The sequence below is a fragment of the Bidens hawaiensis genome, unplaced genomic scaffold, assembly GCF_021521415.1.
Source record: "Bidens hawaiensis isolate Kalapana, Puna unplaced genomic scaffold, B.hawaiensis_p1.1 tig00017670_1, whole genome shotgun sequence".
In the NCBI taxonomy this organism is placed as follows: Eukaryota; Viridiplantae; Streptophyta; class Magnoliopsida; order Asterales; family Asteraceae; genus Bidens; species Bidens hawaiensis.
The window spans coordinates 428,636-500,724 of record NW_027492668.1 but is presented as its reverse complement, the minus strand read 5'-3'; the positions used below and the strand labels follow the sequence as shown (position 1 = coordinate 500,724).

The 72,089-nt window shown below is 38.9% G+C and overlaps 6 protein-coding genes across 9 annotated transcripts in view; 2 read left to right on the top strand and 4 right to left on the bottom strand.

Moving 5' to 3' along the window:
- LOC143554400 (putative hexosyltransferase MUCI70) overlaps positions 1 to 4,042 on the bottom strand; it is an 11,163-nt gene extending 7,121 nt beyond the window's left edge. The window contains exons 1-5 of one of the 2 annotated variants that reach the window (XM_077044167.1): positions 3,947 to 4,042; positions 2,426 to 2,646; positions 1,440 to 1,541; positions 830 to 1,179; positions 531 to 742 (exon numbers count right to left, since the gene is read on the bottom strand). In XM_077044167.1, the coding sequence (XP_076900282.1) occupies positions 531 to 742; positions 830 to 1,179; positions 1,440 to 1,541; positions 2,426 to 2,609 (848 nt within the window). In that variant the 5' untranslated portion in view covers positions 2,610 to 2,646; positions 3,947 to 4,042. Of the gene's footprint in view, positions 1 to 530; positions 743 to 829; positions 1,180 to 1,439; positions 1,542 to 2,425; positions 2,736 to 3,946 lie in introns of those variants that run through there. The other variant, XM_077044168.1, reaches the window with a different exon arrangement.
- Positions 4,043 to 28,909: 24,867 nt separating this feature from the next.
- LOC143554374 (uncharacterized) lies at positions 28,910 to 33,323 on the bottom strand. The gene is made up of 9 exons (XM_077044142.1): positions 33,203 to 33,323; positions 32,087 to 32,209; positions 31,799 to 31,996; positions 31,630 to 31,708; positions 31,401 to 31,546; positions 29,993 to 30,106; positions 29,775 to 29,906; positions 29,581 to 29,694; positions 28,910 to 29,217 (listed from the first exon to the last, which is right to left on the bottom strand). Exons 1-9 carry the CDS (start codon positions 33,254 to 33,256, stop codon positions 29,167 to 29,169), a joined length of 1,011 nt encoding a protein of 336 aa, XP_076900257.1. The 5' UTR covers positions 33,257 to 33,323; the 3' UTR covers positions 28,910 to 29,166.
- Positions 33,324 to 35,754: 2,431 nt separating this feature from the next.
- On the top strand, positions 35,755 to 38,879 carry LOC143554373 (origin of replication complex subunit 6-like). The gene is made up of 8 exons (XM_077044141.1): positions 35,755 to 36,007; positions 37,223 to 37,327; positions 37,419 to 37,499; positions 37,569 to 37,680; positions 38,085 to 38,147; positions 38,226 to 38,313; positions 38,428 to 38,498; positions 38,596 to 38,879. Coding segments are annotated over exons 1-8 (660 nt in total). The 5' UTR covers positions 35,755 to 36,005; the 3' UTR covers positions 38,734 to 38,879.
- Positions 38,880 to 42,610: 3,731 nt separating this feature from the next.
- On the top strand, positions 42,611 to 46,619 carry LOC143554399 (sphinganine C4-monooxygenase 1-like). 3 transcript variants are annotated; one of them, XM_077044164.1, is made up of 3 exons: positions 42,611 to 42,775; positions 43,712 to 44,021; positions 45,820 to 46,619. In XM_077044164.1, exons 2-3 carry the CDS (start codon positions 43,800 to 43,802, stop codon positions 46,369 to 46,371), a joined length of 774 nt encoding a protein of 257 aa, XP_076900279.1. In that variant the 5' UTR covers positions 42,611 to 42,775; positions 43,712 to 43,799; the 3' UTR covers positions 46,372 to 46,619. The 3 variants fall into 3 exon arrangements, with proteins under 3 accessions (XP_076900279.1, XP_076900281.1, XP_076900280.1); XM_077044166.1 differs by lacking the exon at positions 42,611 to 42,775 and adding an exon at positions 43,368 to 43,580; XM_077044165.1 differs by lacking the exon at positions 42,611 to 42,775 and having other exon boundaries at positions 43,638 to 44,021.
- A 3,166-nt stretch (positions 46,620 to 49,785) lies between these two features.
- On the bottom strand, positions 49,786 to 51,257 carry LOC143554392 (protein PHYTOCHROME KINASE SUBSTRATE 1-like). Its single transcript, XM_077044156.1, has one exon. The coding sequence runs from the start codon at positions 50,980 to 50,982 to the stop codon at positions 49,786 to 49,788; it is 1,197 nt and encodes a 398-aa protein (XP_076900271.1). The 5' UTR covers positions 50,983 to 51,257.
- Positions 51,258 to 58,163: 6,906 nt separating this feature from the next.
- LOC143554391 (uncharacterized) lies at positions 58,164 to 59,362 on the bottom strand. The gene has a single exon (XM_077044155.1). The coding sequence runs from the start codon at positions 59,193 to 59,195 to the stop codon at positions 58,164 to 58,166; it is 1,032 nt and encodes a 343-aa protein (XP_076900270.1). The 5' UTR covers positions 59,196 to 59,362.
- Between the last annotated feature and the right edge of the window lie 12,727 nt (positions 59,363 to 72,089).

The following is a 72,089-nucleotide window of genomic DNA, read 5'->3' as shown; positions in this document are numbered from 1 at the left end:
AATAGAACGAGGTTTTCTTGTTGGTGTTCGTTTGTTAAGAATTTAATGTGTTCATGTTCATTCCTTTTCGTTCATTAACCATGTAAATGAGCAATTCACGCACGAACATAACCAAACATAAATAAACAAAAACAAACATATACTAACGAACATAAACGTACGTAACTGAACAAACACAAAGAAATGTTCACGAATATAAATAAACGAACACAACAAAAAAGTCTTATTCATGTCCCTTAGTTTGTTAAATAAAAAAACATAAGCAGACTTTATGCCAAACGGCTCATGAACAGTAAACTGAACGTTTGGTTCATTTATAGACCTAAATTGCTTCATAAAAACTTTTAAAAAATGCTGCTTTGGTAAGTTTATCTATTATTGCACCGAATAATCAGAATTTGCCACACTATATATGTGACTATAAGCACAACGTTTAATTATACTAGATTATCTGAGTCTGACTATTCAATATACCATAATCAGTTTCAAGACAAACACCCCATAAGATAAGATCATAGTTTGAGGATCACCTGGCTGACGGGAAGAGACGATGTGACAAAAATTTTGGCACTTTTCCGGTTTTCCTCATGTCATCATATGGTAGATTGCTTACAACAACCATCCTCCATAATCCAATAAACCCTTTTTCATCAGGAACACTTCCTTCATTTGATAGTTTTACAAGTGTTTCTTTGTCAACAAACATAACAAAACAAACGTTTTCCTTTGAGTATCGGCTGATCTGCAACATCACATTATAATCACAACCCATATTTCAATTACTAGCTCATTAAGTGGCAAAATATTATAAAATAATAACTATGAATACCATTTTGCTAGTTGGCCTTCGCAAAAAGTCCGAGCTTCCAAAAATACAGGATGATACAACAACAGTACAAGTATTCATGTACAATTTATCCTCTTTGTCCAAATCAAACCCAGTGCTTATAAGCCCTTCTGCAAAACCGCAGTGAATTGTTTGATTGACTGCATGGAAAGATTGTTCTCTTTCTTCAAGGGTTTGATGACCTCCAAATCTAGGAGTAATTTGATTTGCATGTGATTGTATGTTCTCCCTCATAACGTATTGTAATGAAAATTTTACAAAGTTCCAAAAGGTTTTGGGCTCAACAAGTGGTTCAACCGAGTCCTTTAAGTCAACTTTACAAGGGTTAAATCCTAAAACATGAAATACAAAGGAATACGTTAACAAACTAATGATTGTGTCAAATGAAAGATGAAGCAGATATCCCAAACTTCAGGAGATAGGTTATATTGTTATCTGTTAAAGTGTTAATATATACTTTATATGGTGAATTATTATAGCAGCTATGATGTATTTTAAGCAAAAAAGGGATTATTAGAGGGAAATATGGAATTGAGATAGATTACAATGTTAATTCAAAAAGAGTAGAGTATATAGTATAAAGAACTCTTACGTGCCCTGTGAGGCTTCTTTTTTGGTTGTTCTGTGGTATTAGATTCTACAGATATATCTTTTACATATGTTGATGATGAAAAGCTTTGATGCTCTTCTACACCTGCAAAGAAAATATAATGATATAATAAAAGTGTGTGAAATCTACAGACAATATGGCATTATGTCTCGTGTGAATCTCAAATCAATATAGCATAAGAATGATATACACATCCATATAGTTTGGGAATACCAAGATTGCAGAGTCCTAGATATCATAGAAAAATAGTTACAAAACAATGTATTTGGGATTTTGGTCATGTGATTCTAAAACTGACTTTCTACTAAAGAGCCTTCGAGTATCACCTCAGATATCAAAAGTATCCACTTATTTAGCTTGAAAAGTTGAAATCATTGGCGTAAAATCAGGATAGGATTTACATAACCTTCTCTACCTATTATCAACCAGACAAGTGTAAAATTATACAATATCCTCATATTTATCACTCACAGTCTTAGGTTTTAAAATACACGCATCAGGAACGCATCATATGATGTGGTCTGATGAGATCACATCGCCCGATGCAGTTCCATTATGTGTGCATCATATGATAGTTTGATGTGATCTTATGTGTGATGTGGCACCTTATGCAATTGACCAGTAATTGAACATATTAAACAATTTATTAAACAAATCTGATCAGAGATGATGAGAATAACTTGTTTTCAGTGTTTAAAAGTTAACAAGTTCAAAACGCATCGGGCATTGACTTTTGGGGACAAAACACATCGGGTTGTAACATACTTTTTAGAACAACCTCACAGTAAGGCATTTCCTCAATCTTTCTAGATTGTAGAAACTGGATCACTTGATTGAAGGTCTATAAAACACTTCTAGGTCAAAAACACAACACATTCAAATACCAGTTCTCATCTGTTTTATGCAATTAACCATGCAAATTCATGCTAACTTAGTTACAACTTGTAGCAACTATGATATTAAATTACCATGGAAGAACATCTTAAATCCGAAGGTAGCGATACAAATGGAGAAGAGAGCAGCAAAAGAGAATATCCAAAACAATAATTTCCTGCGTCCAGACCTCCTGCTACGCCGAACAGCCGGTAATCCATGATCAGCAGCTTTAACCAGATCTGAACCACCATAAACTCCCCTCCTCTCCGGCAACATTTCAGTTTTTCCTAAACCTAACTTGCTGCAAATTCATCTGTATAAAATCAACATCATTCTTCAAATTCATAAGATCCAGAATAATATTATGCATCATATCAGATTATCATACTAACTTCAATTCAAAATAAACAGGTAACATTACAGTCTTTCCTAAAACTAATTTGCTGCAAATTCATCTGTATAAAATCAACATCATTCTTCAAATTCAAAAGAACGATAACATCTAGAATAATATTGCGTGTCGTCTCAGATTATTATACAAACTTGAATTCATAGCAACAGACACATTTCAGTTTTTCCTAAATTTTATTTGTTGCAAATTCATATGCATATCAACCTCATTCTTCAAATTCATAAGATCTAGGATTATATCATGCATCCTATCAGATTATTATACTAACTTCACTTCAAAATAAACATATACGTCCAAATAAAACCTAATATGCTTTAAATTCATCTGTATAAAATCAACATCATTCATCAAATTCATAAGATATAGAATAATATTATGCATCGCATCAGAATATACTACTAATTTCACTTCAGAATAAACAAATTCGGCCAAATAAAACCTAATCTGCTGCAAATTCATAAGATCTAGCAGGATATTATGCATCGTATCGGATTATTACACTTATTTCACTTCAAAATAAACAGATACGTTTAAAATAAAACTTAATTTGCTGCAAATTCCTCCGTATAAACTATGAAATCAACATAATTCTTCAAATTCATAAGATCTAGAATAATATCATACATCTGATCAAATTATCATACTAACTTCACTTCAAAAATAAGCATATACGTGCAAATAAAACCTAATTTGCTGCAAATAAAACCTAATTTGCTGCAAATAAATCTGCATATCTTCAAATTCATAAGATCTAGAGAATATTATGCAACGTACCAGATTGTTATACTAACATCACTTCAAAAATAAGCATACGTGCAAATAAAACCTAATTTGCTGCATATAAATCTGTATATCTTCAAATTTATAAGATCTAGAGAATATTATGCAACGTACCAGATTATTATACTAACTTCACTACAAAAATAAGCATATACGTCCAAATAAAACCTAATTTGCTGCAAATTCATCTGTATATCTTCAAATTCATAGAATCTAGAGAATATTATGCAACGTACCGGATTATTATACGAACTTCACTTCAAAAATAAGCATATACGTGCAAACAAAACCTAATTTTCTGCAAATTCATCTGTATATATTCAAATTCGTAAGATCTAGGAGATTATTATGTATCGTAGCAAATTATTACACTCATTCAGTTAAATATAAACAGATACTTATAAAATAGAACCTAATTTACCTGTTTCATGGAGATGATGGTTTACGGATCGTCGTTATGAATGCGGATCTTATTCGGATCTGTAATTACAGGTTTGAATTTGCGTGTGAAATTGTGAATTTAGTGGAATAATAATAATAATAATAATAATAATAATAATAATATTTGAGGAGCATTGTCGGTTAGGGATGGCAACGGGGCGGTTTCGGGGCGGGGAATGCCAATCCCATACCCGCCCCGGTTTATAAAACCCATTACCAAAACCGTCTAAAAACCCGCGGGGACTAAACGGGGAATCCCCATCGGGGATTCGGGGAAAACCGCGGGTATTCGGGGAACCCGTCTAGCATAAATGGTTTTTAAACGGGCTAAATTCCCCGTGGGGATCCCCATTTAACCGTCGGGTTCACCGTTTAAAACCCGATTGTAAGAAAATGATACAAAATTACAATACAATATTAATACACAAAAAGTTCAATATCCAAACACATTACACATACAAAAGACATTATTAATACATAAAAATGTTTATTTCTCCCATCACAACGGAAATTAACTTCATGATTGATCCTTCTTACACGTCCATACCGCACCCATTCAACCATTCAAACACTTGTCACGCCGGATTGCTATGATAATCAAACATTAACATATTAATTGGAAACTATATAAGAATCAATGTTAAACCATATTAAAATGTAAACGATAAACCATATATATATGTATTACCTCAATACCATCGTCACAATCATATTCAATAGTTTGGCAATATGCCTCGGAGGTTGTTCTAGGGTTAGGGTAAATGGCCAAATGGGAAAGTAGGAAACTGGTTTTAAACGGGTATACGGGAAAATGGGTTAGGCAGCCTTATTGGGAAAATAAATAATAAATAATATATTATATATAAATATAAAAATTATATTTAATTAAACGGGTTTTAAACGGGTATACGGGGCGGGTATACGGGGCGGGTACAGGCTATACCATACCCGCCCCGAACCCGATTAACTTAAACGGGGAAAACCCGAACCCGGACCCGTCCCCGATTAAGTGTCCCCGAACCCGCCCCGTTCGGGGCGGGTTTCGGTTTTCCCCATCGGGTTTGGGTTTTTTTGCCATCCCTATTGTCGGTGAAGAAAAAAGACGAAAGTAGAAAGCGTCTTTTCTTGGTTTGTTCACCTTTTATGCAAGATTTTATTATAAACTCATGTGGATTTAACTTAACTGTCAGTAAAATGACCTGATGTGAATGTGAATTTAACTTAACATGTTTTATTTTACTTTTTTACGGTTTTGTAATAACGAAACTAGCAATAGAGTTGAAAATGAGTGGCTAATAACGGAGTCGAAAATAAGTTCTTTTCTTCTTCTATCGTCGGTTAGAAAACCACTTCGTTCCGAGCCCACATAATGAACCATCACACAATGAGAATAATATTGTGAATCAATTCATGGTTTCTTCTAGTAACTAGTAACGAACGATCTATAGTAGAAACTTGAAGAGGTAGGTCCCAGCAGAGCCCAGTTGGACCCGCAAGACTCACCTTGAAGAGGAACGTCTGCGCAGAAACCAACTGGATCCGCAGGACCAACCATGCTCAGAGACGTGACGTCCTTACGCGCAGTACGCAAGCTGGTCCCGCAGGAAATGCCTCCCAATGGTGAAGGACTCCGCCTGTCCCCGCAGCCTCGGATACAAGCCATCAGGGAAGGCCACCCGCGCAGCAAGGCTACACGCACAAGGCACTTAGCTCTCAATCACTCAGTGTCACCTGAAGGAATGAGCGAAGCGGGGAACAATCCCGCACAAGGGCGGGAGGGGGAATACTCCCGCCCAAGTAAGCCAGTCCGTACGATACGGGAAGATCTTCTGTACTGTACCTGACGAGGTATGGGAAAAAGATCTGACTAAAGATACGACAGCTTATTGACAACAGTATGGCGAGCAGCATGCTCCTGTACTGTATGTCACTATTAGCCGCTGCCTACTCACCAACTACTGCCATACCACGTGCGTAGCCGGCAGTTGGTGGAAAAGGAATAGTACACAGCAGGCCTGGTCACTATCAGCCGCTGCCTACCCACCAACTACCAGCAGGGCACGTGCGTAGGCCACTGTTGGTGGAACAGGAATACTGTTGCAGCCGGCCACACCTCCTTGGAAACCTACCTTCGGCTATAAATACCACAAATGGTATGACCATCTGATGGGAACATATCTTATCTTGTATCATCATATATACCTGATATCTGCTCTAGCAATCTCTTAATATACACTTATATTTAAAGAGCAATCTAGTCTGATTCTCACGCCGGAGGGTGGTCACAAGGAGGAACCCCCCCCCCCTTTCTCAGTGACGAGCTCACGGTGTCTGTTTTGCAGGTTATCAGAAGAACCATCTTCTCAGGGTCTAACCCCTCGTGGGAAACAGCTATCTAACCCCCAGGTTTCCAGTAATCTGCCCGGGGTTCGGTTAGTGTTTCTTCATTGGCGCCATCCGTGCATAAAGCTAGAACTTTATTCTTCTCCAGTTTTTTCAAACTTCTAAGATTGTTAAAGAAACTCCGGTTACAACAACCCCAGCTACTGGGGGGAATACCGGCAACACAGTTTTTACAAACACTACCCCGGCTACCCAAGCCGGGGCAAGTGAAGTAAATTTTACGAACACTACCCCAGTTACTCAAGCCGGGGCAAGTGCAGTAAATAATCGCTCACTGGGAATCACCGATACCCAGTTAGAGAAACGAACAAGACTCCCCCGCCAAACACTCGATGAAGTTAAGGCATGGGCGGAGGCACGTCAGAGGGAATTCCAAGCTGAGTTGGACGAACGCTTGCGTTCCGCCCAACAGGCTGACGAATTCGAAGATTACTTGGATGACTCGGAGTCCGACTCCGACGCGAACCCTCGCCATAGGGCAAAAGGGAAGCGTAAGGAAACGGACTACCAACCGAAGAGGCATTTTGGACAAGCCTTCAAACCAAAAAGCACAGGTGGAAGTCCACGAGACTTCTCCAAATCATTCAGACCGAACGTTGCAAATGCGGGAACGTCCAAATTTGCAAGGGACATTGCGGAAGCAATTGCCCCAAAAAGTGCCAAACAAATGTCCAGCATAGGCACATATGATGGTATATCCGACCCAGATGACCATTTGAACAGATTCATAGCGGGGGCAACCGTCAGTAGTTGGACGGAACCTACATGGTGCTACATGTTCCAAATGACGCTAGTGGGGGCTGCTAGAGCGTGGTTCGATCGTCTACCGGTCAACCACATCTACGACTGGGCTGACTTCCAACAGAAGTTTAGCCAACACTTCAGCCAGCAAAGAAAGTATACCGAGGAGCAATGGACAATCCTCAAGTGCATTCGAGAAAAAGATGAATCTTTGCTAGACTTCATCACTCGCTTCAACTCGAAGAAGCTAAGTCTGGGTAACATTAGCGAAGATCTTGTTCGCGCTGCCTTTATTCAGGGCGCGAACGACCCAGAGCTCATCCGCACCTTAACGGGTAAAGATGGCATGCCATCCACATGGGATGCCATCATGACAGCAGCTAAACGCTTTGCGGAAACGGAGAAGCAACTGGGTAGAGATCTCCCACAGAGCACAAACCTCTACACCCAGAAAACAAGAGAAGACAACGTTCTCACTGCCCGATTAAACAAAAAGCGGAAGCTAGGCATTTGGCAGTCAAGGGTAAACTTTGACACCTCATCCGGCTTGCAGCATCGGTTAGGCGGAAGGGATAACGTACAGTCAAATAAGAACTCCAGATGGACGCCGCTCACTAAAAGCGTCACCGAGATATTCGCCACCGAGGAGCTCCCATGGCCAAAGCCTCAAATAATCCGACATCGCCACAATGCTGATCGGAGCAAATACTGTGAATTTCACAGGACAAAAGGCCACAACACCGAAGAATGCATAGACGTGAAGGACATGGTCGAGGCATTCGTCAGAGATGGGACGCTCGCGCACCTCGTGGCGCAATGAACGCTGAGCAGGCGGATGCGTGTAGAACCCCAGCTGGGGAAAACACGAATAGAATTCCAGCTTCAATATGGAGACTGCATGCTGCGTAAAGAACGAGATCCCAACCCAGGTGCGTATCGGCTCGATGGCACTCCCATCCCAACAACATGGAAGGGAGCTCATTTACACAGTTTGCATGTAAATCAATTCCAAATTTGTAAAGAAAAGGCCAAGAGCCACTTCTAATGGAAACGATTCTCCTTAAAACATTGACGCTGATGATTTTACATTTTTATGAACTATCAACACGGATATGCCGGTTTTCACCGCATAAATACGTGGAAAGTCGTTGCGTGGGGAAGGCGGCAAAACCCGCATAAACCCAATAAACGACAAACCTTCACGCAGGTCAGTCGAAGGGGAAAAGTTCAGTCTTCCCATTAAATGAAAGTGCCGGTCTATCCGCATGAATTATGAAAAAGGGAACTGAACACTAACCTATTGACAACCGCGCGTCGAACGGTTAATTTATTCAACACGAATATGCCGGTTTTCACCGCATAAATACGTGGAAAGTCGTTGCGTGGGGAAGGCGGCAAAACCCGCATAAACCCAAAAAACGACAAACCTTCACGCAGGTCAGTCGAAGGGGAAAAGTTCAGTCCTCCCATTAAATGAAAGTACCGGTCTATCCGCATGAATCATGAAAAAGGGAACTGAACACTAACCTATTGACAGACGCGCGTCGAACGGTTCAAGACAATTTCTAACAAAGGATGAGGAAAACCTACACGCAGGTCAGATGGTAAAGTTTAGCCATCCTACTACGTGCAAGTGACGGTCCTACCCGCACAATCACGGAAGAGGAAGCAAAACTTCACATCTACCACGTTCAAAGGTTAACTTATCCTCAAAGGATGAGGAAAACCTACACGCAGGTCAGATGGTAAAGTTTAGCCATCCTACTACGTGCAAGTGACGGTCCTACCCGCACAATCACGGAAGAGGAAGCAAAACTTCACACCTATCTACCACGTTCAAAGGTTAACTTATCCTCAAAAGATGAGGAAAACCTACACGCAGGTCAGATGGTAAAGTTTAGCCATCCTACTACGTGCAAGTGACGGTCCTACCCGCACAATCACGGAAGAGGAAGCAAAACTTCACACCTATCTACCACGTTCAAAGGTTAACTTATTCTAAACACTTGGAAAATTGCTAATTTAAACTAAAGTATGCAAGTCATACAACGTTTACAAAGCAAGGAACCCAACGAAAGTAGCGGTCTTACCCGCACAAAGATTTATATTTCATAAGTATTCATTACAAGAATGGCCGGGTAACTACCCGCCTACAAGAAAAGAAATCTATACAAGCTAAATCTATCCTAGCAGCGGGAAGGGATCTTCAGGATCAGGCTTCAGGGCCACTTCCACTTGGACCAGCCCCATCAGTAGAGCGTGGCAGTTCAAGGAAAGCCTTAAGGATAGCTAGCCCATCATCAGCAGCAGCAATTTCATTCACCTTCTCCACCACCGGATGCGGGAAGGCGGCGTATTGATTTACTGCTTGGTCATATATGGCTTCAGTATCTACATTGTACAAAGGGAAGTTGGATGGCGGGACGCCTTTCTCAACGAACCCTAGACCAAGCAGGAAGCCGACCTTTTCCCCATCCTCGTGAGAAGCATTGAGGGCTGCGCTCATAGCATCGTCGTAAGATGTCTCTGAGAAGACCCGATGCACAACCTACAAAGAAAAATACAAGTGTCAGAACCTTTTCTATTTATAAGGAAAAGCGTGAAGACATGAAGAAAAGATTACCTGAGACAACGCTTCTCGAAGAAGCCATTCCTTGGCAACCAGAGCTTCTTGGAGGGCAGCTTGAGCTTCGTTACGGGCGCGTTCGGCTTCACTCTTGTTGAGGTTGGCAAGCAACACCTCTTTAGCCGCAGCCTCTTCGACGCCCTTTAGCTTACGCTCGGTATGGTCAAGCACCCCCCTCTGGTCCAGGATTTCTTGAAGCTTCTTAGCATCCTCCATCGCCAAGGCATCATGAGCCTACTGGAGAGCCTCTAATTTGGCTTTAAGTTCTTCATTCTCCACGCGTAGAGGCTCAGCAACAGCTTCAGCCTTGGTGGCCCTCTCGGTTGCGTTCCTCGCAGTTTCCTTAGCCAGCCGAAGCTGTTCATTAACAGCTTGGGCAGCCTTGGAACGGGCCTCAAGTCGAGCCTGAACTTCAACCTCAAGGGCCTTGAAGGCCTTCTCCTTCTCCGCAGCCGCTGCGGAGAGTTTTTGGTTCTCCTCCCGGATAGCCCGCGCCTGAGCTACTTCTTTAGCGCGAGCTGCTTTTAACTTGTCGTTTTCACGACAAAGCAGCTCGACGCGCGGCTGCATCCGGGCCAGGAGAACCCGAAGCTCATTGCTAAGCCTACCCTCCTGGTAGCTAGCCATGGCTTCCCCCAACGCACCACTGGGAGCAGCGTGACGAGCCCAGTCCACGCACTCCACAGGGGTTCGAAGGGTTGTTCCTCGGCGTATGTTCCATCATGGAACATACACTTCATTGGAATCCGACACTGCAAAAAACAATAAGCAGTTAGGAAAAGATGATAAAAAATATATATATAAAGGACCAAAGGAACCCTACGCACCTGTAGGGTCAATAACAGGTCGATAGCCGCCGAACCCATCACCTGAACCCAAAGGAAATCCATCCAAGAGGTCAGGCAGATGGGAAGGTGGCAAAGATTGGCGAGAAGCCCCATGCGTACCTGACGGACCGGCCGTCGTTGCCGATGGCGGGGGCATAGTAGCGGCCGCCGTGGTCGCCTCCTCGGTCGCCGCCGCGGAATCCGCAGCAATAGTAACCGCCGGCTCGGTGAAGGATGTTGTAAAAATCGCACTCACGGCCGGCGGTGACGTCATCTCGGCTGGAACAGTCGGCTCAAAGGAGTGAGCAACTGAACCAGCGGGAGCAGGCGCAGGCGCCTGGGTCGACGCCTCAGGTAGGCTGACCAAGCCTACCGTCATTGGCGGAGAGGTACTCCTCGGCGCTCCACCCTGGAATGCGTCAACATCCACGCCTGCGTAAAGAAGATAAGTGTTAAAAGGATATTAAACTATGAAGATAAAAGCTGAAGGAAATTTGTACTTACGGGTTTTCTTGAGCCTGAAGGTACGGAGAGGCGGGGACGAACCCGATGGAGCCGGCCTCTTTGCGCCAGTCACCGTCGTCTTCTTGGGCTCTCCGGAGGTGACAGTCGCAACCTCCGGAGCAATGGTCTTTTCACCACCGGGGTTCCCCGCCACCTCTTCGCTCTCAGTCTCCGAGTCAGACAGAGGCACCGGATCGGCAGTGGAGGCCACCTTCTCCTTTCCCTTCCCGCCGGCAGCCTTCTTCTTCCGCACCAACGGAGGACCATCTGCGGATTCCTCATCAGAACAGACGATTAGAGGAATTCCAGCAGAGGTTTCAACATTGAGGGGTCGAGGGTTGAAGAGCGCCTTACCTGGCCGCCTGGCGCTAAGGATTTCATGGCCTAGCGGATAGACCTCCACGAACCGATCCGCAGTTTGTTCGAGGATGGGCAACTCGTTCTCGTCCAGAGCGCGAGTACCCATCCGTGCGGGACCGTCAGCCTCCCGCGGGTTAAGGAGCGACTGCAGGTCGTTCCCCTCTGAAATAAACAGAGAAAAAGTTAGAAGAAATTCATAATCAACAAAAGGAAAGAAAGCATACCGTAAGGAACAGAGTTCGAACCGTATTCGAGGACGATCGGAACCTTCTGCGCGTCCGCCGCCTTCCACACCCGGCTCATCCCCAACATAACCATCCCGGATTCCGCAAACCGGTAAACCGGAGATTGGACCCGAGATATCTTTGAGAACCATTCCGCCTCCTGGTAGTTGGAGGCGTGAAGGCTTGGGAGAGCTTGCCCATTCTTAAACTTCATGGCAAGGGGAATGGCGCGAGCGGAGATAAAGAAGAACTCACGCTTCCACGCGCGAAGACTGCGCTCGGTCGCGCAAATCTTCAAACCCTTGATACGGGTTGTCAGGGTATACCACCCCTGGATGGACCTCCAAGTGTAGAAGGTCATCAGGCGGTCAACATGGGGCTCGATGCCCAAAATCCGGCACACCCACTCGAAGTGGCGAATCTTGGCGATCGCCATAGGGTGCAACTCGGTCAGATGAACACCGTGCCTCTCAAGGACATGGTAAACAAACTTTGTCAATGGGAACCTAAGAATCCCATAAACAAAGAATGCAGCATAAACCCCGATCTTGCCTCTGGGGGCATCGTACACAGTATGATGGGGTTCAGGAAACTCAGGCTCGAGAGACTCGAGCATGAACTTCCTGACGACATACCGGTACAGATCGCCAGGCAGAGCACACTGGCACTCGCCAGCAGTACTCCTGTCATCGGCTGTGGATTTAACATCTCGAGACGACATCTTGTGAAGGAAAGAAGAAGACGATTTCGGGAGAATGCTTGCCTGAAAAGGGGAGTATTCGCCGGAAATCGCTTAAATGATGAAGAGAAGAGTGAAAGTGTAGATTACAAAGAACCCTCTCCCCCTTTATATACTAATCGCAATTAATGCGATGAAATTAATGCGGAAGAGAGAGAAAACGAAGGTGCAATGAAACTATGACACGTGGCAAAAAGCAAGCTGGCAACAGCTGTTGACAGGACGCGTACCATTAATTTCGCGGCCACGCGCCCGAAAAATCGCGCCCACGCGCCTGAAAAAGCGTCTGGAATGACCATGTACTGTCACGTCACCATAACTTCAATCTGACACAGTCAGAAGAAACCGTCGCACGACGTTTCAGATTTTTGGACTGTTCTTATCTTTCCACCAACTCTTCGAATTTCAAAATTCAAAATTCAAAAATATCAAAAAGTAAGCGGGAAAATACCCCTTACCTTGGCAACCAAGTAACCGTAAGACGGCTGCGGGTACAGTGTTAAGGCAAAACCCTTCACATACCTAGCACCCGCAGGGAATTGAAGCCAAGTAAACCTTGGCAAACAAGTAACCGTAAGACGGCTACGGGTACAGTGTTAAGGCAAAACCCTTCACATACCTAGCACCCGCAGGGAATTGAAGCCAAGTAAACCTTGGCAAACAAGTAACCGTAAGACGGATGCGGGTACAGTGTTAAGGCAAAACCCTTCACATACCTAGCACCCGCAGGGAATTGAAGCCAAGTATACCTCGGCAACCAAGTAACTATAAGACGGGTGCGGGTACAGTGTAAAGGCAAAACCCTTCACATACCTAGCACCCGCAGGGAATTGACGCCAGGAATACCTTGGAAGTAAAGTAACCGTAAGACGAGCGCTGGTACAGTGTTAAGGCAAAACCCTTCACGTACCTAGCGCTCCGCTGGGAATTGAAACCAAGAAGGATCTTCTGGGCAATGCTTGCGGAAACGGAAATAACATCCCCGCATAGCGGGAACGTCGAGAACTACGTTGTTTGAAGCTCCATGATGGAATTGGTGGTTTTAACATAATTGATCACTATGTTCAAAACTACCAAAACCTCACGGAGAATCCACACAAGTGGGACTCAACGCTCCTGACTTGCGAGGAGGTTACAGCCTACCCGCATCATACCCAAAGACCAAGCAGGAAACTCGGGAATTTCTGCAAGTGACAAGGACTTCCGCGGGAGGAATCCCCATGGAAAACCTTAAAAAACCCTTTTCAAAAAACCCTTTGCTTAAGTCCAAAAGTTCACCTCACATTATTAAACACTCATGAGAAGAACATTGGACTGGGGGGACTTGAAGAGGTAGGTCCCAGCAGAGCCCAGTTGGACCCGCAAGACTCACCTTGAAGAGGAACGTCTGCGCAGAAACCAACTGGATCCGCAGGACCAACCATGCTCAGAGACGTGACGTCCTTACGCGCAGTACGCAAGCTGGTCCCGCAGGAAATGCCTCCCAATGGTGAAGGACTCCGCCTGTCCCCGCAGCCTCGGATACAAGCCATCAGGGAAGGCCACCCGCGCAGCAAGGCTACACGCACAAGGCACTTAGCTCTCAATCACTCAGTGTCACCTGAAGGAATGAGCGAAGCCGGGAACAATCCCGCACAAGGGCGGGAGGGGGAATACTCCCGCCCAAGTAAGCCAGTCCGTACGATACGGGAAGATCTTCTGTACTGTACCTGACGAGGTATGGGAAAAAGATCTGACTAAAGATACGACAGCTTATTGACAACAGTATGGCGAGCAGCATGCTCCTGTACTGTATGTCACTATTAGCCGCTGCCTACTCACCAACTACTGCCATACCACGTGCGTAGCCGGCAGTTGGTGGAAAAGGAATAGTACACAGCAGGCCTGGTCACTATCAGCCGCTGCCTACCCACCAACTACCAGCAGGGCACGTGCGTAGGCCACTGTTGGTGGAACAGGAATACTGTTGCAGCCGGCCACACCTCCTTGGAAACCTACCTTCGGCTATAAATACCACAAATGGTATGACCATCTGATGGGAACATATCTTATCTTGTATCATCATATATACCTGATATCTGCTCTAGCAATCTCTTAATATACACTTATATTTAAAGAGCAATCTAGTCTGATTCTCACGCCGGAGGGTGGTCACAAGGAGGAACCCCCCCCCCCCCCTTTCTCAGTGACGAGCTCACGGTGTCTGTTTTGCAGGTTATCAGAAGAACCATCTTCTCAGGGTCTAACCCCTCGTGGGAAACAGCTATCTAACCCCCAGGTTTCCAGTAATCTGCCCGGGGTTCGGTTAGTGTTTCTTCAAAACTCTATAAAATAATACACTTAGGACCACCAAAATTTATTAATTAAAAGAGTTATTAATTAATCGATAAATTAATAATTATTAATTTATATATTAATTAATATTTTATTAATTTACAGTAGAATACTTAGTTTACAAACACCTTTCAAGCTTCCACTTAATTATTGTATACAATGCATGTATATCAAATGAACGGCCCTATTTGAAAGAAACCTTCAATCTCCCCCCTTCGCGAAACGAAGCTATTAAAGCGCCAATCACATTTTACAATTTTTTGTTGAGCTATGAGAAAACAACACCAGAAGTTCTTACCATGCTAAGGAAAATTAGAGACGAGATTCAAAGGGAAATTGATTTCAACAAAAAACAAAAGACAATTGAGTCATTTTACAAGAAACATTCATTAATCATTCATGTAATATGCTACATATAAGGAATTATTAATTTATATTTTATATGGGGTATAAAGAAATTATCAAAAATGTATTATCTTATAATTTTAACGAATTATTAATTTAGCACCCTATCCCCGAGTCGGGATGGCAAAAAATTTTATCTTAGAGAGTTTATTAAATAATTGAGTATTAATTTATCGAGTTTCTACTGTAGATGCCGAGATAAAAATAATATGCATGAGAGGCAAGTCAAAGCCGCGTGCAAATAGCATTCTAAACTATACAAGCAGTTTTGCACCACTGCAGATAAATGATCCAAGTTCTCCTCTGAATTCGAACAAAAGGAGGAAAGGGTCGAAGGAACATCAATACCTTTGTTTAGAAAACAAGTTTGAAGAGGAAAGAAGTTGAGGGAAATTCGTCATCCCATGAGCTTCCTTTGATGTGAAGTAGGCTACTCCTCTAAGTGGTTGAACTCCGATTAGGTAAATTTATACAATCGACATGCTTCCTAATAGATTTTTTGAAGTTGAATTGTCAATGCAAATTCTCACACCCTCGAAACTTAATTATTATTATTATTATTATTATTATTATTGAATTTGACCTGAAAAATATCCGTCACAATGTGATCAAATTGTTCCCTTTACACTCTTCCCTAATCAGTCTCACCAAGACCAGCCCCTAACTTCTTAGTAAAAAAGATTGACAGCAAGAACACATACCATTCATTGTACATTGTAGCAAAAGAATAAAAAACAATCTAGATACCGTGATAAAAAAGTCCATTCCGAGAAAACACTTCTTTAGCTTGTAAAGAAAACATGGATAGTAAAAACACATACCATACACTTTAGATAATAGCAAAAGAAAAACAAAAAATAGTGATAACAAAGTCACTTTGGGTTGTAAAATGGTAGTACTAATAAAATTCAAGAATTATATTATGGGAAATTCCGGTTAATTGGATGAACGTAATTTGGGAGCTTTTCTAACCATATACAACCCATTTACATGCAATAGGGTTCAAAGTTCGAGTAAGTCGGGCCTTGTTTAATCAAGTTCCGGGTGGCGTCAAGTCTTATTCGGTAATAGGGTACAAGTTAAAAATGACACAATAATCTTGTTACAAGAATTGATCTAGATAATCTTTTTATATTCTGTAATTTCTATTTACAACTAGAAAAAAACAATTAGTATGGAATATGTGCAGGAACTAACTAACCCGTTGCAAAAGATGTGTAATAAACTATAAAATAATTTGACTTTTATATAAAAAATGTTGGGGGATCGAACCCCGTGCCTCTCGCATGCAAAGGGAGCGCTCTACCATTTGAGCTACATCCCCATGTTGTTTTCTTCTAATTGGTAATTTAATTATTAACCTTGTTTAACATTTAATCTCACTGGTTAGCATTTTGTCTTAAGTTGTGTAGAATTGAATTATAACTCATATTTTGACAGTCATCTTGTTAGTTTTTGGATCTCTCTAGTGAAACACAATAATGGTTCAGTTTTGCGTTTATTTATGACATTAGAATCATCTCTTTTGAATGTTCCCAAAGATATCACATTATGAATCTTGATACAGAGAACACGATATATTGTTTTAGTTGAAACTTGATTAATGTACTTGCTTTCCTAAACCGTTTTTGGTTTCATTTAAATTACATCAGGTTCAAGCTTCAAAGAAGCAAAGATAACACCTCAAAGGCATAAAAGACATGTAAAGGTTTGAAAACGAAACGTGAGTCCATGAAGCCGTTTTTGAACTTTTTCAACCCATAACCGAACCATATTACTCCTATCCCGGCCGAACTGTCTTAGTTATATAAACATATAAAGTAATAAAGTATATTATTATTTTTTTTCTTTTTGGTTTTAAATTAAAAAAAAAAATTGTTGTACACAATTTACCTCCCATATTAGACCCTTGAAAAACTAACACCACAATACTACATCCAAACAAACACAGTAATATCACAATCATAAAATATAACACAGTAATACATTTGTTATATGAAAAAAATAAAGGTATAAGTAAAAGTATCATGAGTTTAAGCACATCTCTATGCTACATTACATTCTGGGAGCTGATGAATCATGAATGTGCTTGAGCTAAGGCAGCCTCATACAAACATAACATCTAAATGTTGTTGCAAATCACAAAAACATTTAGAAGCCATTTGACAAAAAAACATGGGATTTTGATGCATACTATGAGGATGTCTGCGTGGATCCTTCCTCGGTGTCATTACCTTCAACTAGCTGCAGAACCAGAGAATCAAGATATGTTTAGTTACGCGCGTTTGAACACATGTGCAAAAAACTATTTGCTTTTGTATACGAAAACTGCAAGAAAATGTGATGCAATGTGAATATGTGATACGCGTGCAACATACATAAAATATTTAATTCAACATACTTTGTATATACATATTTTGCAAGTTTTGAGGATATATAAAATTTGTCTCTAAAATTAATTATTAGATGCAAATGACAAATAAGATGCCACGTCAGCAATTTGTAAAAAATAAGCAAAAACTGGTATGCTGTAAGTAACAAAATATAAGCTTCTATTTTACGCCAATAAGTTAGTTATTATGTTATGAGATAATATAGGAAATATACCAAAGAGCCAATTTGCTCATAAGCACCCATCACTTTCGGGTCGTCTTCCTCCTCATACCCAACTTGAAGTATCCGTGGCCCATTCACTGACCAAAACGCCCTTCGACCCGCACCCTAAAACATCACAATCACAAAAAAGATTATATAAAAGTAGCATATAATGAAGTAAAAAGGTAATTTGTGGTTAATATGACCTGTATTGTAATTAAGTAAATAGCTTCCAACGCTTGAATACGGATTTCTGGATCAGTAACTGGTTCACGCTCGATCGAGAGTGCACTTCCGAGTTCAAGAGGCATTTTTGAAGTATCCTGTTCATTATACACCTAAACATGCAATAAAAAATCCACCTTTTAGAAAAATGAAATAAAAAATATAAATATTTCGTCAAAAATAAAATAAAATAAATCACCTTGTTTCCAGCAACAGGTAGAAGCAAAGCAGGCCAAAGAAACTCAGATATTAAAAGCAGATTTTGTAACTGATTATCTGCTTCAAAACAACAATTCCGTATAGTCCCAGATACCTACATAAGTATAGTTTCAGACAATAAATCGTCAAATAATCAATAAACATACATTATTCAATATAAACATTACAAAATCCAAATATACATAAGTACACACACATACACACATATGTGTAACTAAAAGCCGAATGGCATGTGTTAATGAGAAATTGAATATGCACCTACCAAATTTTAAATTTTAGTTTAAAGTGTTTAGAAGCGAAGCCCAAATATTAATATGCATGAATTATGAATTCTATAGTTTATAAATTCTACATTATAGGTATGTTACGAATCTTATTTTTAGTTTTTATCTATATCTATACTATATATAATGAGTGAAAGATGGGTAAATTAAGACGGTGGTTTTTAAGGGATTTACAAGGCACTTAGCCCAGTTGGACCCGCAAGACTCACCTTGAAGTTCACCTCACTTTATTAAACATTCATGAGAAGAACATTGGACTGGGGGGACTTGAAGAGGTAGGTCCCAGCAGAGCCCAGTTGGACCCGCAAGACTCACCTTGAAGAGAAACGTCTGCGCAGAAACCAACTGGATCCGTAGGACCCACCATGCTCAGAGACGTGACGTCCTTACGCGCAGTACGCAAGCTGTTCCCGCAGGAAATGCCTCCCAATGGTGAAGGACTCTGCCTGTTCCCCGCAGTTGCGGATACAAGCCATCAGGGAAGGCCACCCGCGCAGCAAGGCTACACGCACAAGGCACTTAGCTCTCATTCAGTGTCACCTGAAGGAATGAGCAAAGCTGGGAACAATCCTGCACAAAGGCGGGAGGGGGAATACTCCCGCCCAACTAAGCCAGTCCGTACGATACGGGAAGATCTTCTGTACTGTACCTGACGAGGTATGGGCAAAAGATCTGACCAAAGATACGACAGCTTATCGACAACAGTATGGCGAGCAGCATGCTCTTGTACTGTATGTCACTATTAGCCGCTGCCTACTCACCAACTCCTGTCATACCACGTGCATAGCCGGCAGTTGGTGGAAAAGGAATAGTACACAGCAGGCCTGGTCACTATCAGCCGCTGCCTACCCACCAACTACCAGCAGGGCACGTGCGTAGGCCACAGTTGGTAGAACAGGAATACTATTCAGCCGGCCACACCTCCTTGGAAACCTACCTTCGGCTATAAATACCCCAAATGGTATGATCATCTGATCTTATCATATTATCATCATATTACACATGATATCTGCTCTAGCAATCTCTTAATATACATTTATATTTAAAGAGCAATCTAGTCTGATTCTCACGCCGGAGGGTGGTCACAAGGAGGAACCCCCCCCCCTTCTCAGTGACGAGCTCACGGTCTGTTTTGCAGGTTATCAGAAGAACCATCTTTGCCGGGTCTAACCCCTCGTGGGAAACATCTATCTAACCCCCAGGTTACCCGTAATCTGCCCGGGGTCCGGTTAGTGTTTCTTCATTGGCTCCATCCGTGCATAAAAGCTAGAACATTTCTTTTCAGTTTTTTCAAACTTCTGGAAAGATGGTTAAAGAAACTCCGGTAACCACAACCCCAACTACTAGGGGGAATACCGGCTACACAGTTTTTACAAACACTACCCCGGTTACCCAAGCCGGAGCAAGTGAAGTAAATTTTACGAACACTACTCCAGTTACCCAAGCTGGGGCAAGTGCAGTAAATAATCGCTCACTGGGATTCACCGATACCCAGTTAGAAAAACGAACAAGACTCCCCCGCCAAACACTCGATGAAGTTAAGGCATGGGCAGAGGCACGTCAGAAGGAATTCCAAGCTGAGTTGGACGAACGCTTGCGTTCCGTCCAACAGGCTGACGACTTCGAATAATACTTGGACGACGACTCGGAGGAATCCGACACCGACGCGAACCCTCGCCACAGGGCAAAAGGGAAGCGTAAAGAAACGGACTACCAACCGAGAAGGCGTTTTGGAGAAGCCTTCAAACCAAAAAACACAGGTAGAAGCCCACGTGACTTCTCCAAAACATTTAGACCAACTGTTGCAAATGCGGGAACGTCCAAATTTGCAAGGGACATTGCGGAAGCAATTGCCCCAAAAAGTGTCAAACAAATGTCCAACATAGGCACATATGATGGTATATCTGACCCGGATGATCATTTGAACAGATTCATAGCGGGGGCAACCGTCAGCAATTGGACGGAACCTACGTGGTGTTACATGTTCCAAATGACGCTTGTTGGGCCAGCTAGAGCGTGGTTCGATCGTCTACCGGTCAACCACATCTACGACTGGGCAGACTTCCAACAGAAGTTTAGCCAACACTTCAGCCAACAACGAAAGTATACCGAAGAGCAATGGACAATCCTCAAATGCATTAGAGAGGAAGATGAATCTTTGCTAGACTTCATCACTCGCTTTAACTCAAAGAAGCTAAGTCTGGGTAATATCAGCGAAGATCTTGTTCGCGCTGCCTTCATCCAGGGCGCGAACGGCCCAGAGCTCATCCGCACCTTAACGGGTAAAGATGGCATGCCATCCACATGGGACGCCATCATGACAGCAGCAAAACGCTTTGCGGAAACGGAGAAGCAACTGGGTAGAGATCTCCCACAGAGCACAAACCTCTACACCCAGAAAACAAGAGAAGACAACGTCCTTACCACCCGATTAAACAAAAAACGGAAGCTAGGCATTTGGCAGTCAAGGGTAAACTTTGACACCTCATCCGGCTTGCAACATCGGTTGGGCGGAAGGGATAACGTACAGTCAAACCAGAACTCCAGATGGACGCCACTCACCAAAAGCGTCACCGAGATATTCGCCATTGAGGAGCTCCCATGGCCAAAGGCTCCAATAATCCGACATCGTCACAATGCTGATCGGAGCAAATACTGTGATTTTCACAGGACAAAAGGCCACAACACTGAAGAATGCATAGACGTAAAGGACATGGTCGAAGCATTTGTCAGAGATGGGACGCTCGCGCACCTCGTGGCGCAATGAACGCTGAGCAGGCTGATGCGTGTAGAACCCCAGCTGGGGAAAACACGAATAAAATTGCAGCTTCAATGTGGAGACTACATGCTGCGTAAAGAACGAGATCCCGAACCAGGTGCATATCGGCTCGATGGCACTCCCATCCCAACATGGAAGGGAGCTCAATTATACAGTTTGCATGTAGATCAATTCCAAATTTGTAAAGAAAAGACCCAGAGCCACTTCTAATGGAAATGATTCTCCTTAGAACATCGACGCTGATAATTTTACATTTATACTTTATGAACTATCAACACTGATGCCGGTTTTCACCGCATACATAAGTGTGAAAGTCGTTGCATGGGGAAGGCGGCAAAACCCGCATAAACCCAAAAAACGACAAACCTTCACGCAGGTCAGTTGAAGGGTAAAGTTCAGTCATCCCACTAAATGAAAGTGCCGGTCTATCCGCATGAATCATGATAGAGGAAACTGAACACTAACCTATTAACAACCGCGCGTCGAACGGTTAATTTATTCAACACGGATATGCCGGTTTTCACAGCATAATTACGTGGAAAGTCGTTGCGTGGGGAAGGCGGCAAAACCCGCATAAACCCAAAAAACGGCAAACCTTCACGCATGTCAGTCATAGGTAAACTTTGGTCAACTAAATGAAAGTGCCGGTCCTAACCGCACAAATCATGAGAGGAAACCGAGCCTATTGACAACCGCGCGTCGAACGGAAAACTTATTTAAAACAGAATTTCTAACAAAAGGATGAGGAAAACCTACACGCAGGTCAGATGTAGGTAAAGTTTAGCCATCCTACTAAGTGCAAGTGACGGTCCTACCCGCACAATCACGAAAGAGGAAGCAAAACTTCAACCTATTATCTACCACGTTCAAAGGTTAACTTATCATACACACTTGGAAAATTGCTAATTTAAACTAAAGTATGCAAGTCATATAACGTTTATAAAGCAAGGAATCCAGAGAAAGAAGCTGTCTTACCGGCACAAAGATTTATATTTCATAATATTAATTACAAGAATGGCCGGGTAACTACCCGCCTACAAGAAAATAAATCTATACAAGCTAAATCTATCCTAGCAGTGGGAAGGGATCTTCAGGATCAGGCTTCAGGGCCACTTCCACTTGGACCCGCACCATCAGTAGAACGTGGCGGTTCAAGGAAAGCTTTAAGGATAGCTAGCCCATCATCAGCAGCAGCAACTTGGTTCACCTTATCCACCACCGGATGCGGGAAGGCGGCATACTGATTCACTGCTTGGTCGTAAACAGCTTCAGTATCAACATTATACAAAGGGAAGTTGGAAGGCGGGATGCCTTTCTTAACGAACCCTAGATCAAGCAGGAAGCCGGCCTTTTCCCCATCCTCATGAGAAGCGTTGAGGGCTGCGCTCATAGCATCGTCATAAGACGTCTCCGTGAAGACCCGATGCACAACCTACAAAAAAGAAAATATACAAGTATCAGAACCTTTTCTATTTACAAAGAAAAGCGTAAAGACATGAAAAGCTTACCTGAGACAACGCTTCTCGAAGAAGCCATTCCTTGGCAACCAGAGCTTCTTGGAGGGCAGCTTGAGCTTCGTTACGGGCGCGTTCGGCTTCACTTTTATTGAGGTTGGCAAGCAACATTTCTTTAGCCGCAGCCTCTTCGACGCCCTTTAGCTTCCGCTCAGTGTGGTCAAGCACCCCCTCTGGTCCAAGATCTCTTGGAGCTTTTTGGCGTCTTCCATCGCCAAGGCATCATGAGCCTGCTGGAGAGCCTCTAATTTGGCTTTAAGCTCTTCATTCTCCACGCGTAGAGGCTCAGCAACAGCTTCAGCCTTGGTGGCCCTCTCGGTTGCGTTCCTTGCAGTTTCCTTAGCTAGCCGAAGCTGTTCGTTAACAGCCTGGGCAGCCTTGGAACGGGCCTCGAGCCGGGCCTGAACTTCAACCTCGAGGGCCTTGAAGGCCTTCTCCTTTTCCGCAGCAGCTGCGGTAAGCTTTACGTTCTCCTCCCGGACAGCCCGCGCCCGAGCTACTTCTTGAAGGCGAGCTGCTTTTAACTTGTCGTTTTCACGACAAAGCAGCTCGACGCGCGGCTGCATCCGGGCCAGGAGAACCCGAAGCTCATTGGTTAGCCTACCCTCCTGGTAGCTAGCCATGGCTTCCCCCAACGCACCACTGGGAGTAGCGTAACGAGCCCACTCCACGCACTCCACAGGGGTGCGAAGGGTTGTTCCTCGGCGAATGTTCCATCTTGGAACATACACTTCATTGGAATCCGACACTGCAAAAAACAAAAGGCAGTTAGGAAAAGATGATAAAAATATAAAAAGGCCAAAAGAACCCTACGCACCTGTAGGGTCAATAACAGGTCGATAGCCGCCAAACCCATCACCTGAACCCAAGGGAAATCCGTCCAAGAGGTCAGGTAGATGGGAAGGAGGCAGAGGTTGGCGAGAAGCCCCATGCATACCTGACGGATCGGCCGTCGTTGCCGATGACGGAGGAGGCATGGTGGCGGCCGCCGTGGTCGCCACTGCGGAATTCGTAGCAAAAGTAACCGCCGGCTCAGTGAAAGATGCGGTAAAAATGGCACTGACAGCCGGCGGTGAGGTCATCACAGCTGGAACAGTCGGCTCAACGGAGTGAGCAACTGAACCAGCGGAAGCAGGCGCAGGCGCAGCCGCCTGGGTCGTCGCCTCAGGTAGGCTGACCAAGCCTACCGTCATGGGCGGAGGGATACTCCTCTGCGCTCCACCCTGGAATGCGTCAACATCCACGCCTGCACAAAGAAGATAGTGTTAATGACGAAAAGCTATGAAGTTAAAGATAAATAAAGTTTGTACTTACGGGTTTTCTTGAGCCTAAATGTACGGACAGGCGGGGATGAACCCGATGGAGCCGGCCTCTTCACGCCGCTCACCATTGTCATCCTGGGCTCTCCGGAGGTGGCAATTGTCGCAGCCTCCGGAGAGGTGGTCTTATCACCACCGGGATTCCCCGCCACCTCTTCGCTCTCGGTCTCCGAATCAGACCGAGGCACCGGATCGGCAGTGGAGGCCACCTTCTCCTTCCCCTTCCCGCCGGCAGCCTTCTTCTTCCGCACCAACGGAGGACCATCTGCGGATTCCTCATCAGAACATACGATTAGAGGAATTCCAGCAGAGGTTTCAACATTGAGAGGTGGAGGGTTAAATAGCGCCTTACCTGGCCGCCTGGCGCTCAGGATCTCGTGGCCTAGCGGGTAGACCTCCACGAACCGATCCGCCGTTTGTTCTAGGATGGGCAACTCATTCTCGTCTAGAGCGCGAGTACCCATCCGAGCGGGACTGTCAGCCTCCCGCGGGTACATGAGCGACTGCAAGTCGTTCCCCTCTGAAATAAACAGGAAAGAAGTTAGAAGAGATTCTAAATTAACAAAAAGAAACAGAGCATACCGTAAGGAACAGAGTTTGAACCGTATTCAATGACGATTGGGATCTTTTGCGCATCCGCATCCTTCCACACCCGGCTCATCCCCAGCATCACCATCCCGGACTCCGCAAACCGGTAAACCGGAGATTGGACTCGGGATATCTTCGCAAACCATTCCGCCTCCTGGTAGTTGGAGGCGTGAAGGCTGGGAAGTGCTTGCCCATTCTTGAATTTCATGGCAAGGGGGATGGCGCGAGCGGAGATGTAGAAGAACTCCCGCTTCCATGAGCGAAGACTGCGCTCGGTTGCGCAAATCTTCAAACCCTTAATCCGGGTTATCAGCATATACCACCCCTGGATGCACCTCCAAGAGTAGAAGGTCATCAGGCGGTCGACGAAGGGCTCAATGCCCAGTATCCGGCACACCCACTCGAAGTGGCGAATCTTGGCGATCGCCATCGGATGCACCTCGGTCAGGTGCACACCGTGCCTCTCCAGGACACGGTACACAAACTTTGTCAATGGGAACCTAAGATTCCCATACACAAAGAATGCAGCATATACCCCGATCTTGCTCTGGGGGCATCATACACCGTCTGATGGGGTTCAGGAAACTTAGGCTCGAGAGACTCGAGCATGAACTTCCTGACGATGTACTGATACAGATCGACAGGCAGAGCACACTGGCACTCGCCAGCAGTACTCTTGTCATCGGCAAACACCCCAGCCTCCTGGGCTGTATATTCGAGATCACGAGAAGACATCTTGCAGATGAAAGAAGAAAACGATTTCAAGAGAATGCTCGACTGAAAGGTGAGCATTCGCCGGAAATCGTTTTGAAGATGAAGAGAAGAGTGAAAGTGTGGATTACAAAGAACCCTCTCCTCCTTTATATACTAATCGCAATTAATGCGATGAATTTAATGCGGAAGAGAGAGAAATCGAAGGTGCAATGAAACTATGACACGTGGCAAAAAGCAAGCTGGCAACAGCTGTTGAAAGGACGCGTACCATTAATTTCGCGGCCACGCGCTCGAAAAATCGCGCCCACGCGCCTGAAAAAGCGTCTGGAATGACCATGTACTGTCACGTCACCATAACTTCCTGCACGTCCTGACACAGTCAGAAGAAACCGTCGCACGACGTTTCAGAGGTTTGGACTGTTCTTATCCTTTCACCAACTCTTCGAATTTCGAAAAAAATTCAAAAAGATTCAAAAGTAAGCGGGAAAATACCCCTTACCTTGGCAACCAAGTAACCATAAGACGGGTGCGGGTACAGTGTTAAGGCAAAACCCTTCACATACTTAGCACCTGCAGGGAATTGAAGCCAAGAATACTTGGCAACCAAGTAACTATAAGACGGGTGCGGGTACAGTGTTAAGGCAAAACCCTTCACATACCTAGCACCCGCAGGGAATTGAAGCCAGGAATACCTTGGCAACCAAGTAACCATAAGACGGGTGCGGGTGCAGTGTTAAGGCAAAACCCTTCACATACCTAGCACCCGCAGGGAATTGACGCCAGGAATACCTTGGAAGTAAAGTAACCGTAAGACGAGCGCGGGTACAGTGTTAAGGCAAAACCCTTCACATACCTAGCGCTCCGCAGGGAATTGAAACCAAGAAGGATCCTTCTGGGCAATGCTTGCGGAAGCGGAAATAACATCCCCGCATAGCGGGAACGTCGAGAACTACATTGTTTGAAGCTCCAGGATGGAATTGGTGGTTTTAACATAATTGATCACTATGTTCAAAACTACCAAAACCTCATGGAGAATCCACACAAGTGGGACTCAACGCTCCTGACTTGCGAGGAGGTTACAGACCTACCCGCATCATACCCAAAGATCAAGCAGGAAAGTCGGGAATTTCTGCAAGTGACAAGGACTTCCGCGGGAAGAATCCCCATGGAAAACCTTAAAAAACCCTTTTCAAAACCCTTTAAGTCCAAAAGTTCACCTCACTTTATTAAACATTCATGAGAAGAACATTGGACTGGGGGGACTTGAAGAGGTAGGTCCCAGCAGAGCCCAGTTGGACCCGCAAGACTCACCTTGAAGAGAAACGTCTGCGCAGAAACCAACTGGATCCATAGGACCCACCATGCTCAGAGACGTGACGTCCTTACGCGCAGTACGCAAGCTGTTCCCGCAGGAAATGCCTCCCAATGGTGAAGGACTCTGCCTGTTCCCCGCAGTTGCGGATACAAGCCATCAGGGAAGGCCACCCGCGCAGCAAGGCTACACGCACAAGGCACTTAGCTCTCATTCAGTGTCACCTGAAGGAATGAGCAAAGCTGGGAACAATCCTGCACAAAGGCGGGAGGGGGAATACTCCCGCCCAACTAAGCCAGTCCGTACGATACGGGAAGATCTTCTGTACTGTACCTGACGAGGTATGGGCAAAAGATCTGACCAAAGATACGACAGCTTATCGACAACAGTATGGCGAGCAGCATGCTCTTGTACTGTATGTCACTATTAGCCGCTGCCTACTCACCAACTCCTGTCATACCACGTGCATAGCCGGCAGTTGGTGGAAAAGGAATAGTACACAGCAGGCCTGGTCACTATCAGCCGCTGCCTACCCACCAACTACCAGCAGGGCACGTGCGTAGGCCACAGTTGGTAGAACAGGAATACTATTCAGCCGGCCACACCTCCTTGGAAACCTACCTTCGGCTATAAATACCCCAAATGGTATGATCATCTGATCTTATCATATTATCATCATATTACACCTGATATCTGCTCTAGCAATCTCTTAATATACATTTATATTTAAAGAGCAATCTAGTCTGATTCTCACGCCGGAGGGTGGTCACAAGGAGGAACCCCCCCCCCCCTTCTCAGTGACGAGCTCACGGTCTGTTTTGCAGGTTATCAGAAGAACCATCTTTGCCGGGTCTAACCCCTCGTGGGAAACATCTATCTAACCCCCAGGTTACCCGTAATCTGCCCGGGGTCCGGTTAGTGTTTCTTCACTAATCAGTCTCACCAAGACCAGCCCCTAACTTCTTAGTAAAAAAGATTGACAGCAAGAACACATACCATTCATTGTACATTGTAGCAAAAGAATAAAAAACAATCTAGATACCGTGATAAAAAAGTCCATTCCGAGAAAACACTTCTTTAGCTTGTAAAGAAAACATGGATAGTAAAAACACATACCATACACTTTAGATAATAGCAAAAGAAAAACAAAAAATAGTGATAACAAAGTCACTTTGGGTTGTAAAATGGTAGTACTAATAAAATTCAAGAATTATATTATGGGAAATTCCGGTTAATTGGATGAACGTAATTTGGGAGCTTTTCTAACCATATACAACCCATTTACATGCAATAGGGTTCAAAGTTCGAGTAAGTCGGGCCTTGTTTAATCAAGTTCCGGGTGGCGTCAAGTCTTATTCGGTAATAGGGTACAAGTTAAAAATGACACAATAATCTTGTTACAAGAATTGATCTAGATAATCTTTTTATATTCTGTAATTTCTATTTACAACTAGAAAAAAACAATTAGTATGGAATATGTGCAGGAACTAACTAACCCGTTGCAAAAGATGTGTAATAAACTATAAAATAATTTGACTTTTATATAAAAAATGTTGGGGGATCGAACCCCGTGCCTCTCGCATGCAAAGGGAGCGCTCTACCATTTGAGCTACATCCCCATGTTGTTTTCTTCTAATTGGTAATTTAATTATTAACCTTGTTTAACATTTAATCTCACTGGTTAGCATTTTGTCTTAAGTTGTGTAGAATTGAATTATAACTCATATTTTGACAGTCATCTTGTTAGTTTTTGGATCTCTCTAGTGAAACACAATAATGGTTCAGTTTTGCGTTTATTTATGACATTAGAATCATCTCTTTTGAATGTTCCCAAAGATATCACATTATGAATCTTGATACAGAGAACACGATATATTGTTTTAGTTGAAACTTGATTAATGTACTTGCTTTCCTAAACCGTTTTTGGTTTCATTTAAATTACATCAGGTTCAAGCTTCAAAGAAGCAAAGATAACACCTCAAAGGCATAAAAGACATGTAAAGGTTTGAAAACGAAACGTGAGTCCATGAAGCCGTTTTTGAACTTTTTCAACCCATAACCGAACCATATTACTCCTATCCCGGCCGAACTGTCTTAGTTATATAAACATATAAAGTAATAAAGTATATTATTATTTTTTTTCTTTTTGGTTTTAAATTAAAAAAAAAAATTGTTGTACACAATTTACCTCCCATATTAGACCCTTGAAAAACTAACACCACAATACTACATCCAAACAAACACAGTAATATCACAATCATAAAATATAACACAGTAATACATTTGTTATATGAAAAAAATAAAGGTATAAGTAAAAGTATCATGAGTTTAAGCACATCTCTATGCTACATTACATTCTGGGAGCTGATGAATCATGAATGTGCTTGAGCTAAGGCAGCCTCATACAAACATAACATCTAAATGTTGTTGCAAATCACAAAAACATTTAGAAGCCATTTGACAAAAAAACATGGGATTTTGATGCATACTATGAGGATGTCTGCGTGGATCCTTCCTCGGTGTCATTACCTTCAACTAGCTGCAGAACCAGAGAATCAAGATATGTTTAGTTACGCGCGTTTGAACACATGTGCAAAAAACTATTTGCTTTTGTATACGAAAACTGCAAGAAAATGTGATGCAATGTGAATATGTGATACGCGTGCAACATACATAAAATATTTAATTCAACATACTTTGTATATACATATTTTGCAAGTTTTGAGGATATATAAAATTTGTCTCTAAAATTAATTATTAGATGCAAATGACAAATAAGATGCCACGTCAGCAATTTGTAAAAAATAAGCAAAAACTGGTATGCTGTAAGTAACAAAATATAAGCTTCTATTTTACGCCAATAAGTTAGTTATTATGTTATGAGATAATATAGGAAATATACCAAAGAGCCAATTTGCTCATAAGCACCCATCACTTTCGGGTCGTCTTCCTCCTCATACCCAACTTGAAGTATCCGTGGCCCATTCACTGACCAAAACGCCCTTCGACCCGCACCCTAAAACATCACAATCACAAAAAAGATTATATAAAAGTAGCATATAATGAAGTAAAAAGGTAATTTGTGGTTAATATGACCTGTATTGTAATTAAGTAAATAGCTTCCAACGCTTGAATACGGATTTCTGGATCAGTAACTGGTTCACGCTCGATCGAGAGTGCACTTCCGAGTTCAAGAGGCATTTTTGAAGTATCCTGTTCATTATACACCTAAACATGCAATAAAAAATCCACCTTTTAGAAAAATGAAATAAAAAATATAAATATTTCGTCAAAAATAAAATAAAATAAATCACCTTGTTTCCAGCAACAGGTAGAAGCAAAGCAGGCCAAAGAAACTCAGATATTAAAAGCAGATTTTGTAACTGATTATCTGCTTCAAAACAACAATTCCGTATAGTCCCAGATACCTACATAAGTATAGTTTCAGACAATAAATCGTCAAATAATCAATAAACATACATTATTCAATATAAACATTACAAAATCCAAATATACATAAGTACACACACATACACACATATGTGTAACTAAAAGCCGAATGGCATGTGTTAATGAGAAATTGAATATGCACCTACCAAATTTTAAATTTTAGTTTAAAGTGTTTAGAAGCGAAGCCCAAATATTAATATGCATGAATTATGAATTCTATAGTTTATAAATTCTACATTATAGGTATGTTACGAATCTTATTTTTAGTTTTTATCTATATCTATACTATATATAATGAGTGAAAGATGGGTAAATTAAGACGGTGGTTTTTAAGGGATTTACAATCATTTAAGCACATGGTACAACTATAAAGAGGGACAATGTGGTAATTGCACACTTAAATATCACGTGTTTTACATCTTTATCAATGATGGTTACAATCTTAGTCCTTCAACTTTATTGATGCTTTTGTAAATTCAGAGAATAATTATAAATTTAATCTTTATCTTTTGCATATTTACTTTTTTTAATTTCACTTTTAACCCAATTTCCCCCACGATTTTCAAACGATCATAACTTTTTCGTACGATAATATTTTTTTTTTAAAATTGCACTATAAAAATGAGCGTTTAATTCTCTTTAATTTGAGTATGATATTGCCATAGTTTGTTTAAGTTATAAAAATGACAATTTTTGTGGTCCAATTTTGATGGTTTTGAGTTAAACCGTGAGCCAAATCATTAGTAATGGTATTTTGTTGTCGAAAACTGAAACCGGAACGTTGAAAATTGAAACCAACCAAACCGAATCATTATCAACGATTCGGTTCCGATTTGGTTTGTACATTGATAGCGGTTTGAGTTTAAAATAAGAATGATTAATCCAAATATACCAACAAACGTACGGTTTTACGTTTAAATAAAACAATAAACGCCCATAAATCTATTACATGATTACTAAGGTCTGCGTTTCCCGCTGCATCGCGCGGGCACCCATCTAGTATATATCAATGTGTAAGAAATACAAAATTTTGATCATAAACGAGCCGGCTCTACAACATAAGCCTTCAAAGAGCTTGTAATCGCCAAAATTGTTTGTATAAGATTATAATCTGAAAAACAGCAATGGGCAAAAGTATAATGCTAATGCAACATTTGCTAGTACAAATAATCAAATATTATTCAAGCATTTGTTTATGAATGCCTTATTTGCCCGTTCTATGTTCTCTAAAACATGCATGATATGATCACCTAAGAATATTATTATACATACCCCTTTCTTCCTCAAAAGGCTTGTGGAATCGAATTGTCTGATAATTTGTTTCAAGAGCCCGCGTTTAGGATCTAAAAGAAGTGTTCTCCCCGCCTTGTTTTTAGAAACATTAACGAGTATGGAACCAACATGTCCAAATGGATCATCTGCAAATAAAACACTTGTTTAGCATCTTCAACATTGTACCAGAGCCGATAAATTTCAAACATAAAAATTAAAATAGAACTACCTTTTTTGTCACTGGATGAAGTACAAAATGATCTCACTAGTTTCATGACATACAGCCCGTGTACCTTATCGTCTCCCACCTAATTACACGTTTAACATAAACAATTAGTACTTAGTAATTCGGTTATGAAGAGTGATTCAAAACTTTATATGAAAAGAAATGAAAGAACCTGAAGTAATGATTCAACACCAGCATCCAATTGTGTGAGATTAACAAGAAGCATAACTAAAGGTCCCGTGATTTCGCAACCTTGTTTGTATAACACATCCATTGTTATTTTAATTAAACCAATTTTAATCATCTTTGCTGCCAAATCAGCGTTTTGTGACAGGTTTACAAGAGCTTCTGCTGCTAATTCAGATACTTCCTGAAACATGATTATCATATCGAATCAAAAATATGAAAAACAATTTAAAAAACAGCAAACTTAAAACACTGAAAGTAAAAAAATATTAACCTTGTTTTCAGCTAATAGTCGAGACAGTGATGGAAGCACGGTTTCAGAGTAACTAGCAAGCGATTGTAACCCTTCCTCTGATCCCGTTAATCCACGAACAATATCAACAGCTGCTTTCTTCACCTAATCAATCATTATTATCAGTGTTGTAAAAATCATGATTAACACGATTAATCGCTAAACGGTACTCAACCAATGTGATTTCATGCAATCCAGACCCAAAAAGCGATAGGCGGTCAAAATTGATCCTTTGGTTATAACCCGTTAACCCGAGTTTTAAGCATTGACATTGATACGTTCAAGTTTTAAGCTACAAATAGGGAAACAAATTAGACGAGCTGATTGTAAGCTACTCGAATCGAGCCGAGCTTAAACGCTTATTGAGGCTCATTTAATAAATGAGCTCAAGCTTGAGGTTCACATATCGAGCTCGAGCTGGCTTGCGAGCTTAAAGGAGTTTATTATTTATTCCATTTTATTTAATATACTTATATAATCACTAGTATTATATATGTATATGATAAATATAATCAAATCATATATAAAAGTTAATACTATAAATATATAGTCAGCGGATTAAAGGAGATTAATCAGATTGAAAATTTTTATATGAAATATTTCAAACTTATACAGATACGCACATCGAACTCACGTTTGATCATTTTTTGTTGTATTGGTGCTAGTAGTAAAACAAGAAGAGCTTGAGCTAGTTTAGGCTCGACTTCAGCTCGTTTTAATTTAATAGAGCTCGAGCTCGGATCGTAAGTAGTTTGCCAAACTCGAGCTCAGCTTGGGCTCGTCTTGTTTATTATTTACTAATAATTTGATTTATAACATTTTATATATCCTTATATAACTATTTACATTTACAACACTGACTATTAAACACAACATTTTAAGCAAATGATGTTGGAGTAATTGGTTTAGATTACATACTCTAAGAGGTGCTACTGTGTTAATGAATCAATCAGCTGATTGATTGAATTGTAATCGCAACGTAATGATTAACAGAATCGAGTTAAAAAGTCAATTGTGTAAATTAGGGTTTTAGCAGGAGGTAAATAATAATAATTGAATTAAATTGATTGAAATAAAAATAACGAGGAATGGACTAACTTGTGGTGAAGGAGTCGATAAGAAACCGATTAATTCTTCCATTTCATTCGCCATTTTTGCTTCAATTCAATTAGCGCCGCCTACTTTCTAGTTCTCCCCTGTTTTATGAACAATAATAATAACTTTGTTTTTATTCGGTTTTGTTTCATGAATCTCTCTTTATACCTAGAAAGGAGTTTATATATTTTGTATGGTTTGGTTGGGTAAGATTTTGGGCTAAAACCAAACTAAAATTGGTTTCAATTTTCATTTTGATTTCGGTTCGATTTTGATGTTTGAGGTAGAAAATTTACTTTGTTAATTAAAAATTGTTTAGCTATTATATACGTGGGTTAAATTAGGCGTTTTCATCTCATTCCTTATAATTATGTGTGGAGAGTTTACAAATTATAGGGTGGGGATCTGAGTGACTGTGAGTGTAAATTATAGGGTGATGAGAAAAATGTAGTGATTTTTTGTAAATTTGCACTGCGATCTCGAGTTTTTAATTAAAATAAATGAAAGTATAAGATTGGATAGGATGGGAGAAGAAAAGAAAGTATATGTATATAATGCATTCTCAAGTTTAATGAAAAATGAAAGAAATATGAAGAAAAGAAATGGTTAGTTACATTCTTTAGTTTAAATGAAATGAAAGGAAAAGAAAAAAATGTTTAGTTTTACAAATATAGCCTTTTTAAAACAATTATTAGATGTAGATTGAAGGGTAAAGTGGTAATTTTAAATATTTATCCTTTCGTTTCTTTCCAAATCATGCCAGATTGGCAAGAAAACTTTGGGACTTAAAACACCCAAGTTTTCCTATCGTTTCCTATCATTTCTTTTATAAAAAAAAAACTCAATAATGAAGATTCAAACTAAAATCTTATCATTTCCTTTCTTATCCCATGGGAAAAAAACTCAAGAATACAGTACATTTGAGGAACATTGTTTGCCCATATTTATTTTTTAATATTTGTTGGATTGGTTGTGAAAAGTTAGACCATTAGTAGTTAAAACTCTTCATATAATGGTGTTGTGTGACTCGTACATCCCAATCATCAACTAGGGGTGTTCACGGTCCGGTTTTCGCGATTTTAGGGTCAAACCGCGAACCAAACCGTTAGTAACGGTTTTTAGTTTTTGCAAACCATAACCAAACCGTAGAACATTTAAACCAAACCGTTACTAACGGTTTGGTTCCGGTTTGGGCCTTTCGGGTTTTTATACAAATTGTTTGACATATTGTATGATATATTTATAGTAAAGTTGTCAATAATTTGCAAATATCAAACATGTTTAAACACGATATGTTCACGGTCTAAGTGTAAACACAAGTTGTTCGAAACACACATCAAAATAATCACGTGAACAAACTTTAATATGCCAAAATACATCAAAAAGTTAACGGTTTGACTTATCATATTTTCTAATTCATTGCAAGCCTGCAGTTAATATATATTATATACATTACTAGTTCTAATTTAACAAATATATTCATATAATCTAAGATATTTTAAGAAATTAAACATAATTAAATTATACAATACGGTCTGGTTTTATACGGTTGGTTTTCGGTATAAACCGTGAACCAAACCGTTCGATACGGTTCGAAAATTTTGAAACCAACCGACCGAAACTTAAGAAAAAAACCAACCATGAAACCGAACCGATGACCGGTTTGGGCGGTTTCACGGTTTCGAATCGAACCGTGAACACCCCTATCATCAACTAAGAGTTTTGCAAAATAATAGTGTAGTTATAAAAAATCTGAAACTCTCCTAGAATCATTAATTATCCCCTCTCATTCTCTCTCTCTCACACACACACACACACAATAACCTCTTCTCCAACTCCAACATTGTGTACAAAACGTTTAAACCCAAAACTTGACCCACGACTTTGAGAGGGGGCGGCAGTGTACGGAAGAGTTTTGGGCGAAAACGCTACCCACAACTCTTCAACTACACATGGTCTAAGTTAGAATTTGTAACTTATCAACTTTTCCTCTCACACAGCAAGCAATTTCAAACACGTTTTTAAGGTTTTCAAAAAGTTATAAGTTAGTTGCAGGCTAAAACAAGCAATCCATACATCCATTTATTAAATTCTTATAAATTGCTTAAAGTAAAATATAATAAATGAAAATCTAAATATTTGGTTCGTTTTTTTTTTCATTTTATTACATGTAGAACCGAAACGAAACCATAAGTTCGGTTTTCAGAAACACGTGAAACCAAACCACCGGTTTTCGTTTCAATTAAGATCATTTATTTTTTCAGTTTTTTCGATTTCATACACACGGTCTAATAAAAAAAAGTCATAAATATTAGTTACATTCTTGTAATGGAAATAATTAAATAAATAAAAAAAGAAGCAATTGCAGAAGGCAAAAATGGCGTGCTAGTGCTTGTGGTTTGTTGTTTCAAATGGCGCGAAAACGAAAACTATCAAACACATCAGATTTCATATTCCCGCCATGGTTATTCACCAATATCATCTTCTCCATCGTTCACAAGTCACAACTACAATCACACAGAAAATAATAATTAATTTAATAATTAATAATCTGAAATGGATCTGTCAGAGTACGCACGGAAATTAGGTCTTTCGGATCCCAAACAAGTCGTCCGTAAAGCCGCGGAGCTCCGTCGCGTTTCCGATCTTCAATTCGATTCATCCAGTGCCGGAATTATTATTATTATTATTATTATTATTATTATTATTATTATTCATTTGACTAATTGACTGACTGGTGATTTGTTTGACCTAATTATAGGGAGAGATTTGTAAATCGATTATTTGCCTAGAGATTGCTGCTAATATGTACGTGCTGGTTAAGTTATTGCTGATTATTGTTTCTACGATTGATAATTAATACTCGGTAAACGAACCGAAGGTTACTGTTCGAGAACTGTTCGGTAGGAAGTTTGTTTATGTTTGTTCGGAGTGTTCGGTTAATAAATGAATGAATATGAGCGAGGATTTTTGTTCGATTAACTAAATGAATGAACACGAACATTGGCTATGTTAGTTTAACTGTGTACGTGCTAGTTAAATTATTGTAATCGGATTTTGTTTGTTGATTATTGTTTAATCGGATTAGTGAATGTGTACGCGCAGTTAGGGCTGTAAACGAACCGAACGTTTTACTAGCTGTTTGGTGGAAAGTTTGTTTATGTTCGATTAGCGAAATGAACGAATATGAACTGAGTCTATGTTCATTTGTGCTCGTTTTACGTTCGCTTATGATTGTCCGTTAAGGTTTTGACAAGCAAACGGTTCATAAACAGCTAAGTGAATGGAATTTCTTGTTCATGCTCGTTCATTTAGAAATTGAACTTGTTTGTGAATGGTTCATGGACACGAACAGATTCTATGCTTGTTCAGTTGTGTTTGTTTTATGTTTGTTTATGTTTGGTTGTTCATTTCATTCATTAAGGTTTTACTGGACAAGCGAGCGGTTCACGAATAGCTACCTGGACGGAATTTCTTGTTCATGGTCGTTCATTAAGAAAAGGAACTGTTCGTGAACGGTTCACGAACACAAAACTATGGTTTATTGGATTTGGCTAACTGAGTGTGGTCATTGTCAACAGTTGGTCCGGCTACGGAGTTTGTGTTTGGGTTTTTTAGCAACTATATTTATAAGGGGATTTTACATATCTATTAATCACTTAATACTCGTATATATTTTTGTTTTAGTTAATAGTTTTGCTTAAATCTATACGATAAGATTAGAAAAGTCATTAAAAAGTATTAAAAAACCTTTAATGAACAAACACAAACAAACAAACATTAGCAAACATATACAGACACGTTATTGAACGTTCACGAGCACGGCCTTTGTTCATATTCACTGATTCAGTTAATTGAATGAAATTCCTTGTTCATGTTTGTTCATTTTTTAAACGAACGAACATAAACAAACTTAACACCGAACAATTCATGAATAGTTCGGTAAATGTTTGGTTCATTTACAGCACTATGAACATGTATGTGTGGTGATAAAAGCGATTATCTATTCCTAATTAACTGTAGGATGCAAGTGCTATTTGATCGCCAGACTGCAATCAGGTTAAGTGGAATGTCCGATAAGGCTTACATCAGATCCTTCAATGTGATGCAGAACGGAATCGGTATCAAGTATGTTATTGTTTCTTTGTTTCCTATATCATCACTGCACTTGTGATCCAATTACACATTGAAATTTTAACTGTCACTTGATGAAATGCAGGAATAAGCTTGACATTAGGGAATTAGCTATTCAATTTGGATGTGTTAGGCTTATTCCTCTTGTTCAGAAAGGATTATCACTGTAAGTTATTTTCCCTATTTTATAGCTATTATATTGGTTAAGTGGTAGCTAAATGTGATTTATTTACAGATACCGAGAGCGGTTTATTGCATCATTACCTCCTTCACGTCGAGCTAGTGCTGACTTCTCACGGCCTGTGTTTACTGCCACAGGGTTTTACTTATGTGCCAAAAAGCATAAGGTATACCAAACTTATTTGAAGCATGTAAAATTTGTAATAATTTAGAAACATAAGACCATGCGTGGTGGGCGGCTGTCTTTCTCACTGCCACATCACCTTTTGCCAGCGCCAAACACCATTACGGGAAGGAGAGGGTGCCAATGGCCGGAGCGCCATTTCAATGGTGGGCATTAAGGGCTTGGCAGTGTTGTCATTCTTTTTACCAACCAGTCAATATGCACGTTTCACTTTAAAAAAACTGAAAAAAAAAATAATTGTTTTTTTGTTCAAACCATTACGGGTGTCCGGTGAAAAAGTTAGTGATTGCCCCCTCCGCCTACGTGGCAGTAGTTTTTATTAGTTAAAGCCCATCCACTACGCATGGCCTAATTGTATTTTTGACATTAATTTGGCTCATTATACAGCTCAAGGTTGACAAGAATAAGTTAATTGAATTATCTGGAACATCTGAAGATGAATTTTCAAGTGTAAGAATGAATTCGAGTGTTACCAAATATTAGTCTATGATTGTATAAATTATAGAATCTTATTTTGTAAATCAATAGGTATCTACCTCCATGAAGGACCTTTGTCATGATGTTTTTGGTGTGTCAAAGGAAAAGAAAGATCCAAAATCTGTGAAAGTAAACAGAGGTAAAGTTTCATTTACTATCAACTTTAAGTTAAAAATATTTTCACTTTCTATTACTTTTATAATAGAATGCAAATAACTTAAAAAAATTCTATATTATCTTTATTATTTTGTAGACTTGTTGGATGCTTTACCTGAGAAAAGACAAGCTGAGGATGGAAGTTATTCATCTGATGAAGGCGAAGATGTATAGCTTTTATTTATATTATTTCTTGTTTCTGTATTTTATGTATATTGAGCGCGTCCCTTATATATATATATATATATTTTATTATGTATTGCAGCTTTCAGCCTACAAGAAACGTAAGCGTGAGGAAAACCACAAATACGAAGAATGGAAATCTACTGTAGTGGAATCAAATAAGCAAAGCAAAGATAAAGGTAATTCCCACCCGTTAACTAATAAACGAGATGAAGTGTAAAACGGGCAAAGTAAAAGAAATAAGTAAACAAGAACAGGTCAAACTGGTCTAGCATTGTATTTTGAACCTTAAAGCATACAAGTAGAACTGCAAAAGTTGTTTTGAAAGAATTAGATCACTGTAATTAGGACTGTGAATGAACCGAACTAACATAAAATCATGTTTGTATTCGTTTGTTTAACTCTAACCGAACGAAATTCAAACACAAACAATTAACCGAACTCTGGTTTCTTGTTCGTGTTCGTTCGTTAAGTAAATAAGCATGTAAGTGTTCGTTCATTAAGAAAATACGTGTGTATGTGTTCGTGTATTAAGAAAATACGCGTGTATGTGTTCGTTCATGTTCAGTCAGTAGTAGTTCATGAACGTAACTGAACATAGATGAACGAACATAACTAAGCTGAAAATAATATGTGTTGTACCTAAAAACTTATTAAACTAAACTCAAATTGAGACGGGCATAAAATTTTTTGAATTAATTATATTAACGAACGAACTTTAACTAACTAACTAACTAACTAACATGAATGAATGTAAACGAATATAAATGAATTTAAATGAATGAACATTAATTGAGCAAACATGACATGTGTTCATATTTGTTCGTTTAAGTTATATATTTATGTTGCTTGTATACGCAAATACCCCTTTAAAGGGTGTTCGGGTCAACCTGGCCTGATCCATTTTCAACATGTAAACTTTATCAATTTTGACTCGTTATCATTTTTTTGTAGTTGTGGTTAAAAAACCAAACAAGCACGGCTCAATTTTTTAAAGAGAGATTCAGGAACCGAAGTTGAAGGAGTGTAAGCTTTTGTGCTCATATTTCCTCTATGGAACAAAGTTTTGAACTTTTGGTTTAATTAAGCCATTTAATTATTTATTGTTATTTTCATACAATACATGAATTATGAAGAAAGTTAATGTACAGTATTGAAGTTTTTATTGACCAGATTTAAATATATTTATGATGTAGAGACATGAGCAGGAATTCTATCAAGGAAAACTCAACAATTAAAAAAATTCACTTTAAATGGAATAATAATAATAATAATAATAATAATAATAATAAGACCATGTGTACTGCTAGCGTTGTGGCTAGCGTTTTGGGTGAAAACGCGGGGGGTACACCGCCCCCCCGCGTTATGATAATTGTTTTTTGGTGCGTTGTATACAAAACGCGCATGGTGGCACATAAATCAAAAAAACTAGCCGTTGGGGTGGGTGGGTCTTGGAGCCGTTGAGATTTAAAATATATATATTAATTATATTTATACTATATAAACAAACCAAACTCATTTTTTTTAACACACTCCTACTTCTATACCAATTTATATCTTTTACACAAATATTTCTACCAAAATGTTTCCAAACAACAACCAAAATATTCTCGGTTTCGGCCAATATGCCCGTCAAGGCAACCAAAATCCACAACCGAACCAATCTACCGCCCCGACGCCAACCGTACCCGTCCCACAAAGACATCGAGATTTTATCAAACGAGCTATCCGAAGACGACCCGATAGTCCAATCTCTAAAAGCCAATCGACGAGCGAAAATTTTAGAAAAATATAAATGAGTTTTAGTTTTATTAGTATTATTTATGTTTTTTTATTTTAATTTGATGTATTTTTTTTTAATTTAGTTTAATGTATTTTTTATTTGGAAGTTTAATGTAATTTTTAATTTTACGTTAATTTATTTAAATGATTTAGTATTTAAAAAAAACAAATAAAATTAATAATGACTGGGCGCCACGTGGCGCATAACCCCTGGCAGTGAAGAGTTATGACTACAACCTGTTTTTGTACAAAACCATAACTCTGACTGGGCGCCACGTAACGCATAACCCCTGATAGTAAAGCTTTAGACTACACGTGGTCTAATAATAATAAAGTTAAAGTAGAAACAATAATTATTGCCAGACATCCTCACTTAATTTAGAATTGATTGATGTGTAAAACAATACTATTAAAAACACCAATCACATTTTTTTTAAATGACCAAGAGAATTTTATTAAACAAAACATAAAAGTCGACCTAACAAGTTGCTAGTTCAACAAAGTTACACCACATCCATAATAACAATACACCCGATTTACTTTAGCACCCCTTTCTTACATCCTATTTATATCAAACACGCGCCACCTCTCCCAAGTAATGTTCGAACACCTTGATCGGTTACGCGCCCATAAGAAACTCAAAGCTTTAATTTCACCCAATACATTGTTCACATTGACCGCCTTCCTTTCAAATACCACCTCATTTATAGTCTTCCAAATACACCATATTGTCGTTAGACATACCGCATGGAAGAGCTTCCCACTTTGTTTGGACATCAGATAATGCTTATGTAACTCCAAGATATCTCGTGTCGAAAAAACGAAAAAAGTCGGAACCTTACACCAACTCACGATACCATGCCAAATTGCTTGGGCGAACGCACATGACACCATTAGATGTTCAGCCGTTTCTTCCGATTCGCCGCATACCGGGCACCAAACCGATTCGACCGCAATATTACGTTTAGCCAAACCGACTGGCACCGGGATTCTCTCCATTTCCGCCCTCCAAGTTAGTATTCCGACCTTTTTTGGCACAAAATTATTCCACTCGTACACAGAGTTCGTATCCCTTCCCGCAATCGGACATGTTGACATTGTAACAACAACCTCCTTAGCTCTTCTTATATCTCAGTCGAACACACTGGTTGTCTGTGCCACCCCCATACTCCACAAATATTATTATTCATATACATTACCAGCCCTTCCGACCCTTTATTTGTATCATGCTGAAACAAACATGGAAACCTCGACTTGAAATCCAGCTCACCACACCATCTATCAATCCAAAACATGGTGTTTTTACCATTAACCACAATTTGTTTTATTGCACCACCTAAGTCTATATGAAAGATCATTTTCTATCTTCCATGGTCCCGGTATGGACATTTTGGCGGGTATACAGCACCATGGCGATGTTTGCATACCGTAACGACCCCAATCCAAGTCCCCCATTTTTCGTTGGGCCTGTTATTTTTTACCAAGCTATCCAATTTACTTTTACCGACCCTCCCCAAAACAATACCCGCCTTATTCTATCTAACTTTTCCAATACACCCTCCGGCGCCTTATATAAAGAAAAATAGTACGTTGGTAAAGAATTTAACACGACTTTGATAACTGGTTCATTAAAACTTTTAATTATTGGTTCATTAAATAGGTATCATATAAAACTTTTAAAGGTATGGTTATCCACTTATCCCAATATTCTTTTACGTTGCCCAGATTTAGATAACACATAACTTAACAATGTAAATTGAATGTATATGTGAATGCAACTTTTATTTAGATTTAGATGAATAAACTTAGCTAACATATAAATTTTAGTAAAACAATTTAGATAGATATAAACCTACTTTTCAATTAATTTTAGACATAAGTTTACTAGCAACAAAGTTTTTTCAAACATTCCATTAAAAAATTATTTAACATTTTTCATCTTTATAGTAACCGTGTACAAAAATTTAGTCGTTCAAAAAAAAAACTCCATTTTAATAAAAAACTTTCATTTTAATTAAATCTAATTACATGGAAGGACTCTATCTTGGTGGTGTAATATGTCCCACCCCGGATAGTATCTTGCTATGTCGTTATTTGATGGCTTGTGTATAATAAAATTTTTGTTGGTCGTTAAAAAATATAATATTAATTATTTTATTATCCTAATAATTCATCCAAGATATTTATCAAACTCCCTTTGCATCACGTTATGTCGTTACAATGTGGTCAATCATGGAACATTCATCAACCAATAACACAACTCCACGTCACCAACCCCCGTGTTTGACCACCATAACCCTCAACACCTTCCCACAGTATATCACGGTTAGCTGTTTAACAATTAACAGTTAACAACACATCGTTGTTTTCAACGTTCAATCACCTCGATTCTTCTGCAAATCCTTATATTATTAACACCTAATTACTCTCCAATTCCGTCATCGCAACCTCTGATTTCACTCATTCACGTCTAATTTCAGGTTAGGGTTTCGTTATATAACAGTACACTCTGTTTATGCGTGTTTTTATTGATTTACGGTTGTTATTAGAATTAGAAGACTGAATGTTCTAATTCCGTCATCGGAATCTCAGATTTAATATATATTCACGTCTAGTTTCAGCTTAGGCTTTCGTTATATAACAGTACTGTGTGTTTGAGCGTTTTATTACTTATTACTGATTAGAGGTTATTATTAGAAGAAAAACGTTGTAAGTCCGTCATCGGAATCTCAAATTTCATATAATTACGTTTAATTTCAGCTTTGGCTTTCGTTATATAAGAGTACTCTATGTATGCGTGTTTTTTTACTGATTAGAGGTTATTATTAGAAGAAAACCGTTCTAATTCCGTCATCGGAATCTCAGATTTCATATAATTACGTTTCATTACAGCTTAGGGTTTCGTTACGCATCCGTACTGTGTGTTTGAGCGTGTTTATTACTTTTCACTGATTTGCGGTTATTATTAGAAGATGAACGTTCAAATTCCGGCATCGGAATCTCAGATTTCATATATTCACGTCTAGTTTCAGCTTAGGGTTTTGTTATAATAACACTACTCTGTGTATGCTTGTTTTTATTACTTGGACTGATTTACGGCTATTAGTAGAAGACGAACGTGCTAATTTCGTCATCGGAATCTTAGATTTCGTATAATTACGTCTAATTTCAGCTCAGGGTTTCGTTGCACGTTCGTACTGTGCGTGCGAGTGTGTTTTTAGCGATTTCCGGTAATTATTCGGATAATCGCATCCTCAGATTTCATATAATTACGTCTAATTTCAGGTTAAGGTTTCATTACACGCCCGTACCATGTGTTTGTGCGTATTTTCACTTTTTACTGATTTACGGCTATTAAAACGGTTTCAATTCTGTCATCGGAATCTCAGATTTTGTGTATATACGTTTAATTTCAGGTTAGGGCTTCGTTACACAGCCGGACTGTGCGCGCGCATGTGTTTTTAGTTATTATTTGAAGAATTGGTTATTAGAAGACGGAAGGTTATGGAGTTTAACATATCGGATGAGTTTTTGGGGACGGTGGCTCCGTTAGTGGTGTACTGGATTTATTCTGGATTCTACGTGTTGTTTGGATCCAACGAGAAGTATCGGTTGCATTCGAAGAAAGAGGAGGATGCTAAGAATCTGGTGTTGAAGAAGACGGTTGTGAAAGGTGTTCTTCTTCAGCAGGTGATTCAAGCGATTGTTGCAATCATCCTGTTCACTGTACGTTTTGTTGTTGTTATTATTATTATTATTATTAGTTGTTTGTAGTTTACTTTTTTTGGTAGTGTTTACTTAATTTGGTGCAACAGTATGATCATAGTCTTACTTGTTTTGGTATTGTTTACTAAATTTGGTGAAACAGTTTGATTATTGATGTAGAATTAGGGCATTTTGTGACCTTTGTTGGTGTAAAAATGTAATGATTAGATTAGATAAGATTTTAATTAGTAGGAATGGATTTTAGCTGAATATGGTTCTTTTTATGATAGATGTTTATGTTAACAAACCACTTTTAGCCTCTTAATTCTATAATTATGAGTCTAATTGTAAGATATGAGTTATTTTATTTTAAGTTTACAAAGGCAAGTTAAACAAACAAAATTCATTTTAGAGCTAATATATGTTTGAAATTTTGGTTGATGAAAGCATTAGTAATAAACTACATTACATATAGCTTAAAATAAAACACACTTTTCTTTGAAGAGTGATGACGTTTATTGCTCTTTTTTTCAGGTGTTTGTTTAACTTTAGGTGAACAAACAAACAAACAAACAAACAAACACAAATATTAAAATGAACGGATTTTCTTGTTCATCTTCGTTCTTAAGAAAATTAATGTGCTTGTGTTCATTTACGTTCATTCATTAATATCTAAACGAATGATTTATGAACATAAACGAACTGTGCATTTATCTTATTAATTGTTCATAGTATTACCTGTTTTTGTACTATTTACGTAATTTAGTGTAACAGTATGATTATTGATGTAGAATTAGGGCATTTATGACCTTTTTGGTGAAACAATGTAATGATTTGATCGGTTAAGATTTTAATTAGTAGGAATGGGGCATTATGATCATCATATATGTTTTGTATAGCTGAATATGCTTTCGGTTATGATAGATGTATTTTGTTAATAACAAACCACTTTTAGTCTCTTGATTCTATTATTAGGAGTTTAATTTCAAGATATGATCATACAAGTTTTGACAAAGCCACATTAAACAAAGAACAAGCTTTTTTGAACCAACATACTCCTTGAAATCTTGATTGTTGAAAGTATTACCAACAAACTACAATATATACAGCCAAAGATAAAACACAAATTTCTCAAGTTAATTCTCAATGAAGAAGTTTATTGCTCTCTGTACTGTTCCATATTTTGTGTTCATTCGTTTGACTTTATCCGAACAAACGAACGAACACGAACACTTAAATGAATGGATTTTCTTGTTCATTAAGAAAATGAATGTGCTCGTGTACTTCCGAGCGAATCGTTCACGAACATAAATGAGCAAACCCAATTACTTTTAATTCTCCTCAGTCATTCTTAACTCTTAAATCCAAATCCATAAACTTACAATATAAGATATCCTCCTACTGTTGCCATGTTTCAGTTTACTAAATGAGTATATAAATGAATGTAAACGAAGGAGCATAAGCGAATGTAGATGAACATGGCATTTTATGATCGTGAATGTTTGTTTAATAAAATTCATTCGTTAATCTTAATTGATGTTTATTAGTTCACTTTCATTTAAGCTTGTTCGTTAATATCTTCACTTAATTTTTTAGGCTTATTACAGTTTAGTTTCTGCAACTTTTCAAGCCCTAACACATTGTTCGCATTTAAATTTAATTGGTTTAGGTGAGTCATGTTCTTCCATAGTTATGCTCGTTTGTTTACATTCATGAACCATTGTTTAATTGTTCATGTTCCATCGGTCCGGTTCGTTTACATGCTTACTAATAACTAGCAATTTACTTTCACCCTTACTATTCTATTTTTGTGATTTAGGTTACAGGAAGTGATGAAAATCCTACCACAGGAACCCATTCTCTATTCGATCTGGGCCGTCAATTCTTCACAGCAATGGTGGTTCTAGACACGTGGCAGTACTTCATGCACCGATACATGCATCAAAACAAGTTTCTTTACCGCCATATTCACTCTCAACATCACCGCCTCATTGTTCCATACGCGTTTGGAGCTCTTTACAACCATCCGATAGAAGGTCTTCTTTTGGATACAATCGGTGGGGCCCTTGCGTTTCTTCTTTCAGGCATGTCCCCTCGTGCCTCTATTTTCTTTTTCTCATTTGCTACAATTAAAACCGTTGATGATCATTGTGGATTATGGCTTCCTGGAAACCTTTTTCACATCTTTTTTAAAAACAATTCTGCATATCATGACGTACACCATCAACTTTATGGTACCAAATATAACTACTCGCAACCGTTTTTTGTTGTTTGGGATAAAATTCTCGGGACCCACATGCCGTATACACTTGAAAAACGAGAACATGGTGGTTTTGAAGTTAGGCCCATTAAAGTTGTTAAAGATGATTGATTGATCGGTCAAGCACTTAAGTTCACTTCTTTTTTAGGCTGTATACGTTAAAAACATGTAATTTTATTTTTACCATCTTTAAATGTTGCAGCGTATTTAAGTTATCATAAATGTTTAATGTTATATAGTGTGTTGACAATAAATAGAGTTTTGTTGTATTCGTTATTTGAGGTAATGTAAATTTAAATCCAAACCTATGTCTGTAACATGTTGACATTACAATTTTCGGGTTCATGTTCTTTCTTTTTCTTGTAATTTATATTTTTTGCTTCTTGTTGATTTCGTTGATTGTCCCATAACCACTTTTCTGTGGACTTCTATTTATAAAAAATGAACGCGTTAAATATGAGTATGTGAAGTATATTGTTACCTTAATAATACTAAACTTTTAATAAAGTGATTTAGGTACGAGTTAACACACTTTTGTAAAATTTGTTGCTTGTTATGACCCAGATTGACTATTTAATAAGCAAACAAGCTAAGGTATTAAGGGTAGATTAGTCATTTATGTGAAAGTTATGAACACACTTTAGTTTGCAAGAATTTGCATTTTTAGACGTCTTTTTTGAAATATAAATGGCAAAATTATCATCATACTTGATTCTTGAATGCTATATTTGCATTTTTGCAAGATGTATTTATAACATTTTTTAGATCCTGTCTTTATCGTCACAGCCTAGTAAAAGAAAAGGTTGCGGGTTTGGTATATTTTCACAATAATTTGCAGCAAAAATATTCCTTTATTGCATAGTTGGCATTTAAAATATTTTGTTAATAAATGCATAATTGAATGTTTTTCTATTTGAACAATTATTGCTGCACATATGTATGCATGCTTGCCTTCATATTTGAGCTGTCAAAGCTGTCTCATGTTTAAACTGCATGTCAGACCTTCCATACCCTTTCATATACTTTTAATCTTAAGTGTTTCTGCTGACATGGACTGAGAATAATTAGGTTTTAAGTTGTCATTATTAACCTGTTTAGTATGCAGGTCGTGTTTGGGTTGACTTGTTTAACTGTTATATTAAATGTTAATCAATCTGTTTAAAATTAGAATGATAAAATAATATAAGTATAATTTATAAGATCCACCAACTTGTTTAACCCATTTGTTACAACCCATTGAACTGTTTAAATCTTGCTTTCAACCCACTAACCCGTTTGGATCAGCGGGTTACACGCTGAATAAAAAATCCCGAGAATCCGACCTGAAGTACCTAAAAGCCCAAATGATAAACCTGATCAACACTCTTACGCCAGTGTATTAATCTATCCTTAATATTTATGTAAATAGACATAAATAGAAACAATTTAGTATGCTTTTGGGTTTTTCTATATTGAGATAATAGCTCCATTGGCAAATGCCAGTTGGGTTAAGTGTGAGACAAGGAGGATGTACCGAGGTTTAAACCACACATATGGAAAGAATGTTATGGAAACCTTCTGGGGGTCCCGGTTCAATTCCCACTAATAAGGCTATGTGCAGTGAAGGGGCTACAAAATGGGGCGTTTCATGACATGTGACGCCCGTCAGCAAAGGGTGAGTTTTTGTTTTAGGAGTGTAGTGGTGTGTGTGTGTGTGTATATATGTATATATGCTACACACAAAAGATTAAAAATAATAATAATTGAAACAAGAAATTAGGCGACAAAAACTAGTCGCCCCGCCCCTTGTCGCCCGGATTATTGCCGGGGGGGGGGGGGGGGTGTTCCATCCTTTTGTCGCCAGCCTTTCGGAGTCTTCAGGTAACCAGTTGCACACCTGCACCTAAATCTGTTAAGAGAAAAGAATAAGGTAACTTTTATAACCAGGAAATGCATGTGACCATGTTAGATTTAATTATTTGTAGATGATTTATAGGTTTGCATTTGTAAGTTTTGGTACAAAACAATCGTTTTCTTCATGAACGTGTGATCAAGACATCCGCAAGGTTTAGCTTTCGGTCACTGAATTTAATTGACAGCATGTGAATTTGTTTGTTGGTGTCGACTTCCTATCCTCAAAAAACAGATGATTATAACAATAAAATAGAAGAAAATTGGTGTGATTTCGACGTCTTACCTGCATCCGAGAAAAATATTTTGTTCTTTTTCTCCTTTTCGTGTCATTGGATTACTTGATTTTTGACCATATTGGTACTAGACAAACACACATGTGCTTGCACCATGTGTGTGTGTATTCACATTCATATGCAGCGAAAAATTGATGATTTATGTGAAATGTGGGACGGGTGGCAGGCCAAAACAGGTTCGGGTAGAAACAGGTCGGGTTCAGGTAGAAACGAGTTAATATTAGTATGGGTCATGTTGGCTTATGGATGTAATGACATGTGCTGATACTGATATACCCTTAGGTAGTTAGGCTCTTGTCTGAGAAGTGAGGTATTTTGGATATACAAAAAGGGTAGAATTGTAAAATTTCAATGCCATTTTGTGTAGACTAGCATATAAGTAAGTAACTGAATAGGTCTGTACATACTACATAGTTAGATTTTGTTAATGACTTATTTAGACAATTAAATTGATTGTTGATTGTTACTAGACAAAATAACCATAAAAGATATTGTGAAAATCAAAATTTCTAATTAAACAGTAATGACTATCTCGTATTTCGGGACAATTGTAGTGTTCACGGTCTGATTCAGCTGATTTTGATGAAAATTCTTGACTAAACCGCTAACTACGGTTTGGGGTAATAACACATCAAACCGACCAGTTTTGAAGGCCAAGATTGATAAACAAACACAGCCAAATCGGACCTTATGATAAAGAACAAGAACACAAAATTTGATTTCAACCGGGATATTGACTCTTTTATATTAATAAACTTGCAATATACCTTGCTTGATACAGAAAATAAGCATTCCTAGACCTATATTTATACAGACCATAAAGACTCAATTATAACCGACTCAGACTCAAACTCTAAGTTAAATACCAATTTAATCTAAACTCTCTCTTAATCTTTTCTTCTCTTCTCCTTTTCACATGTGAACTAAATCAGGATTGTTTTCAACAAGTGTTATCGATTGGGTGTTTAACGGTTCGTTTTTGATTGTTTGAACTAATTGTTTTTAATCTTTTATGTTTCAAAATCACTTTTTTGTAGTAAACAATTTGAAATGATAAAAATGTGTGCTACATATTCCAAAATGTAAAGAAATATATAAATGATAAAGTTCAAACGATCGTCAAAGTGCAAGACCGGACAAAATTGTTAAACCGTGAAAGCCAAAATCTGGCCATCGTGAACTTGCTTTTGTTGAGATGGTTCTGTCGATTTTAACGGTTTCTGCAGATTCTACAAAAGAGCCATCAGTTTATAGATGGTTGACAAATTTGATCAGGGTCATAGCATTAAATTTACTTCAAATAAGTTACAAAACATAAATCCAGACACCCTCTTATTTATTATTTTTTCATGTCCAAGTGGTGTGATGATACATATGTAGAATGTATCCTGTGAACTGGATTAGCAACTCCAAATCCATTTTGGCTTATATGCAAACCCGACCCCGCACCCATCAACTTGATGTCGGCTTGTATTTTTGCCACGGGTGTGGTGAAGTCCACCCGGTTGCACCACTCCCGCGTAGCCTTCTCACCACTACCCACCACATTGCGCTCATCGCCTGAAACTCTCACCGCTTTAAGACTTTTACACCCCGAAAGAATCCCTGAATTACCCTTCACATTTCTCATTACTACCGAATCTTCACGAGTTGGAAAGTCTGCCACGCTTGCAGTTGCGACACTCCAATCAACACTCGCTTCACTTGGTGCATACATGCTTTTCTTGGTTGCGTGTCCTGCAAGAAACGAGTTATTCTCGTTAGTTGAAAAGCTTTCTATTTCGAACAAATCCGAGCTTCCATCACTTCCTGTATCGTTGTGTCCCCCGTCTCTAGAACTACTTAGAGCATCCGCCCGTCGAGTCACAGCGTCCCAACTCGACATCATTAGCTTCCTCTCCAAGCTGATAGACTTCTTATGTGCATGTTCATGTTCTTGTTTAACTTCAAGTAGCTCGGGATGCTTCAAAACCGGGAACGTGAAACAATCTTCTCGTTTGATGTTAACATCATCATCAGCCCGTTTAAGCATCAACGAGTTCGCTTTTTGGCTCAAATCATTGCTTTTAACTGGCTGTTTGGCTTCGGTAACCTTAACCGACTCTTTGTCACTACATTTGCAACCAAGACTCGCTAACAAGCTTTTGACACTTGTTTTCTTAACATGAGTGTTGCCATTATGCCCATTAGTAACCAACAAACCTTTCCTACTATTCCAACTCGATTCTGAACGAACACTTGATGTGGTTTTCGGTTTAGGCAACGGGCATGGCTCTTCATGTTTCTCTTGTGGCCGGTTTGAACGATAATGAACACCGGTGTTAGATGTTCTTGCAAGTTCTTCATCTATTACCCCTTTGAAATACTTCTCAGCTCCAAAAATCCCGAGCTCGTCATCTTCCACCTTGCTTTTCATCGTTTTAACCATGAAACGATCTTCGTTCATGTGCTCATTCGTGTAGGAGGATCGTGCATCCGATGCCGTCATGTTTGTATAATAGATTTGTGAATGTGAAGTATGTAAAGATGAGACCATTGATAAAGACCAAGTGAAATGAATCAAGTTTATAAGTAGAGTGCTTTTGAAAGGATTGGGTTGTGTTGTGTTGATAAAGCAATGGGATCATAAAATGGTACATTGTGTGGTTTAGAATTTGCGGTTATATTTGCTTCAACTGTTGTACCGTGATAAGTTAACTGTTCAAACTTTAAGAAAACGAATATGTAATTAATATTGTATTAGAAAATTTGATCGGTCGGAGGGTTAACACGTTTACGAAGCTTTTTAGTGGTGTATGATAATATTTTTATAAAATAAAAAAGAGAGAAAAAATATAAGTTGGCAAGGAAGGAGGGTAGAAGGTCATATATGTTGTATAGATAGGATGCTAAGCACAAAATATGAGAGTTACTCTCCATGTGCTTTGTCTCCTACTTTTTGTCAACTTATATGTTATATCATGTCATAGACGGGAAATTTGACTTATATTAAGTTGGACTAGTTATTTGTGTTAGATATGATAGTGTTTTAATATTATTGTGTGATTTGAAGGTATGTACATTTTTATGGTAAGATTTGGTTCTTAGGTTGTGTGTTGTGGAATAACTTTGGGGGGTGTCACCATCATCCACGTGAGCCAATGACCATGACGGCATCCCCTCTGCCTCTTTCACCATTAACCCATTACCAACTATGCCCTTACGACTCATCTCCCTCCCGAGACTAGGTTATGCTATCGATCTCCCTCGATTCTCATTTGCATTCATATTGTTCTTACGTTAAAGTTCGACATGAAGAGGAATATCTTCTCACTACGACGATACTAAAAGTTTGTTACTTAGTCGAAATCTTTTATATTCGTTCCGAATATGAGTTACTTCCGTTAGTGATGAAACATTACTCCTAATCCTATGAAAAACTCTTGCTTAAGCTAAAGTAATTGCTTTTAAGAAATAATTAGTTATATATTACTAAAAATAATAATCATATATCAAAATACCAGAATGCAGACACGAATCTGAGTCTTGTGAATTGTGAAATATATATATAACGAAACATATCAATTATGATAGTTTGGTGCCTAATAAAACAAATTCTCACACACAGGATAACATATTTGTATATTTCTTTCTATATATATTTTTATGTACTTAGATGTCTTCAACGTTATAGTAAATTTTAGAAACACATATTTAAGTAAATGTCATTAAACTAAAATATTATAAACCTGAAAATTTCTTATGTTTTTAGTTCTAATAACAATAAAATTATGATCTCATCCTATTTACATGTCTTTAATTATCTATATTACATTATAATAATATAATAATACGTATATTTGACATACATTCAATCCTTCAGTTTTAGGTTATCCTCCGGCGACTTTAATTGCTCCATCAAGAATTTTGAAGGTTTTGTTGTCTAGCTTCACTTGATTAGTTCATTGTTGATTTTGCCCTAATTTTTAATATGGTGAACCAGTTACCAACCTTGTCTAAGTTTAGGGCTTGTAATCTTGGGTCAATAATCATTTTAATTCTTCTGTGCATTTGTCTTATCAACCCACCAAGGTGAGTACTATACTTCATTGGCAGCTTATTTAATAGTTGATGACAAACATTGATTTTGCAATGTTCTTGTTCTAATTTCCATCGAATATGATTGGCATTCAAGCGTACGAGAAATTCTTTGACGATTCTGATGTCCTACATGTTGGCAGAAGAGGTAATAATCAACTAATCCATATCTATATAAATCTCATGAAATCAAGCTAAGAATAATCAAATTCAAGTCCTAAATAAAGGGTTGTTTTTTTTTTTGGTTTGTACAGTTATTTGAACTCAGTGAGTGTCTTTTTTGCTGGGGTTCTAATGTCACACTATGCATGGCATAATTCAAGCTCTAGGTATGTATGATTCAGATATATATATATATATATATATATTTTATTTCAATTTTATACTCCATTAGTTTATTTGCTAGGTCATACTTTTGTTTCGTGTATTGAAAATTCTCCAATTTCAAGCATGCATTTGCAACAATGTTTATTATTGCAGAAACATTTGTATTTCTCTATGTGGGAATGGATGTACTGGACTATGAGAAGTTAAAATGACCATATTAAGGTATTATTGGTCTTCAATTGAAGTTAATCTCCACACATTTTTCTTCTTTGTATAATTATATTTTTATTGCAACTGTTGGACTCCAATAGGCATATACATCACTGTGTACTGATGTTGATTTTCTTGGATGTGATGTGCTTGTGTTTCCTCTTTTATTTATTGCTAATTATATACATATAGGTGACGATCTTTCATAAAAATTACAGGGCAACACCAGGTAATTCTTTTTTCTGAGCATTATTATTATTATTATGAGCATTATTAATATTCTTATTATTTTTTGAAAGGCTTTGAGCATTATTATAATTTAGGTATAAGAACTTAGTTTTATCATCCATAAGATGATCTTAACATGATATCCATTTTGTTGTGCCGCATCAAAGTATCTTGTTCAGTTATTTCTTAATTTTTTACTTTGTTGAAACTAAATTTATTAAAATAATTTTTTATGTGGTGCATTTCGAATTTTACTTGCTTTTGCACACATTAACGGGAATGCATTTTTTGTCTTTAACTTGTTAAAATGGGCTATTTTAGAATATGTATCAATATGGTTCGGGTCACAACCTTTTATTTTAAAAAGATATTGAATTGGTTAGGGTGAACACTAATCGTTTTGAAAAGCTATCGTTCTGGTTCGGGTCAAAACGGTCCATTTTAAAAAGGTATCGATCCAATCGTTCAAGGCATCATCGACGATTATATTATTATCGGCTTAGTTCGGGTTATTGCGTATCGTTTGCTTCCGGTTGAGTTCCTGATACCTGATCACACATACCTGAACTAACTGAACCTAACCCGACATAACCACTCTAACCTGTATCCAGTGACCAATTTTGAACAGTTTGAATTTACCCTTACACATTGTTCAAAAGTAATGATACTAATAATAATGCAATTATAATAATAGTTCATACTATTTCAAAAACAATACCTTTTTTGAAAAGTTCAAGCTGGCAGGTGAATATATATGTTATTTTAAGCCCTACCTGATTAATGAAACAACTTGATTTATACGGGTTAAAATACAGTGCCATTGGATACATGTAAGACTTGTGATGTTTGGGTCTATTGTTTAGTCACGTTCGGTTACTTCAGGGTTGTTTACTCGAGTTTCGTTTGCTTCGGGTTGCGGTCGTAATACCTTTCACTTATGTGTTTTCTTACCCAGTTGTTGTTGCTAAAGTATTAATTACTAAATCTACTTGACATTTGAAATTAAGATTGTTGCTCTACGATTCATGTAAGTCTAGGAAGCTTACTAATTTACTAGAAGTTAATATGATGTTTTTTTTTTCCTTGCACATTTTGATACTATGGATAGCAGGGTTTTTGTATTTTTTGGGCTAATACTTATGTATATATATGATCATAGCAATAATGATTAAGTATGAATTTTGATCATCATTATGTGATGGAATTTGTGTTTGAGTGATCACTGTACATATTGTTTATCGCTTGGTTTTTGATTTAATATTATGAAAAGTTGTTCTTTAGTATAGTTTCCTTTAATAATTATATGTGTTTATATGACTATAAAATGGTTTGGGTTGCATAATTATATTAGCAACAACCCTCATGCAGTAATAGAACAATACAACTTTTATAGCTTGGGTGGCGTGATGATTATTGATTTTACAGAAACAAAGCCGGCTGGATCGTTGAAGCTAACGATGCTGCATTTTGTTAACCAAGACGGATCCTGCTTTGATCATCATATCTTTCTCTTTGTACGTTCATAATTACTTTCATACATTTTTTTGTATGAACCCTAAAATGCTCTGGCTTCTTTCTCAGATTGTCTGTAAATTGTGTATGCAGGTTGTGTGTATGTGTAGTTTAATGTTTTTGTTTTTAGAATGCTTTGATACAATATACCGTACATATGTATCTGTCGCGTAGGTCCTTAGGTGTTAGGCGGTCTAGGTGTATTGTATTGTATTGTTAATGCTTTCTTAGTTGTATCATTGCAGTCTTAGTAGTTTTGTTAGCTTGTTAATTATTTTTCTTTAGTTGCAGTCTTAGAATCTTAATTGTTTTATTATTAGCACATATTTTCTAGACTAAGTCAGAACTTTGTGGAACTTTTTCAATAATTGAACTTGAACTTTATGGTATTGTTAGCATCTTAATTATTTTATTGTTAACATATACTTTTTTGGATTTGAGCTAAATGGTATGTGGAGAATTTGTAGTTTGACCAAATAAGTCAAAGCTGCTGGTCTTGGTCACTTCTGATTAATAGTTATAACTAATAAACGGAAGTATTTAAATTTTCAGCCCATACTTAGGCATTTTTTTTGCTTATTTGTTATGTAAGTATAAACATTAATTAGTAATTAGTTATGTTTTTAACTTAACAAAATAAATACGTAATTGTCTTAACTCACTTTTTATGATAACGTCTTTATATAAATTTCTCGTTTTATGTATCGTGATAACTTTTGGATATAGCGAATGTTAATACCATAATGAATCAAATCCATACCGATCGAATCCATACTACGCCTCACTTGAACACACATAATCTTCTACTAGGGGGGTTGAATGTATATAATTTAACAATAACGGATGGAATTAGCATATTAGACGCACACTTATATTACTGACTATTTTTTGATAGACATTAGTGCTTATGGCTATTTTAGTTATACGTGTTTGCTTACTCTTTTTTAACATTTGAAAGTTTTTATCACAAACTAATAAATTAATATAAATTATAAAAATCAGTTGCCACGTGTTTATTTATCATGTTCTAATATGAATTTTTTTCAAAACCAAGTTTACCCGTCGCTAGATGGACTCTATACATGGACTTTTTAGTCATCTAATCTCTTGCCATTTTAAATAATACTTAGATCGACGTGCTATACAAACCAAATTCCCGTTGTATCCCTCCACAACAAGTGACCGTTTTAAAAAGGTATTAAATTATTTGAGAAATATCTAGGAAAACATTATTTGAATATTAATTAAATTATTTCATATTTATGAATATTTAGGTTTTCTGTTGTTTTTATTAGAATTTCTATATAATATTTATTAGTGATTAAAATATAGGTAAGTGCATGTTGTTAGTTATATGTATGCACGTTGTGTTTGTTGGTAAAATTGTTATTAATAGTGTTTCGATTATTTACAACTTACGATATTTATATTAATATTTTCATTGTAATTATTAGTATTGGTATTATTAATATAATTGTTTTAAATATTATTGTTATTTGATTATGTGATGCTTATGACACACTAATGCTATTAACTCAAAAACTTTAGTTAAATGAAACCATAAAATAAATAAACTAATAACGAAACTAACAGATTACTCTACAGTATACCACAATATGATTGAAAAGTTAACATAACCGAGTACCGTCTTGCAAATTATCATATGTTGACCTTAAACATTTCTCACTCTCTGTCTTATTTGCCTTATTTTTACTCAACCTTTATTAAGATCTCTTGCATTGACCTATAACGAACTATGATACAGTCACAAACCGTACCAATGCCATCAAATTCATGTAGCATCTCCGCCCCAAACTGAGCTCATATCGACCAAATCTGTGTTGTGTTCCCGCCGCAACGCGCGGGTACACTTACTAGTATTAACTAATGCATCATGTGTTACATATTAAAAATGTCCAAGATCATAATAATTGTGACGATAAGGCCCAACATTGCATCAAGCCGAACTATCAGACTCTTGTCGAGCTCTTTAAGTATATTTTATGATATCAATTGTTTCAATTTCAAATGCCCAAATCATGGCACTTCTATAAATCTCACAATTGTATAGATATACATAAAATTTGCATATTCGCTTATACTCGTAATTAGAGGTGGGCAAAAGACCCGGTTAACTGACCTGACCCGAAAATTGAACCATAACCGAATATGTTTGAAACCGATTATGTAAAAACCGGTTTGGAACCGACTGAAACCGTAGGTTTGAAATTGGTTTGTAATTTTCTCCACTGATTCCGGTTAACCGAATTGAAACCTGCCAAAAACTGACCAATACCCGAACTGAAAACGATCAAACCCGAACTGAAACCGATCGTAACTTGGTCAAAAAACCGGTTTCAACCCAAACAGACACTAATCATATACTGGTTTTGATTTTTATTAATCAAACCGAACCGGTTTTAACCCAAACTGATTTTCGGTTTTAACCCGGTTTCAGCAAATCTACTCGTAATATAATTTACACCAATAATAACTTTGTATACACATTAATGATAATAACAACTTAACAAATAAAGCATAGTTTACTTTTGAAAAGTTTTTAGGAAATATCCTTTTGTGGAAATCTCTAATATTTGGTCAATTTAGGTGGACTCAATATCCCCCATTTTATATGGATCAAATTATGAGCAAAAAAAGTCCATTTTTTTTATCAAGGTTATAGTAATGTGGATGTCAAATTATGTCTCACACCTTTTATAGTTATATTAAAAATACAAGTTATAATATAACGTCATTAATTATAAGCATTTTTCACACATTCCTAAGTTTTAAGAAGTTTATGGAATGGAAATCTTCCTTCGTAGCAGTATATGAGACTGTGGGTATATGTAAAGATGCATTCAATATTGTGAGGAACTGCGTTACTTATGTATTTGAAAAAAATGATGACAATACCTTGATTTATTTGGAGGGAAAACCAGATAATTATTTACAACAATAACTTGTTTTTAAACATTGTTTTAGGCCACTAAAGTGATTGAACCATCCCAAATTTACTGTCTGAATTTTTTTTACCTCACTTGCAGTCATGGTTGTAAAATTCCGACTAGCCGCCGATTAATCCCAAATAATCCTACTAGTCTTCATCCTATCGGCCCACTAGCGATTACTACAACACCTCCGGTAGTTAAATCTTTAAAAGTTATAAATTAAAATATGATGTATCTTATTTTATACAAAAATTTTTAAGTGGGCTGACCGTACTATTTTGTGTTTGACATTAACTTGATAGTTGATACCAAAGGTTGAGGCCCGGCCCAAAATTTCCATAAGCGTGAATTGTATATCCGTACCATTAAATATGTACTTTAAAGTGCAGAAAAAGTTTAAAAACATTGGGAGTCACAATATATAATTGTAACAAGTTGACTCCCGGGGAGCAATAAATGAGTTGTTCCCCGTTGTCGAAAAACTCTCGATCTCAAACAAATCAGAGCTCGAATCGCTATCCGCATCGTTGTTGTACAATTCATCTTCGGGCGGAATATCCACATTCCAATCATTTAACAAACTTAGTTTCTTCCCAAGGCTTAAACGACCGCCATTACTATTACTATTACTACTACTGTTATTGTTATTTCCATCAAATTTACCCGTCAAATTTCCAGATTTCAAATTCGAATGATCTGAATTCGATTTCAAAATCAGATCGTTCGAATTCAATACAGGGAAGCTAAAGTAATCGTTACTTTTTCTTGAACGGTAGTACCTAGGACCTTCACTTTTTTGGTGAGGGCCCATTGAAGCACTTCTTTGGGTTAATTCAATATTCTGAATTAGCCCAAAGTAATCTTTTCCCGTCTTCCTTTCTGCTAACTTAATTTTCTGATCGAAATCCAACATTTTCGTGTGTGGCTTCGAGATTTCTTTCGATTGAATCAACATTTTCTCGCTAATTTGAGTCAATTTCTTGTTGATGCAATTACAGCCAAATCTAGCAAGAAAATTGGTTTTGGTTTTGGTTTTGGTTTTGGTTTTGTCTCCGCTTTCGCTTATTCCAAGAGCTTGATTCGAACGTGGCAACAGCCCAACATGACTATTGCAACTAACATTCGACCGAACACTCGGTGAGTGCATATTTATCCGATCGAATTCTTCAACTTTGCTTCCAAATTCATAATCATCAACGAATTTTCGACCAATTTTACTCTCCACATCTTCAGCTTCCTCTTTGAAGTAGTTCTCGGCCCCGAACACATCTAGTTCATCGTCGTCTTCGGACTTCTTGGGACAATGATGATCATTTGTTATCTTTTGAATCATTTTCTCTTCAGTTTGATTCAAGTAGGACGAGAACGAAACATCTCGAAAACTATTTGAATTTTGGAGTGTGAGACTAGCTCCAAATGATGAACCATTAGCATACATGTCCATGGATGAGATTGGTGAAGAAAGTGGTGAGATTTAAAGAGGTTTATGATATGCAACTTGGATGAATGACAACCATTTGTATAGTAGGAAGAAGGTATTATTATGAGAAGGTGCACTTGCATATGTTCATAACTCATAAGGTGGTCAAGTCCATTTGTCATTTTTGAGTCTTGATTATGGTTTTTGTTTCTGAAGAGGTAGGTCCCAGCAGAACCCAGTTGGACCCGCAAGACTCACCTTGAAAAGGGACGTCTGCGCAGTTGAACCCGCAAGACTCCTTAACGGACGTCTGCGCGGTTGAACCCGCAAGACTTAACTAAAGGAACGTCTGCGCAAAAATCAACTGGATCAGCAGGACCCACCACGCTCAGAGACGTGACGTCCTTACGCGCAGTACGCAAGCTGTCCCCGCAGGAAACGCCTCCCAATGGTTTCCAAGTACTCCGCCTGTTCCCGCAGTTACGGATACCAGCCATCAGGGAAGGCTACCCGCGCAGCATGGCTACACGCACAAGGCTTAACTCTCATAATAATTCAGCAGTCACCTGAAAAAGGAATGAGCAAGCCGGGAACAGTCCCGCACAAAGGCGGGAGGGGGAATACTCCCGCCCAAATGAGCCAGTCCGTACGATACTGAAAGATCTTTTGTACTGTACCTGACGAGGTATGGGCAAAAGATCTGACCAAAGATACGACAGCTCATTGACAACAGTATGGCGAGCAGCATGCTCTTGTACTGTATGTCACTATTAGCCGCTACCTACTCACCAACTCCTGTCATACCACGTGCATAGCCTGTAGTTGGTGGAAAAGGAATAGTACACAGCAGGCCTGGTCATTATCAGCCGCTGCCTACCCACCAACTACTAGCATGGCACGTGCGTAGGCCACAGTTGGTAGAACAGGAATACTATTCAGCCGGCTACACCTCCTTGGAAACCTACCTTCGGCTATAAATACCCCAAATGGTATGATCATCTCATCTTATCTTATCATATCTTGTATCTGATATATTATACCTGATATCTGCTCTAGCAATCTCTTAATATACATTTATATTCAAGAGCAATCTAGTCTGATTCTCAAGCCGGAGGGTGGTCACAAGGAGGAACCCCCCCCCCCCTTCTCAGTGACGAGCTCACGGTGTCTGTTTTGCAGGTTATCAGAAGAACCATCTTTGCCGGGTCTAACCCCTCGTGGGAAACATCTATCTAACCCCCAGGTTACCCGTAATCTGCCCGGGGTCGGTTAGTGTTTCTTCATTGGCGCCATCCGTGGGACCCGAACCCACGACCACGTGTACGACATTCTCTTCGGGAGAGACGGGATGGCAAGATTCAATGCCGTAGTATCTTCAGTCCACGGCATGATGGGATGGCCAACAGCTGAGGGCGTGGCGATGGTCACCGGTATTCCCCAGGTATGCATCGCATCTGTCTCATCAACACCCAAACCAAAGATGGCTAAACCCACCATCACCGAACCAGAAGAATGGGCTTTTAATGGAAAATACCCCGACCAGGCGGTTACCATTGGCCCAACAATAACTGATCCTACGCGCACATTACTCAAATGCTTACTACAAAAAAACGCTGACATCTTCGCATGGAAACCAGCAGACATGACTGGTGTACCTCGAAGTAAAGCAGAGCATAAGCTCAAGTGTGACCAGGCTTTTACGCCGGTCATACAAAAGCGTAGAGTAATGGGGGCGGAACAAGCTAACGCGTGTAGAACCCAAGTCAAGGAACTCCTTGACGCGGGCATCGTACGCGTTAGCAGATATCAAACTTGGGTTGCAAATCCCGTTATGGTACCGAAGTCTAACAAGCAATGGCGCATGTGCATAGATTTCAAAGACTTGAACAAAGCATGCCCCAAAGATTGTTACCCGTTACCCGAAATTGATCTTAAGGTAGATTCGTTATCACCGTTTCGCCTTAAATGCTTCCTTGATGCGTATAAAGGGTACCATCAAATCCACATGGCCGTTGACGATCAGGACAAAACCGCATTTCGGACGCCCGATGGCACATTCTGTTATCAAATGATGCCATTCGGACTTAAGAATGCCGGGTCCACATACCAACGCCTGATGGACAAAGAGTTTCATGCCCAAATTGGGAGGAACTTGGAAGTATACATGGATGACCTGGTCATTAAAAGCCTTAACCCAGAAGCGATGTTGAAAGACATCGAAGAAACATTCAACACACTCAGAAGGATAAACATGAAGCTCAACCCGAGCAAGTGTTCCTTTGGGATGGAAGAAGGGAAGTTCTTAGGAGTCATTGTTACAAAATATGGCTTCAGAGCGAACCCTGAAAAGGTCGAAGCCATTATCAAAATGGAATCACCTACTACCATCAAGCAAGCTCAGACACTGAACGGACGCCTAGTTGCACTTAATCGCTTCTTGGCAAATCATGCGGATAGGTCGTTCCCATTCGTGTCGACGCTGAGAAACTGTCTAAAGAAAACGCACTTCCGCTGGACACCAGAAGCGGAAGCAGCTTTTCAGGAAATTCGGTCACGTTTAATCGAACTCCCAACGCTCACAGCACCAGAAGCGGGAGAGGAATTAATCCTATACCTCTCCGCCACAGATAGAGCAACCGGGGCCGTCCTGTTAGTCGAGCGAAAAGGCATCCAGATGCCAATCTACTATGTTAGCCGTCTCCTAACAGACGTCGAAACTCGGTACTCTACCCTGGAAAAATTAGTCTTAGCACTTGTACAGGCTTCACGCAGGCTAAGACGATATTTCCAAGGTCACCCAATTACTATTCTCACCAACTTCAAACTTGCAAACGTTTTAGGCAAACCCGAACTTTCGGGACGCCTAGCCAAATGGGCAATAGAATTGGGAGAATACGCGGTAAAATACAAGCCAAGGCCAGCTATAAAAGGCCAGGTCTTGGCCGACTTTATTGCCGAAGTCCCCGCATCGCGGGAGAAAGAGTGCCAGGACGAGGCTCAACCCTCTCCAGCACTAGACATCGATGAAGTCTGGCGACTTTACACTGATGAAGCGGCCAGCAGCGAGGGCTCAGGCGCAGGGTTAAAACTTACCAACCCAGCAGGCCAAGAATACACTTACGCTATTCGACTAGACTTTCCAAGTACGAATAACGAAGCTGAGTATGAAGCATTCTTGGCCGGGTTGAGGATTGCGCGTAAAATGGGAGTAAAGAACTTGGAAGCCCATGTGGATTCCATGTTAGTTGCCAATCAGATAAACGGGACGTACACGGCCGTAAACGACACAATGGCCCTGTACCTCGCTCAAGCAAAAACCCTCATGCGCGATTTTAATGATTGTAAAGTCATACACGTCAAGCGTAGCGAGAACAAATCTGCGGATGCGTTAAGCAAGCTTGCGTCATTAGCTTTCACTCACTTGGGAAAGGACATCCGCATTGAACTCCTGGGAGCACCATCAGTCCCACACAAGGAAGTCTGTGTCATCCAAACCGGCACAGAAACATGGATGACACCAATAATAAATTACCTTGCGGCGGGCATACTACCAGAGTCAAAAACACAGGCAAGAAAACTACGCTGTAAAGCACTGAACTATCAACTCATCGATGACATCCTTTACAGACGTAACTTTCTTGGCCCCCTCCTCAGATGCGTTGACGACCAAGATGCCAACTACCTCCTAAGGGAAGTACACGAAGGCATCTGTGGGATACATGCAGGTCCACGCGCAGTTGTAGCTAAGCTAAACAACGCGGGATACTTTTGGCCGGGGATGCATATGGATGCGCTGGCGTACATCAGAAAGTGCAGGTCTTGTCAGCTCTACGCACCCAACACGCATCGCCCGAAGAATGAACTTGTTCCAGTCACCTCTGCATGGCCATTTCAGAAATGGGCAATCGACGTAACAGGCCCATTTCCCACAGCAGCAGGGAACGTCCAGTTTCTAGTGGTCGCCATCGACTACTTCACCAAGTGGATAGAGGCAAAACCCTTAGCCCAAACGACCGCGAAACATATCAAAAAATTCATTTGGGAATTTATCATTTGTCGTTTCGGGCTCCCACAGAATTTGGTGAGCGATAACGGCACCAACTTTGCTGACAAGAAGCTACAACAGTGGCTTAAAGAACTTCAAATCACCCACACCTTTACCTCGGTGGCGCACCCGCAGGGTAATGGTGAGGTGGAAAGAGCAAATAGGAGCATCGTCGACGGCATAAAGAGAAGACTATTGGAACACAGATCCGGCTGGGTGGACGAAGTTCCACACGTACTTTGGGCACACAGAACGATGAAAAAGGCAAGTACGGGAGAAACCCCGTTCAGCCTCACTTATGGCACTGAAGCCATGGTCCCGGTCGAAATTGGTTTACCCTCACCAAGGGTCATGATTCAACCAGACAATAATGCGGAAAGACGGTTAGACCTTATGCTAACCGAGGAACGCAGAGACTTAGCCGCAATGCGTGAAGAGAACTACAAACGACAAATGCAAAAGTACTACAACACGCGGGTAAAACTCTGCAACTTCAATGTAGGAGACTACATATTGCGTAACAACGAGGCTTCGAACCAAGATCGCCCAGGAAAGCTGACCCCTGTCTGGGAAGGCCCGTACGTTATCAAACAAGTGCCGGGAAAGGGCGCATACCGGCTCGAAAGGCTCGATGGCACTCCCGTCCCAAGAACATGGAACGGAGCTCAATTACGCAAATGTTACATGTAGATCAATTCCAAATTTGTAAAAGGCCCAGAGCCACTTCTAATGGAAATGATTCTCCTTAGAACATTGACGCTGATGATTTTACATTTATACTTATAAACTTTCCACACGGATATGCCGGTCTTCACCGCATAATTACGAGGAAAGTCGTTGCGTGGGGAAGGCGGCAAAACCCGCATAAACCCAAAAAACGGCAAACCTTCACGCAGGTCAGTCATAGGTAAACTTTGGTCATTCCGCTAAATGAAAGTGCCGGTCCTAACCGCACAAATCATAAGAAACCGAACCTATTGACAACCGCGCGTCGAACGGTTAACTTATCCAAAGCACTGGGAAAAATTGCTAAAATAAACTAAAATATGCATGCGCAATTCATATAACGTTTATAACGCAAGTCTCAAAGATTCAAAAGTAAGCGAGAATATACCCCTTACCTTGGCAACCAAGTAACTATAAGACGGGTGCGGGTACAGTGTCAAGGCAAAACCCTTCACATACTTAGCACCCGCAGGGAATTGAAGCCAAGAATACCTCGGCAACCAAGTAACTATAAGACGGGTGCGGGTACAGTGTAAAGGCAAAACCCTTCACATACCTAGCACCTGCAGGGAATTGACGCCAGGAATACCTCGGCAACCAAGTAACTATAAGACGGGTGCGGGTACAGTGTTAAGGCAAAACCCTTCACATACCTAGCACCTGCAGGGAATTGACGCCAGGAATACCTTGGGAGTAAAGTAACTATAAGACGAGTGCGGGTACAGTGTCAAGGCAAAACCCTTCACATACCTAGCACTCCGCAGGGAAATGAAACCAAGAAGGATCTTCTGGGCCATGCTTGCGGAAACGGGAATAACATCCCCGCATAGCGGGAACGTCGAGAACTAGATTGTTTGAAGCTTCAAGATGGAATTGGTGGTTTTAACATAATTGATCACTATGTTCAAAACTACCAAAACCTCATGGAGAATCTACATAAGAGGTACTCAATGCTCCTGACTTGCGAGGAGGTTACAGACCTACCCGCATCATACCCAAAGATCAAGCAGAACAGTGGGAAATTCTGCGTGACATTAGGACTTCCGCGGGAAGAATCCCCATGGAAAACCTTAAAACTAAACCCTTTTCAAAAACCCTTTGCTTAAGTCCAAAAGTTCACCTCACTTTATTAAACATTCATGAGAAGAACATTGGACTGGGGGGACTTGAAGAGGTAGGTCCCAGCAGAGCCCAGTTGGACCCGCAAGACTCACCTTGAAAAGGGACGTCTGCGCAGTTGAACCCGCAAGACTCCTTAACGGACGTCTGCGCGGTTGAACCCGCAAGACTTAACTAAAGGAACGTCTGCGCAGAAACCAACTGGATCAGCAGGACCCACCACGCTCAGAGACGTGACGTCCTTACGCGCAGTACGCAAGCTGTCCCCGCAGGAAACGCCTCCCAATGGTTTCCAAGTACTCCGCCTGTTCCCGCAGTTACGGATACCAGCCATCAGGGAAGGCTACCCGCGCAGCATGGCTACACGCACAAGGCTTAACTCTCATAATAATTCAGCAGTCACCTGAAGAAGGAATGAGCAAGCCGGGAACAGTCCCGCACAAAGGCGGGAGGGGGAATACTCCCGCCCAAATGAGCCAGTCCGTACGATACTGAAAGATCTTTTGTACTGTACCTGACGAGGTATGGGCAAAAGATCTGACCAAAGATACGACAGCTCATTGACAACAGTATGGCGAGCAGCATGCTCTTGTACTGTATGTCACTATTAGCCGCTACCTACTCACCAACTCCTGTCATACCACGTGCATAGCCTGTAGTTGGTGGAAAAGGAATAGTACACAGCAGGCCTGGTCATTATCAGCCGCTGCCTACCCACCAACTACTAGCATGGCACGTGCGTAGGCCACAGTTGGTAGAACAGGAATACTATTCAGCCGGCTACACCTCCTTGGAAACCTACCTTCGGCTATAAATACCCCAAATGGTATGATCATCTCATCTTATCTTATCATATCTTGTATCTGATATATTATACCTGATATCTGCTCTAGCAATCTCTTAATATACATTTATATTCAAGAGCAATCTAGTCTGATTCTCACGCCGGAGGGTGGTCACAAGGAGGAACCCCCCCCCCCTTCTCAGTGACGAGCTCACGGTGTCTGTTTTGCAGGTTATCAGAAGAACCATCTTTGCCGGGTCTAACCCCTCGTGGGAAACATCTATCTAACCCCCAGGTTACCCGTAATCTGCCCGGGGTCGGTTAGTGTTTCTTCAGTTTCCTTTCAAATTATTGTATTTAATTATTTATTAGTCATCCTTTTCTTGATTAAATGTACCAAAAAATTATTATATTCTCAGTCTAATAATCCTATTAAATGATATTGGCCGATAATAATCCATATCCATTTTATCACCACTGGCGGTCCCAAATTCAAAAAAGTTGGCCCCCAATGGTCCCCCGTTAAAAATGACTTAACGGCGTTATAGTTTTTTCTGAATTTCAAACCAATTTTTTAGGGGTTTTGATCGTTAGGATTATACGAGTCGATTGGTGTAAAACTTAGTTTGAAATAGTGCTTCAAAATGACGAAACAATGCTTCAATTCGGGTGTTTGAACTTACAATTAACCAAAATCAAGTCTTTTGGATCATTGTTTTGAGCTAAGTTTTACATCAATCGATTCATATCCTCATAACGATCAAAAGCCTTAAAACATTGGTTTAAAATTCAGGAAAAACTATAACGTCGTTAAGTCATTTTTAACAGGGGACCATTGGAGGCCAACTTTTTTGAATTTGGGACCACAAGTGGCGATCAAACGAATAGGGATTATTATCGGCCAATACCATTTAATAGGGATTATTAAAATCCAGTATTCCTTTTTGAATCTTGATTATGGTTTTTGTTTCTTTCAAAATTGTATTTAATTATTTATTAGTCATCCTTTTCTTGATTAAATGTACCAAAAAATTATTATATTCTCAGTCTAATACTTGACTAAATAACATTTAAGTATTGGTTTTTAAGTAATAATTATATTTCAAAAGTGGGAAGGGAGATTAATGATATTGTTTTCAAGTAAAAAGTGTAAAGAGATGTTAAATGATTGTGTATTAACTATTGAGCTTATGTTAACATGTGCATTATATTAGAAATAATTACATGAGTGATTTTGTGACAAGTTAAAGTTTTTATTTATTTTTTTAAGAAATTAGCTTATGACCTTTTACTATTTGCTCAATGGTAGCATATGTGGTTCTTCACGTAGATAAATGGTTGATTTAATGGTTAAATTTGTTTAAATAAACCATTTTACTCTCTATTTAAAAATAAAAAATAATAAAAATTACCAAACCGTCCACCCCCCCCCCCCCCCAAAAAAAAACCTTGTTCTCCAATGTTACCCCCAATGCGAGCCGTGATCTCGGATCACCACTTCCATTCAAAGAGCTCATAACGTCGTGGAGATGATTAAAGAAGACTCATATAGATCGAAAACAGATAAAAATTTAAGGTTTATATAAACCTATGTAACTGTAGTTTCCTTTCCTTGATTGTTGGGTGACCGTTTTGTAGTTGGTGTAAGTTTTTATTTCTACTAACCCATCGTGTTCTTTCCCAACCTTGCTTTATCGAATCCCAAATATGCTCTGTATAAAAGTTATTTTCTTCATGCTAAATCTTCAAGAAGCCAAAAACATATAGATCTCGAGTACTAATTTGCATACCCATTTCTCAATGGATGATCGTACAATCAAAACAAACACAAGATTGATTTTAACGTCCTAGGACTCCATGAATTTGAAATGAAACTAGTGCAACGCAGTGTGTTATTCTATATTGGTTGTATGAGAAACAAATGTAGGGTTTATAGTTTAAAGAAAGTTTCTCACCCCAGACTATTCTTTTAAGATGAGTTTTCATATTTGAACTGTATTAAAATCACACAAAACCGTAGTTAAAACAATACATAGAAAATCAAAAAGCTCATTACGATTGAGAAAACAAAACCTTAAAAAGTGATATTAATTAATTATTTAATTTCAAACCTTTACATAAGAGACAAATTATACTAACCAACATTTTGTCTAACTCACTTTAATTTCGTCACTCTCACTTTTATTTTTATTGTTAACTTGTCTTTTCTAACCAGACTTTAACTCTTTATCATACTTTCCAATATTTATATAACATCATCACTTATCATTTCTAGTGATTACTTAGATAGTGATTTTGTTTGGAATACGTTTTAAAATTAAAAAAGAAACAATTGTGTATCTTTTAGTTAAACTTAGATAAAAAAATCGCTATAATTGGTTCGCTACATTGTTCAAGTCGTAATCGCCTGTGTGGTTTAATTCAAGAGTGGCGATGCTCGTTTGTTTCATGTAGTCTGGTTTCTTGGAACACATTAGTTTGGGTTTGCCACATCTTCTTAGGTTTGTGGTCGACGGAAGGTATCTAAAGGGTCATGACCATTTAGTTGGGGCCGCCAAAGAACCATTGTGACTCTTTTTAAATACATATCTATGAAAGGTCACGAAGACGACATATAATATATCGTAGTATAGCTTTATTCATAAAGAGAACAACCCTTTACATACAAAAAGTTGTTTATCGTATATTGAATTACTTGATAATTATGTTCCTACCGATGATTTCTAGTTATTTAAAATCCTAAAAGCTTTTTTTTTGAACGGCCAACTAATCCTTCAGATATGCTAGATATGCTACTGATTAAATTCATCACATTGGGATACGCTTATCTTTCGATCCAGGGAAACTCCTAACATAAGGCCAACGCCCGTGAACACTCGCCCGAATGCACGACATTGTAGTGAGGTAAAACTCATTCAATTCAAGGATCCAACTAATGAGCGTTGCCTACTTACCTAGTCTCTCATCATCACTTGGTGCCGTCGAAAACTACATGATTGAGCCAAGAATTGAACCTGGTTTACATGGAACATAAAATCTCATTCTTATCACTTCAAAAAACTTTGGCGAATGCCCTTTTTGGCAAAATCGCTCAGAACCTGGGAGAAGTTTTTGGATTGTCCCCTCCCCCTCCCCCCCCCCCCCCCCGACAGAAGGCGGTTATTGAATGCTTACAAGGTCCTCATGCCCAAGATTTTCTGACCGTTATCCCGATTGATTGCTTGGGCCAAAGCATGTTTGCGTTCCAGTATAGGGTCATTCTTAAGTACCGTTTGATGGTCCCAATTTACCCAGAAGACGAAACATGCCGATCTGCCGTAAGGCTTGCCTGGATAAATTCGGAGAGCATGCGGTTCATTGCAAGGAGATGCCTGGGTTCAAATACCGACATGATTGGGTGCGGGACGTTCTTTGGAACATCTTAAGACGAGCTGGGATATCAGCTAAAAAGGAAGCTCCCGTAAACTTCCTTACCACGGAAGGGAGATCCACTCTACGACCGGCAGATTTGCTCGCCTTTGGTTGGGCCGGGGGAAAACACGCTTGTGTTGACCTCACAGGGGTATCTCCTTTAGCTAGTTTGAGAGATAATGGGTTTGTAGCTGGGCAAGCAATGAAAAGGGCTGAAAAGAAGAAGGTGGAGAAACATGCTAAAGCCTGCGAAGAGAACCAACATGTTTTTGTCCCTCTGGCTTTTGATACCTTTGGCTCCTTGGCACCGGAAGCTATCCGTTTCCTAACCAGGGTCCAACGGGTTGTGCATAGCAATGTGTCGACTCCAAAGGGGCAGGGATATGTCTTTAGCAGGTTAGGGTTTGCAATTCAGAGAGGGGTGGCGGCGCAACTTGTTGCTCACCTACCTGCTATGTTGATGTAATATCTATGTTTCTATACTATTGTTTTAAGTTTCTTTAAAAAAAATCACTTCATCACCAGCTCATTGATGAAATACTAAAAATTTATTAAGTTTAATAGGCTAAAAATCGTTGTGCAATGTTGTTAAGCTATATTACATTGAAAATGATTTGCCATTAAACATCCCACTTGGACGGTGGGGACAAAATTGTTCTAAAGATTATTAATTTCTTCATTTCAAAGCAATGAATTTTAATTTTAGTCGTTTCTTTTAATCTACTTTAGCAACAATTAAACCTTCCAACAAACACTTTAAAAAAATGGTGTTTTAGAATCTTTGTGAAAGGTGAGGTGCCATCAAGTTAAAATTTTTTGACTCTAGATATCAATGGTAGAATGAACATTGGTTTAATCATTATTAATTTATTATCAGTATAGATGAGCAAATTTAGTATCGTCGGTATGAATTCGGTACCATTTTTTTGAGTTTTCGGTACCGATACTGGTTTGGTTCGATTTTGTACCAGTAGTTACCGAATTTTTACATTCAGTACTGGCACTGAGCTGAGCATTTTCGATACCCATGTCAAGTTTTTTAGAAAATCATAATCAAAATGTTCAGTATCGATACCGGTTTGGACTGAACTCATCCCTAATCAAATACACACAAATAGTACTATCCATGTTCTAAGTTAAACTATGATACACATAAATAAGTGTTTACTTTTTTATTTAATTAATCATCATTAATATATTATAAGAACATGATTAAATTTAATTAACTCGGCGACTTTATGGAATAATATAATCATTTCAGTCTTTATTTAATGCTTTGAATTTGGGAACAGAATAACTAAGCAAATGAATTATTATTATGCTTGCCCATAAAGTTTCATGCACTCAAAACATTTTACTATGTTTAGATATCATGAGCCAACATGTTTACACATTGATGATTAGTCAAATTTATCTAGTACAATAATTGCATGTTGGCCTGAATAGTGTGATTCAATCCACAAACATGTGACACCAATATGTAATGTAGTATATTACTATATTAAATTTGTTGCATGACACCATTTTATTTCTATTTTTTGCAACCTAGCGAATTCACAAATGAATAAATATGCAATGCTCGCGGGTTCAAATTTTTATGTACACGACACAAATAAAAGGGTCACGTAGTAAATAATTTCGTTAAGTAGGTATTAAGACAATGTGTCCGATCAACATATGTATATCACAAGAGATGAGTTAGGTATATGCTGACCTCAAATATTTAACCCCCCCCCCCCCCCTCCCCTTCTCTCCTATTCTTCTCCTTTTTCAACACTCTCATGTTACTTGCATGATATGTTTACATGTTGTGTAGGTTATGACCAAAAGGCTCTTTCTCTTGGCTTTTCAAGAAAGTTGATGCTAAAAGTGAGACCAAAAGAGGTTGTGCCTTTGACGTAGTGCAAGATCTTCTTGATCGACTGGCTGAAATTGTCTGGCACATATTTTACGAGAGTTGCATGCATTGCCAACAGAACGCCCAATGCTCTTGTCTGACGGTAAAAGCGCCTATTTATGACTTCCATTTCTTACAAACGAGCAAAACGCGATTCCCATTTCATTCGAGAACCTGTTAGATCCAGAAAACTTTGCACCAAGTTTGTTCCAACCAATATTCTTCAGGTCGCTGACATTTTCACCGAAAGTTTACTAAGGACACAATTTGAAACATTTTGTGCTATGCTTTGTCTTGGTCCACCACTCTTTCGATTGAAGTGGAGTATTGGATGGATATGTGTATTGGTTAGAGAAATATTTATATCTTTAGTAAAGGATTATGTAACACCCCTAAATTAGTGTTTTAAGAGCATTCTCAATCCATTCTCTAAAGTTGTCAAATTCATATAATTTAGAGTAAATTTTAAAAAAATCATCAAAATCATCTCTCCAATCCATTCCCTATTATATGGATGAGTTATATGGCAATTAAAGTAAATCCCTAAATATAGTGACTCATTTTTTATCCATGCCATATAATATATCACATATCTTCCAATCACCATATACTATATAATAAGACAAAAGAGAAAAAAATAATAAAGAACTCATTTATGTATATGAATAGAGAATAGAATGTGAAAGAATTTTGAAAAATGATATAAAAATTTATGAAATGGTGTTTTTTAACTAAATTATAGAGAAAAATAAATAGAATGGGATGTGAATGCTCTAATATGATTTGATCATCAAAACTCCATCAAAACTAGACAGAATTATTTATTTAGTTAAATAATGAATATGGATAATGTAGATAATGGATTTAGAAGCAATATTCCATGTAACCTCTTGCATGAAGAATCTATGGTTTTCTTCAACTACTACCTTCATTTCT

Coding starts and splice junctions, on each gene's coding strand:
- LOC143554374 (XM_077044142.1), bottom strand. CDS start 33,256: ATGGCGAATGAAATGGAAGAATTAATCGGTTTCTTATCGACTCCTTCA. Junction 32,210..33,202: donor TATCGACTCCTTCACCACAA/GTTAGTCCATTC, acceptor ATGATTGATTAG/GTGAAGAAAGCAGCTGTTGA. Junction 31,997..32,086: donor GACTATTAGCTGAAAACAAG/GTTAATATTTTT, acceptor ATCATGTTTCAG/GAAGTATCTGAATTAGCAGC.
- LOC143554373 (XM_077044141.1), top strand. Junction 37,328..37,418: donor CAGAACGGAATCGGTATCAA/GTATGTTATTGT, acceptor GATGAAATGCAG/GAATAAGCTTGACATTAGGG. Junction 37,681..38,084: donor TATGTGCCAAAAAGCATAAG/GTATACCAAACT, acceptor CTCATTATACAG/CTCAAGGTTGACAAGAATAA.
- LOC143554399 (XM_077044164.1), top strand. CDS start 43,800: ATGGAGTTTAACATATCGGATGAGTTTTTGGGGACGGTGGCTCCGTTA. Junction 44,022..45,819: donor TTGCAATCATCCTGTTCACT/GTACGTTTTGTT, acceptor TTTGTGATTTAG/GTTACAGGAAGTGATGAAAA.
- LOC143554392 (XM_077044156.1), bottom strand. CDS start 50,982: ATGGTCTCATCTTTACATACTTCACATTCACAAATCTATTATACAAAC.
- LOC143554391 (XM_077044155.1), bottom strand. CDS start 59,195: ATGGACATGTATGCTAATGGTTCATCATTTGGAGCTAGTCTCACACTC.